Source organism: Triticum urartu, chromosome 2 (genome assembly GCF_003073215.2).
Source record: "Triticum urartu cultivar G1812 chromosome 2, Tu2.1, whole genome shotgun sequence".
Taxonomy (NCBI): Eukaryota; Viridiplantae; Streptophyta; class Magnoliopsida; order Poales; family Poaceae; genus Triticum; species Triticum urartu.
Window position 1 is genome coordinate 518,768,683 of NC_053023.1, and position 72,089 is coordinate 518,840,771.

General features: G+C 45.1%; 2 protein-coding genes across 2 annotated transcripts; both read right to left on the bottom strand.

Moving 5' to 3' along the window:
• Positions 1-19,251: 19,251 nt before the first annotated feature.
• LOC125538405 (putative F-box/LRR-repeat protein 23) lies at positions 19,252-20,537 on the bottom strand. Its single transcript, XM_048701659.1, has 2 exons — positions 20,002-20,537; positions 19,252-19,902 (listed from the first exon to the last, which is right to left on the bottom strand). The coding sequence occupies exons 1-2, from the start codon at positions 20,388-20,390 to the stop codon at positions 19,356-19,358; spliced, it is 936 nt and encodes a 311-aa protein (XP_048557616.1). The 5' UTR covers positions 20,391-20,537; the 3' UTR covers positions 19,252-19,355.
• Positions 20,538-20,954: 417 nt separating this feature from the next.
• On the bottom strand, positions 20,955-25,119 carry LOC125538404 (3-oxoacyl-[acyl-carrier-protein] synthase I, chloroplastic). The gene is made up of 7 exons (XM_048701658.1): positions 24,512-25,119; positions 22,948-23,379; positions 22,556-22,729; positions 22,113-22,226; positions 21,942-22,043; positions 21,577-21,643; positions 20,955-21,406 (listed from the first exon to the last, which is right to left on the bottom strand). The coding sequence occupies exons 1-7, from the start codon at positions 24,950-24,952 to the stop codon at positions 21,339-21,341; spliced, it is 1,398 nt and encodes a 465-aa protein (XP_048557615.1). The 5' UTR covers positions 24,953-25,119; the 3' UTR covers positions 20,955-21,338.
• Between the last annotated feature and the right edge of the window lie 46,970 nt (positions 25,120-72,089).

Below are 72,089 nucleotides of genomic sequence, written 5' to 3' on the forward strand. Positions count from 1 at the left end.
CTCTTCTTCAGGTAAAGTGGCGTTGTAGGTTCCGGTGAAGCTTGGTACTCCTATGTTCAGGTATCTAGTGACTTCCTTCAAGTGACGTCCAAAGGGTGTATCTTCATCCGGTTGCGTGAACTTGTTCCTTGCATCCGCCATCCTAAAAGAGTAGAAAAGATGAGGAGTCAGAAGAGAAGAGGGTGAATAGTGTTCTAGGTCTTTAGCTTAGTGGTCGTGTCCTACATTCAGCATGTCCTCTGATACCATCTCTGTAGCGACCAGACCTCAAACAGTCTGATCTCTGTGCTCCGGTGTCATCCCTGGATCAGTAATGCTGACACCACATAGTACTCAGAGGATTTATAACAGAGTAGCAATCACACACTTATTACATCGAGTGTCTCAAGAGAGAACTTATTACAATAAATATGGCTTAAGGCCATCTAATAATGATAACAGTGGAAGGCTTGGAAGATAAGTGAGTCCATCAACTCCAACGGCATCACTGAGTATAGAACCACGACCTAAAAACTCCTTAATCGTCGTCTGAAAAGTCTGCAACATTAACGTTGCAGCCCGAAACGGGTCAGCACATGGAATATGCTGGCAAGGTAACACATAGAGAATAATGGAATGAAACAGCTATACTATATGCATATTTGGCTGGTGGAAAGCTCTATGGTTACAGTTTTGCGTAAAGCCAATTTTTCCCTACTTCAAAGGAATAAATTTATTTACTATCATGGTGGTTGTTAAACATTGAGAATGGTTGACAGCATCCTCAATCCCAATTAAGCATCATCATTAAACAAAACCCAACAAAATTAATTTAGGGTAACATGTTGAGATTCATATGAAAATCCAGGTACTAGATACTCAAGATGTCCATAACCGGGGGCACGGCTAACCATGATTAGTTTTATTACACTCTGCAGAGGTTTGCGCACTTTTCCCCACAAGACTCGATCGCCTCCATTTGGTTTCTCGCACTACATGGTGTTTGAGAAGACGGATGACCGAGACATAGTCTTTCAGAAGTGCTAGCACCTTACGATCGGGTAGACCGTACCACCTACATCCCCTACATCTGCTAGTCTACCACTGTAAGAGTTCGCACGACTTAGTCAACTATGCTAGAGCCCATAATAGCTTGTGGCTGCACACGGAAGTTTCTAGTATGAATAGTCTCATGATCCCTTTGAGCCTTGGTGGCGGTCCAAAAGAAAACAGGCAAGTCTGCAATACCCAGGTGCCTCAATCCACCCAGATGTGTGTTTAAGTTGCCACCTTAGATAAACCATTAGTTAACAATCTCACATCTGTCATGGATATCACTCACCCAATCCACGTCTACTAGCATAGCATGGCCTAATAAGCAAACATAGAAGTAACTCCCAAAGGTTTGATAATAAACAGGTAATAGGTACTACCTCAACTACTTCCCATCCCACAATTTAATTAGATCCTAATCATGCAATGTTTGAGGATTGATCTAATGCAATAAAACTGGGTAGTAGGAGGTATGATCAAAGTGTTACTTGCCTTGCTGATGATCCGCGAAACCTAGCGATTCGAAGTAACAAGCGGCGCACTCCGGGTATTCTATCGCAGACAAACAAACAAGCATACAATAAGTACTCATCTAATGCACAGGTAAAAGTCAAAGTAGAGGTCTAACCAGAAGGTTCAACTTAAGAACTCCGGTTTGCAAAAAAAATCAAATCGAACGAAGCAACGAAAGTCAAACGGCGAAAGAAAACAACTTCGTTCTACTAATCTGGATCTAGGGCAAATTTTACAGTAGCAAAAACTTGTTTAAGTTGGTTAAACGGATAGAGGGTTTCGAGACGAAACTCCAGGCGCTTGAATCGCCTGATTCCGATAGACGAGCGAAAAGTTATACTAAAACGAAAATCGGATCAGGAATCGCGATCAGAAAAATCGCGAATTTAATCCAAGAAAAAGAAAAAAACGACGAACGCTCGCTGAATTAAATAAACCGGAAAAACCGATCTATTTTAAAAAACGAAACCAAAAAAAAGACGACGAAAATCCGTCGGAAAAATCGAACGGTTTTTTTTAAAAACGGCGGCACGGAAATCGATGCACGGCGAACCTCGGGCGGCGTGCGGCGGCGGCGGCGGCGGGAGCTAGCGGCGGCGGCGGTGGGACTGGGAGCTGGGGCGGCTCGGGCTAGGGTTAGCTCTGGCTGGGCCTCCCCCCCGGGCTTATATAGCCTAGCGGGCCAGGAGTTCAGGTCGGATACGGCCCGTTAGGTCGGTGCGTTTTTTTATATATAAAATTACGCGCAAAAGAAATACTAAACAGACTATAAAAATCCGAAATAAATTTTCACGGGCTTCTAAAATCAAGCCGCACAAGGTGAACATTTATTTGGGGACTAAATGCAATTTTGAAAAATGCACATTTTTCCTAAATTCAAATAAAATAACTAAAACTCCGAAATAAAAATCTTATTTGATTTTTTTATTAAATCCTCAATATTTCTTTATTTTGGGAAAGTCATTTTATTCCTCTCTCATATTTTTGTAATAGAAATAATTGATGATAAAATAAATAAAATCAAATGATCCTATTCTCAAAATTTGAGAAAACTCAAATATGAAAATAACGAAATCCCCAACTCTCTCCGTGGGTCCTTGAGTTGCGTAGAATTTCTAGGATCAAAACCAAAAGCAAATAAAATATGATATGCATTAATGATCTAATGTATAACATTCCAAATTGAAAATTTGGGATGTTACACCCATATGTTTGTTGAATGTCCCCTTTAAGATATTCACCAAGATATCGGTGAATAGATTGATTGCTATTATTAAAGGAGTAGTTAGAGCTTCCCAGATTTCCTTTCTTAAAGGTAGATATATATTTGAGGTTGTTATTGTTCTTCATGAATTCTTCAGCTCTTTACATAAAACAAAATCTTCAGGGGTTCTCTTCAAGATTGATTTTAGAAAGGCCTTTGATAAGTTCAAGTGGCCTTTTCTTCTTCAAACTTTGAAGATGAAAAAATCTCTGATAAATGAAATGATTGGATTATGAAAATTATTTCTGGTGGTAATGTTGTTGGTAAAGTTAATGATGAATTTTGTCCGTATTTTAAAACTCATCAGGGGCTTAGGCAGGGTGATCCCTGAGGGAGTCCTGGACTAAGGGGTCCTCGGGTGTTCGGACAATTTTATATGGGCCGGACAGATGGGCCATGAAGATACGAGGCAGAAGACCTTTCCCCGTGTCCGGATGGGACTCTCCTTTGCATGGATAGCAAGCCTAGCGTGCAGATGTATAATTTCCTTTCTTTGTAAACCGACTCTGTACAACCCTAGACCCCTTCGGTGTAACGCCCTCGATGCGGCTATATCTCCCACGTGTTGAAGCACGACTTAGAGGCATAACCACATTGAAAGCAATGTCGCAAATGAGGTAATCTTCACACAACCCATGTAATACATAAGGGAAAGAGATACATAGTTGGCTTACAATCGCCACTTCACACAATTACATGAATAAAGCATTACATCAACCAGATACAAACAAGGCCCGACTACAGAGCCAAAATAAAAGAAGACTACCCCAAAAGCTACACAGATCCCCGATCGACCCCAACTGGGCTCCACTACTGATCAACTGGAAACAAAACAACATAAAGGACAAGATCTTCATCGAGCTCCTCCTTGAGCTTGGTTGCGTCATCTGCACGGTTCAACGGCACCTGCAAACTGGTTTTGGAAGTATCTGTGAGTCACGGGGACTCAGCAATTTCACACCCTCGCGATCAAGACTATTTAAGCTTATGGGTAAGGTAAAGGTATGAGGTGGAGCTGCAGCAAGCGACTAGCATATTTAGTGGATAACAACGCAAATGAGAGCGAGAAGAGAAGGAAAAAGCACGGTCGAGAATCTATGATCAAGAAGTGATCCTAGAACAACCTACGTCAAGCATAACTCCAACACCGTGTTCACTTCCCGGACCCCGCCGAGAAGAGACCATCACGGTTACACACGCGGTTGATGTATTTTAATTAAGATCAACTTCAGGTTTTCTACAACCGGACATTAACAAATTCCCATCTGCCCATAACCACGGGCACGGCTTTCGAAAGTTCAAATCCCTGCAGGGGTGTCCCAACTTAGCCCATCACAAGCTCTCACGGTCAACGAAGGATATTCCTTCTAGCAGGAAGACCCGATCAGACTCGGAATCCCGGTTACAAGACATTTCGACAATGGTAAAACAAGACCAGCAAAGCCACCCGAATGTGCCGACAAATCCTGATAGGAGCTGCACATATCTCGTTCTCAGGGCACACCGGATTGTCCAAACTTCCGGTAGGCCAGCCCAGAGTTGCCCCTGGTGGCCACCGACGGCTGACAAGGTGGACCAACACTCAGAGGAGCACTGGCCCGGGGGGGTTAAAATAATGATGACCCTCGAGAGCGCGACTCCCAAGGGAAAAGAAAAAGCTAGGTGGCAAATGGTAAAACCAAGGTTGGGCCTTGCTGGAGGAGTTTTATTCAAAGCGAACTGTCAAGGGGTTCCCATTATAACCCAACCGCGTAAGGAACGCAAAATTCGGGAACATAACACCAATATGATGGAAACTAGGGCGGCAAGAGTGGAACAAAACACCAGTCATAAGGCCGAGCCTTCCACCCTTTACCAAGTATATAGATGCATTAATTAAATAAGAGATATTGTGATATCCCAACAAGTAAACATGTTCCATCAAGGAACAACATCTCCATGTTCCAACAAGGAACAAACTTCAATCTTCACCTGCAACTAACAACGCTATAAGAGGGGCTGAGCAAAGCGGTAACATAGCCAAACAACGGTTTGCTAGGACAAGGTGGGTTAGAGGCTTGGCTTGACAATATAGGAGGCATGATTAGCAAGTGGTAGGTATCGCAGCATAGGCATAGCAAAAGAGCGAGCAACTAGCAAGCAAAGATAGAACTGATTTCGAGGGTATGGTCATCTTGCCTGAAATTCCGCAAGGAAGAAGAACGAGTCCATGAAGAAGACAAGCGGACGTAGACGAACGGGTCATCACAAACGCGACATTACCGGAACCAACCCGAAGAAGCAACACCGGAAAGAAGCACACAACATAGTAAACAAACCACACATGAACATGGTATGATATGCGGTATGCGATGCATATGCATGATTTGCAAAGGAATGGTTGCACCTGTCCTCAACTTGGAAATCCAAGAGTGCCACTGGAAAGGTGAGATGATTTCGGTTGAAATCGATATAAAGATCACCGGAATCGGATGCACGGTTTGGAAAAGGCAAGCAAAACAAATATGGCACCGGTCTGCGATAAACAGCAAGTGACCAACTAAATGCATCAAGATAAATATGCTACAGCACTCAAACATGGCAACAAAATACATGGCAGGGATCCACTCATGATGCTTGACAAAATATGAACACTGAGCTATGGCTAATTCATCCATTAACAAGTTCCAACAAGCATGGCAAAAGGGTAAACGATAACAGGTTTCAGACTTAGTGAAATTAACACAAGTCTGGAATTTATCATCAGAAAGCACACTTTAGAGCATGAAAACTACATGCTACAGGAACTTAACATGGCAAAGCAAGGCATGTCATGAAGCTACGCAAAGCACTTAACAAAAGTCCCTTAGTGACCTTGAGCCAAAAGGGATCAGAAAATACAATTGCAAGCATGTGAACATAGCAAAAACATAAACAGATCTCAAACTTAGTGAAAAACTGGAGCATGCAAATCAGTTAACGATTAGGCATGTTTACGAGCTCGATGCACTCACTACAGAGCATGGCATGACAATCTAAGCATACACCCATCAAGAATACATAGCATAGAAGCTAGACATGGCAAGAACAACAACATAGCATGCACGGATCAATAGCAACATCCTCGGCAAAATCGCTAAACATGTCAACAATCTGCCAGGATTCACGATATAGCAAAAGTAGAGCTCGATTGACTCAAGCTAGGGTGCTCCATAAATGCAAACAAAGACATGGATGGATAGAGCACCACAATGTTAACAAATCCTCCTTACTTATCATCCCCAAAAGAGGCACGGATCACTAGGAAACAACATGAACATATGGCATGACAACAAAATCAGGACAAGGACTTAGTGAAATTCTAAGTCCCTGAAATCAGCATTACCGATTACGCTACTTTGCAAGCTTGTGATAGTCACCACAAATATCACAAAAATACATGGCAAGCACCTCTGCAAAGATGGCATGTCATATAACAAAACACATGTAGAGCTCAGGATCATATCATGCACACATTAAACATGGCAAAAATGACAAAATGCCATTTGCTGAAATAGATCTGACATATTCCTCACATAGCCCTCTTCCAACAGCATATCGAACATCAAGATGAGCTCAAATTAAAATGATGCAATGAGATGAAATGATGTACTCGTCGAGATGAACATTTTGATATGCTACACGCACAAATCAAAGCTACGGATGCAGAGTTATGACATGATAAACATGGGCATATGAATCTGCAAATTTCGGGGATTTAGTGAAATTTTACCTCCGCGAAAAGTCAACGGGATGGAGGGATCCGGGACGACGAGATCTGGATCGGGCGAGGGTGCGTTTGGTTCGGGGGAGTGGTAGATCTCATCCCACTCCCCGGATCCTACCGGACGAGCTCCGGCGAGGCAACCCCGCGAGCTCCGGCGATGGCGGCGGCCGAGAAGAGCGTGGGGCCGGCGGCGTGCCGTGGCGGCACGGGACGGCGGAAGGAGGCCGGCGGCGAGCGAAGGCGAGCTCGGTGGTGGCGCCAGAGCGAGGCGGACGGCGGCCGGGGCGCGAAGTGCGGCGAGCGGCGGCCGGTGGCGCGGAGTGCGGCGAGCGGCGGCCGGTGGCGCGGAGAGCCGGCGGGCGGCGGCGCGAGTCGAAGGAGTCTGGCGGCGGGGTGACTCAGGCACGTGGCGGCGGCGGTTCGGGCCCCGCGGGCCGGATCTGGGCCGTGCGGGCCCGCGCCGGCGGGGGAGAGAGGAGGGCGCGGTGCTGGCGAGGTGTCATGCTGTGATTCGTCGGAGGAGGCGGCGGACGCGTCCAGCGACGGGACGGACATGTCCGGCTGCAGGAGGAGGACGAAGTTAGGGTTTCATCCGCGATTTTTAGGAGGGGATCACATATATATAGGTAGAGGGAGCTAGGAGAGTCCAAATGAGGTGCGGTTTTTGGCCACGCGATCATGATCGAACGACCGAGATGATGGAGGGGGTTTAGGAGGGTTTTGGGCCAAATTAGAAGGGTGTTTGGCTGCAACACACACGAGGCCTTTACGGTCCCTCGGTTAACCGTTGGAGTATCAAACGAAGTCCAAATGGCACGAAACTTGGCAGGCGGTCTACCGGTAGTAAACCAAGGCCGCATGACAAGTCTCGGTCCAATCCGAAAACGTTTAACACCCGCACACGAAAAGAGGTAGAAAGGGACACCGGGTGACATAGGAGCGCCGGATTGCAAAACGGACAACGGGAAAAATGCTCGGATGCATGAGACGAACATGTATGCAAATGAAATGCACATGATGACATGATATGCAATGCATGACACACAAGCAATGACAAGGAAACAACAGCGAACAACTAGAAGACACCTGGCACATCGGTCTCGGGGCGTTACATTCGGTGTCTATATAAACCGGAGGGTTTAGTCCGTAGAGGCCAAGACAAATCACATAGGCTAGACATCTAGGGTTTAGCCATTACGATCTCGAGGTAGATCGACTCTTGTAACTCCCATACTCATTGAATACAATCAAGCAGGACGTAGGGTTTTACCTCCATCAAGAGGGCTCGAACCTGGGTAAACATCGTGTCTCCCCTGTCTCTTGTTACATTCGGTCTTCAGACGCACAATTCGGGACCCCCTACCCGAGATCGGCCGGTTTTGACACCAACAATCCCCTGCCCGCCTTGATTTTTGACCTTGTTGTAGATGTGTTAGCTGTCTTGGTTGGAAGACCTGTGGATCAAGGTTTAGTGTCTGGTTTAGCCAAAGATCAGACTGAAGGAGGTGTGGCTATTTTACATTTTGCTGACGATGTCATCTTACTCTTTTCAGGATGACCTAGAGCAAGCTAGGAACCTAAAAATGGTAATGTTTGAAATTATGTATGGTTTAAAAATTAATTTTCACAAAAGTGAGGTTGTTTGTTCGTGAATGGAGGAAGATAGAATTACGTTGTTTGCGGAAGTTTTTACATGTGGGAGAGGCTCTTTTCCCATTACATATTTAGGGATTCCTGTTGATGAGAACAGGTTGAGAAATAGTGATTGGAACCCATCCCTTGGAAAGATGGAAAATAGGACGGGGGATGGCTAGGTAGGCTCCTCAATATTGCTGGGACCGGTCAACTCCTCTCTATCTTGCTTGCCTTTATTCACGTTATCCTTTTACGGTCTCCCAAAAGGGGTCAAAAAGAAATATGATAGGCCTAGAGCTAGTTTTATGTGGAGTGGGGAAAAGGATAAACATAAATATCACCTGGTGGCTTGGCGTACAGTTTGCCAACCAAAAGAGCTAGGTGGTTTTGGGTTTTTGGACTTAGAATTAATTAATATTGCTTTGTTAGCAAAATGGCTTTGGAAACTACTTAATGAGGAAGGGTTATGGAAAAAGATGGCGTGGGATAAATATATAGGTAGCTCAACTTTAGGGAAAATCCAGTTGAAACAGGGGGGCTCTCATTTTTGGCAAGGATTGTTAAAAATTAAAGACCTCTTCTTGTCTCCTGCAAGTTTTGTGTGGGGTGGCAAGAAAACCAGATTCTGGGAAGATAGATGGCTAGGGAGAGAAAGCTTGCTCTAACTTTCCCCAGACTATATAATATTTCACAGAACCACTATATAACGGTGCATGATGCTTTGTTTGCAATCCCACTTCTTTAAGCTTTAGAAGAGCTTTGGTTGGGGGAAAAGCAGAACATTGGGCCAAACTTGTAGATTTATGCAGTCATGCTTCCTTTCATTCTGAGGACAAACTCACCTGGGTGCTATCTGGCTCTCGGGAGTATAGTGTAAGTCATTTTACACTACAATGCAAGTGGGCTCTAAAGCCTCTGTCAGGTTTCTTTGGAAGACCAAAATATCCGCTAGGATTAATAATTCCCTCTGGCTTGTTTTGAAACATAGCATTTTGACTAGAGATGTGTTGCTGCGCCTTGGGGCGGGGGCATGTGAGACTGAATGTCCCTTCTGTGGCAATAAAATCAATCGATCATCTCTTTTTCTAGTGCCCCTGGCAAGGTATATTTGGAATATAGTTAGTTGTAGCCTAGGGATTCAGTGTGATTTCTATGATACTAATGCTTGTTTCAATGTGTGGCTGAAAAACCCGGGTTATGTGAAAAAGAAATTTTTTGCTGTTGGTGTTGTTGCAGTTATTTGGAGTATTTGGAAAGCTCGTAACCTTGCTTATTTAAAAAAGTGGCCGTCGAACCAAGTGCGGTTCTACACAGAGTTTCATTTTGGACATTTTGGGTTAAAATTGGAGTGACTTGCAGGGGAGGGAGGACGCAAAATTGGGTTGTAGCGGTGCGCAAAACTTCTGGAGTGAGTTGCCACTGAGATCCACCGAGGTGAAGCTGGGTGAGGGAGTCCTGGATTAGGGGGTCTCCGGACAACCGGACTATATCCATTGGTCGGACTGTTGCACTATGAAGATACAAGATTGAAGACTCTGTCCTGTGTCCGGATGGGACTCTACTTGGCGTGGAAGGCAAGCTAGGCAATACGGATATGTATATCTCCTCCTTTGTAACCGACCTTGTGTAACCCTAGCCCCCTCCGGTGTCTATATAAACCGGAGGGTTTTAGTCCGTAGGACAAAATACAATCATACCATAGGCTAGCTTCTAGGGTTTAGCCTCTCCGATCTCGTGGTAGATCAACTCTTGTACTACTCATATTATCAAGAATAAATCAAGCAGGACGTAGGGTTTTACCTCCATCAAGAGGGCCCGAACCTGGGTAAAACATCGTGTCCCCTGCCTCCTATTACCATCCGCCTTAGACGCATAGTTCGGGACCCCCTACCCGAGATCCGCCGGTTTTGACAACGACATTGGTGCTTTCATTGAGAGTTCCTCTATGTCGTCACCGTTAGGCTTGATGGCTCCTTCGATCATCGATAGCGATGCGGTCCAGGGTGAGACTTTTCTCCCCGGATAGATCTTTGTATTCAGCGGCTTCGCACTGCGGGCCAACTCGCTTGGCCATCTGGAGCAGATCGAGAGTTACGCCCTTGGCCACCAGGTTAGGTCTGGAAGCTTAAACTACACGGCCGATATCCGCGGAGACTTGATCTTCAACGGATTCGAGCCCCTGCCTAGTGCGCCACATGGGCACGATGAGCATGATTTAGCTCTGCCATCGGACAGTGTTCAGGAGATCGCACCGGCAACCGCTCCGACCCGAAATTCGGAGCCAGTTGCGCTATCCATGGACGGGCGGATAGACCCCGCCACGGAGGCCGTATCCTCAGCGGCGATCGAGCCGAGTATTGACCTTACCCTTCACGAGAGCCGTGATGCCAAGCTGTCGGATCCTTCCCCGGCCACGGACTCCGAACCGCCTGCGCCCATGCCTATCGAATCCGACTAGGCACCCATCATGGAGTTTACCTCCGCGGATATCTTTCAGCACTCGCCCTTCGGCGACATACTGAACTCATTAAGGTCTCTCTCCTTGTCAGGATAGTCCTTGCCGAACTATGTCCGGCGGGATAGGGATGCAGAGGAAGAAGAAATTCGCCGCCCACCCACCACCCACTTAGTAGCCACTGTCGACGATTTGACCGACATGCTCGACTTCGACTCTGAAGACATCGACGGCATGGACGACGATGTAGGAGGCGAACAAGAACCACTGCCCACAGGGCACTGGACAGCCACCTCGTCATATGACATATATACGGTGGACACACCCAAAGAAGGCAATGGCGACGGGACAGCAGAGGATGACCCCTCCAAGAAGCAACCCAAGCGCCGACGTCAGCGGCGTCGCTCTATGTCTCGCCAAAGCAAAAGCGATGACACCGGCACAGGAGATAATAGCACTCCGGACAGTGCCGAAGACGACAACAATCCCCTCCAGCAAGATTTAGAGCAGGAGGATGGAGAAGCCAGCCCTCCCAAGAGAGCGGCAGATGGAGAGGCGGAGGATGATAATTACATGCCTCCCTCCAAAGACGAGGCAAGCCTCGACGATGACGAATTTTCCGTGCCTGAGGATCCCGTCGAGCAAGAGCGCTTCAAGCGCCGGCTTATAGCCATGACAAATAGCCTTAAGAAAAAGCAGCAACAGCTTCAAGCTGATCAAGATTTGCTAGCTGACAGATGGAATGATGTCCTTGCGGCCGGGAAATATGAACTCGAACGCCCCTCCAAGAGTTACCCAAAGCGCAGGTTGCTACCCCGACTAGAGGAGGAAGCATTAAAACCTACATCTCCAGCGTATGACGCGGCTAATCGACCACCTCGTGGCCGCAACAGAGAGGCATTTCAGCCAAAAGCTCAGCCCGCACCCCGACGCCACTCAAATAAAAATGTTAAGGCACGGGGAAACACGCTAGACCTGCGAGACGTATTGGAGGACAAAGCAAAACACGCAAGATCGATCTACGGATCACAAGGGCACGCCACCACGCGGGACGATAACCATCACGTCGGATACAGTAAAAGTAAATCCGGCCAGACCGAACACAGCGGACAAGACTCATTTGAGCTGCGTCGCGACATAGCCCAATACAGAGGCGCCGCACACCCCCTATGCTTCACAGACGAAGTAATGGATCACCAAATCCAAGAGGGTTTCAAACCTGTAAATATAGAATCATACGATGGCACAACAGATCCTGCGGTATGGATCGAGGACTTCCTCCTGCACATCCACATGGCCCGCGGTGACGATCTACACGCCATCAAATACCTCCCACTTAAACTCAAAGGACCATCTCGGCATTGGCTCAACAGCCTCCCAGCAGAATCCATTGGATGTTGGGAAGATCTGGAAGCCGCATTCCTCGACAACTTCCAGGGCACTTATGTGCGACCACCAGATGCCGATGACTTGAGCCACATAATTCAGTAGCCAGAGGAATCGGCCAGGCAATTCTGGACACGGTTCCTGACAAAGAAAAATCAAATCGTTGACTGTCCGGATGCAGAGGCCCTAGCAGCTTTTAAGCACAACATCCACGACGAGTGGCTCGCCCGGCACCTTGGCCAGGAAAAGCCGAAATCCATGGCAGCCCTCACGACACTCATGATCCGCTTTCGCGCGGGAGAAGACAGCTGGCTGGCTCGCAGCAATAACATAACAAAGAACCGCGGTACCTCAGATACCAAGGATAGCAACAGCAGGTCACATCGCAACAAACATAAGCGCCGCGTCAATAGCGACAATACCGAAGATACGGCAGTCAATGCCGGATTCAGAGGCTCTAAACCCGATCAGCGGAAAAAGCCATTCAAAAGAAGCACTCCGGGCCCGTCCAGTTTGGACTGTATACTCGATCGCTCGTGTCAAATACACGGCACCCCCGACAAGCCGGCCAACCACACCAACAGGTATTGTTGGGTGTTCAAGCAGGCCGGCAAGTTAAATGCCGAAAACAAAGATAAGGGGTCACATAGCGATGACGAGGAGGAGCCCCGGCAGCCGAACACCGGAGGACAGAAGAGGTTCCCCCCACAAGTGCGGACGGTGAACATGATATACGCAACCCACATCCCCAAGAGGGAGCGGAAGCGTGCGCTAAGGGACGTATACGCGTTGGAGCCAGTCGCCCCAAAGTTCAACCCATGGTCCTCTTGTCCAATCACCTTCGATCGCAGGGACCATCCCACTAGTATCCGTCATGGCGGATTCACCGCACTGGTCCTAGACCCAATCATCGACTGATTTCACCTCACTCGAGTCCTTATGGACGGCGGCAGCAGCCTGAACCTGATTTATCAGGACACAGTGCGCAAAATGGGTATAGACCCCTCAAGGATCAAACCCACAAAAACGACCTTCAAAGGCGTCATACCAGGTGTAGAGGCCCATTGCACAGGCTCAGTCACACTGGAAGTGGTCTTCGGATCCCCAAATAACTTCCGAAGCGAGGAGTTAATCTTTGATATAGTCCCGTTCCACAGTGGCCATCATGCACTGCTCGGGCGAACCGCATTTGCGAGATTCAATGCGGTACCGCATTATGCATACCTCAAGCTCAAGATGCCAGGACCTCAGGGGGTCATCACAGTCAATGGAAACATAGAGTGCTCTCTCCGCATGGAGGAGCACACTGCAGGCCTCGCAGCAGAAGCACAAAGCAGCCTCTTAAGGCAATCCACCAGTTCGGCGATTAAAGACCCGGACACCTTCAAGCGCGCCCGGAGTAATCGGCAACAAGACCACCTGGCACGTTCCGAGCTCGCATAGCAATGCGACCCCCGCCCCAGTCACAGCCAAACGGTGAAATCCGTGCCACGTGTACATAATTACGCATTGAAAATACCATGGGCACAGGTGGGGAGGGGGCACGACTACGACACGCCCCAAGACGCGGCTCAACCGCACTAGGGGCTTCCCGCTTTGTTATTTTTCTCTCTTTCAGGACTTTAATCTCTGGAAACCCTATCCGACAGTATGATTGCCAGACACACGATGCAACAATCAAGGAGGCAGAAAGCTTCATCGCACCACGGAACTCCCAGGTGGCTTCTGATAACAAGTGAAATACCTGCTTTAAATACCATTTCTCAGCTTGCCCTTGGAGGGGACATGTCAAATAGTCCTACTTTTTGCTTATCGCACTACTTGTATCATTATGCTTCGACGCACCTTTTTGAATAAACAATGCATAGCACTAGACTATTACCGCATTCTCTATTCTTTCTTTCTTTATATATATATATATGTTCATTCATGACATTCAGCACCTGTACACTCTAGTACGGCCAATACGCCAGGGGCTTAAGCATACCCCATAATACAGCGTGAGAAGTCCGAACACTTTCGATAGTGCGGCACCCCGAACTTATAGCATTATATGCATCAGCTCCGAATCATGTCTTGGGTCAATAGTTGGGTTTGCCCGGCTCCCATGTTTTTGTACCTTACGTTTCGCTATATCGGCTAAGGTAGCACTGGGAGAACTACTGCGATTGTGCCCCGGTTCAGTTGGGCTAAGCACCTCGGTAGAGAAAGCTAAAACTGACTGTCATGATAAGGCAAGAGTTGGTCGCTGTTCGAGAGGTCTCGAGTCCCTAAAGACTTATGCCGCTTAGAGCGAGGAGTCGGCTTTGTCCGGCTTAAGGCGTGCATAGCGCCCTGAATTCGGCCTTCCGAATACTAGGGGCTTCGCCAAAATTTAAAATTGTAGAATTCTATGGCTAAGTGAAAGTGATAAAGCATTATAGTCCGGTTGCCTTGTTCGTTGTGCTGAGAACCTCCCTCGAAGGACCCAACAATGGGAAGAAGAGTGCTCAGGTTTATCCCGAACACCCCAGCACTCGTGGCATGGGGGCAGAAGCCGACGACTGGCCATCTCTCAGATTTGATAAACAGCCGGACAGAAGGTAATATTTTAAATTCAAACAAGCGTTGCATAGCGCACATGAACAAGTTTTCATAATACAGGATCACACGAGCAAGTTCATTCAAAAATTACATCCTTCGCACACTCGTCCGCCACAAGACGGGCACCCTTCAGGACACCCTCATAATACATCTCGGGGTGGCGATGCTCCTTGCCCTGCGGCGGCCCCTCCTTCACCAGCTTCTCGGCGTCCATCTTGGCCCAGTGCACCTTCGCACGGGCAAAAGCCCGGCGTGCACCTTCGATGCAGACGGACCGCTTTATGACTTCCAGCAGTGGGCAGCCATCCACAAGCCGCCTCACCGGGCCGAAGTAGCTGTTGGGAAGGGAGTCATCAGGCCACATTCGGACCATAAGGCCCCTCATGGCCTGTTCGGCCGCCTTGTGCAGCTCGACCAGTTGCTTCAGCTGGTCGCTCATAGGCATCGGGTGTTCGGTCCCAGTATACTTAGACCAGAACAGCTTCTCTGTCGAGCTTTCCTCCTCGGCCTGGTAAAATTTCGCGGCATCCGACACGCTGTGGGGCAAATCTGCGAATGCTCCTGGAGAGCTCCGGACTCGGGTAAGTAACAAGTAATTTACTTTCACATGCTTGCTTTGCATATTGAATGCCTTACCCGCCGCTATCCTCCTCATCGCCTCAATCTCCTGGAGGGCCTTTTGGGCTTCGGCCTTGGCATGCTTTGTGCTCTCGAGGGTCGCGTTAAGCTCGGACTCTCGCGTCTTCGAGTCAAGCTCCAAAGCCTCATGCTTCTTCACGAGAGCCTGGAGCTCTTGCTGCACCTCGCCCACCCGTGCCTCTTGTTTCTCCCGCTCGGTGCGCTCCTTGACCGCTTTGTTTTCGGCCTCGGACAACGATTGCTTCAGGGTTTCCACTTCGGTCGTGGCCCCTGGCACATTCATGATGATCCTGTCAGTTCGCAACCATATTTTCTTTTTTCTATAGACAAGGTATTACTTACCTTTGTTCTCCTCGAGCTGCCTCTTGGCAAGGCCGAGCTCTTTCTCGGACCGCTCGAGGTCCTGCTTCAGTGCGCGACCTCCGCAGTCAGTGCGGCAGAGGTCAGCAGCGAAGCCTACATACGCATACAGACATACTTATATTAGTCTCCTGCAGATATTATTGATCCTCTATTCGGCTTTTCTTTGTGAACACCAAACAGAGCATTAGGGGCTACTGTCTCTGCGGTAATATTTTCCTATATTTTAAATACTTACCTCAAAGCCTGTTAGAAGGCTGGCACAGGCTTCAGTCAGTCCGCTCTTGGCGGACTGAACCTTCTTGATCACCGCACTCATAATAGTGCGGTGCTCTTCGTCGATGGAAGCGCCGCGAAGCGCTCCCAGCAGGTTGTCCGGTGCCTCTGGATGGACAGAGGTCACCGGCACGGGCGACTTGCCCCTCTTGGAAGAGGGCCGCCTGCTCGAGTCCGGAACCGCTGGAGGTTCCGGCACGGTGTCCGGCTGAGGGCCGAACTTGGAGCCACTGGGAGCCTTGCTCCCTTTGCTCCTGGAGTCCGGAAGGTCGCCTTGAGGCGCCTCCGGGACTGTCTCCCCCCCGGCTCGGTGCCCCTTGAGACAATACCTCGGCATTTCCGTAGGGCAAGGAGAGGAGGCGGTTGGAAGTGTATCACTATTCATGTCCGATGAGTCCAAGGAACCGTCCGACGATGATGCATCGATACGGGCTTGGGGCGGACTGCATAATCATATTCGACGTTAGGAGAAGCAGTGCGACAAAGGTATGCTATGAGTTACTCTGGTATCCGAATACTTACGACTTCGCCAGGGGCTTGGCCCTGAGCAGCCACTCGTCTTCGCCGTCGGCGGCGGTGGTGGAGCAGTCCGGAAGGCGAGTCCTTCCCTTCTTGGACCCTTCGGCGTCCCCGGTTGGGGCGGCCTTCCTTTTCTTGTCTCCCCCGGCTGGAGGGGGAGAATCTTCATCTTCCTTCTCCTCATTTTCACGGGAGGAGCGTGTCTCGGTGTTATCGGACAATGAGTCCGATACCACCTAGCGCCAGGAACTATTTCGGGTTCCCTTGGCCTTCTTCTTGATCTTCTCCGGCACCTCATAAGGAGCCAGAGTCTGCATCTCCGTCAGGAGAGCGTCCGCATGGTCTTCGGGCAGAGGGGCCGGACAGTTAATCTGCTCCGATGTCTCCACCCAGTCCTGTCAAAGGCATGGTAGCTCAGACCCCTCACCTGGTTAAGCTATGGGAAATAAATATCCTACCAGATGTATAGAACTTATCGGATTCGCAGGGCGCTTCACGCTTAGCCCGCGGTCCTCGGTAAGAGAAGGAGGGACCTCGGCGCCCTTGAACAACACCCTCCAGATGTCCTTATGCGTCGTGTCGAAGAGCTCGTGTAGAGTCTGGTGCTGGGCCGGGTTGAACTCCCATAAGTTGAAATCCCGTTGTTGACACGGGAGGATCCGGCGGAAGAGCATGACCTGGACTATGTTGACAAGCTTAAGTTTCTTGCTTGTCATGTTCCGGATACACTTCTGGAGTCCATCCAGCTCCACCGATGAACCCCAGGACAGGCCCTTCTTCTTCCAAGAAGTGAGCCGCGTGGGGATTCCGGATCGAAACTTGGGGGTGGCCACCCAGTTGGTGTCGCACGGCTCAGTGATGTAGAACCACCCCGATTGCCACCCCTTTATGGTCTCCACGAAGGAGCCCTCGAGCCATGTAACATTGGGCATTTTTCCCACCATGGCTCCGCCGCATTCCGCTTGTTGGCCGCCTACTACCTTCAGCTTGATATTGAAGGTCTTCGGCCATAAGCCGAAGTGGGGCCGGATGCGGAGGAAAACCTCGCACACGACGATGAACGCCGAGATGTTGAGGATGAAATTCGGGGCCAGATCATGAAAGTCCAGCCCGTAATAGAACATGAGGCCGCGGACGAATGGATGGAGGGGAAACCCCTGTCCGCGGACGAAGTGGGGGAGGAAAACCACCCTCTCGTGAGGTTTCGGGGTAGGGACGATCTGCCCCGCGGCTGGCAGCCGGTGCGCGATATCCGCGGCTAAGTATCCGGCTCCACGTAGCTTTTTGATGTGTCCCTCCGTGATGGAGGAGGCCATCCACTTGCCTCCCGCTCCGGACATGTTTGGAGAGACTTGAGGAGAAGGATGCGGACTTGGGCGTTGGAGTTCGAGTGCGCGAGAATGGATGAGCAAGGAGGAAGAAGGCGTGGATAGAAAAAGGTGAGATCTTATCTCTTTATAAGGGCGGACTAAACTATGCGCCCCCACTAGCCTGGTAAAACTCGCTTATCCCCCAAGCGTCGTAATTGATGGCGCGGTTGGGTTACCCACGTCTGTATTGATGAGAATCCCGTAATAAAGGGAACACGATCTCTGCTTTGACAAGACGTGTCAAGAAACCGCCTCGCGTTATGTGCGGGGCTGGTTAAAGAAAAACAGTTCAAATAATTACCGGGCCATGGCGTGATGTCATGCTGCCAAAACGTGTCAGCAGATTAGATTTGTGATAATATTATTCTCTCTACGGTGGTATGTGAAACTTATTTTGCAGGGTCGGACACTATCCTTATATTCAAATTCTTCCGTGGTGTATTCGGAGGAGGAACCCGCCTTGCAATGCCGAAGACAACACTGCGCGCCGGACTCTTCGTCATTGAAGTCTGGTTCAGGGGCTACTGAGGGAGTCCTGGATTAGGGGATCTCCGGACAGTCGGACTATATCCTTTGGCCGGACTGTTGGACTATGAAGATACAAGATTAAAGAATTCGTCCCGTGTCCGGATGGGACTCTACTTGGCGTGGAAGGCAAGTTAGTCAATACGGATATGTATATCTCCTCCTTTGTAACCGACCTTGTGTAACTCTAGCCCTCTCCGGTGTCTATATAAACCGGAGGGTTTTAGTCCATAGGATAACATACAATCATACCATAGGCTAGCTTCTAGGGTTTAACCTATCTGATCTCGTGGTAGATCAACTCTTGTACTACTCATATTATCAAGAATAAATCAAGCAAGACGTAGGGTTTTACCTCCATCAAGAGGGCCCGTACCTGGGTAAAACATCGTGTTCTCTGCCTCATGTTACCATCCGTCTTAAACGCACAATTCAGGATCCCCTACCTAAGATTCGCCGGTTTTGACATCGACACTGGGCGTCATGAATTCCACTGGAAGGAGGTTGATCATCCACAAGTATCATGGTCTTGTCGTCTTAAAAGAAGAGTGGCCTGGGTTAGCTGATGTTGGGGTTCAGGAGTCCGTAATTTTGACAAAAATCGCTGGATGTGTGTGTTGGGAAGCTCTTCATAGGTGTGATAGGAGATGCTCCTGGGTTTTTTCCTTTCTTCTCCACCTGGGCTATGTTTCTCCATGTTCTTTTGCTTTTCCCATTGGCGGGGTGGTGGGGAGCGCGTGGACCTGGTGGTGGTATGTTTTGTTCGTTAATGAAACTGGGGGAGTCGTCCCTTTTATTAAAAAAAAGTGAAGTACTAGAAAAATTGACAAGGTACATAAACTAAAGAATACGTATAAACCAGGATTTTCCTTATCGTGGAGAGGGGTGAAGATGGTGTATGAGTTCTAGTCAAAAAAAATGGTGTATGAGCATGTCGGCAAAATCAAACGAACCAAAAAAAAGTATCATTGCCATTATTAACCCGTCCATTTGGTTGTACTCCTACTTACAGCAGCGGTATCTTGTGGGGAAGCTGCACACCAGTACACTAGACTACCATGAACTGAAATAGACCAACTCGTGCCAATCACATTGATGCTCATCCTGGGTGTTCCACGGGGTCATATCCGGGGGAGAAAACTTCAGATCGTAATCGATCGTGGAGTCATCCGGCAGCCTCAGCGTCTTGATCCCAGGACACCGTGCTCGGATCGCAGCAGCGCCCATCCCAACGTTGAAGCAGTGGCGGATGTCGAGAGACTCGAGGCGCGGGCATCCGTCAAGGATGGCCGCCAGCCCGTCGTCGCTGAGAGGGTTGGCGAAGAGCTGAAGCGACCGCAGCCCGCCCATGGTGGCGATGGCCATGGCCTCCTGGTCGATGTTCTTGGTGTTCCACTTGCAGAACTGCTTCTTGCTCAGACGGAAGCGCTTGAGGAGAGGGCAGGCGGTGCCGACGGCCTCGCACGTCCCCGGGTAGACGTCGGTGCAAAGCGAGAGCTCCAGCTCCTCCAGCAGGGAGAAGTTCGTGATGGTGAGGCTGAGCCTCTCGTCGACGATCCTGTCGCCGGAGATGATCCGGAGGCTCTTCAGCGAAGGCGCCCTGTAACGAACAGATCACGGAAGGTTTGGTACGAAACTGAAGCAGACTGGCCAGCAAGGGACTGAAGCATATTGGGGTGAGCAAGAAAAGAAAACTCACGAGTCGGCAAGGAGGGAGAGGACGCTGTCGTCCACGGCGCCCTCGCCGCAGAAGGCCTCGCACTGCCCCGCGGCACGCCTGACGGCGGCGCGCGCCAGCCCACAGAGGACGGAGCAGGAGTGGCGTCTGGCGCGGGAGGGCGCCGCGACGTGAGATCGGTGGTCGGCGTGGGAGCGCACCTCGACGCGGCGCCACAGCTCCGGCTCGTTCCGCGCCGCGCAGCGCCAGGGGCTGCACACCTGGCCGGCCCCCATGAGGACGTCGACGTGGTCTAGCCTGTGGAGCACCGCCAGCAGCGCGTCCCCCGGCAGCCCCGCCCAGTCCCTCGCCGCCTCCTCCTCCGAGGGAGGTCCCTCGGGGCGGTGGCGGGATGGCGCGGCCGCGGCCATCGTGTCGTGTCGTGTCGAGGGCACGAGGCGGCAGGCGGGCGGGGACGGCAGCTAGCGAGCGAGACCTTTCGTGATAGTACTACGTCGCTGCGTGGAAATAAAAGGCCGAGTCTCGGCGTTAGCGTCACGTTTCCTCTGCAAATCATATCACAAAAGGTGGCCTTGATCTGTGTCAGTGGCCTCGTTTACTCCGCTCAGGAAATTGACACGTTGGTTTATTCATCCTTGACTTGGTGTACCTAGTGGAGTGGTGACATTAGTAGTTAGCTAAGCTACGTCGCTGTGGACGAGGTGTGCACGCAACGGCAAGCTCATCAAGGGCGGCTTAATAATCTACCCACGTAACGTAAGACGTTAGTGTCAAAAAAGTCTTACATTATAGGACGGTAAGAGTAATTATTTTTAACTAGCAAAAACAAAAGTGCTTGATTGCAGCAACGACAACAAAAATAGTTCCCGCGAAAAAACTGACAACAAAAATAATGCTTCAGTGACATGCGCTAGACGATTAGTCGGAAAACTGTCAACAACAACACTTGTAGAGCCAAGGGAAGGGGAAGAACATACAAAGGAACTATGTACCAAATTATGATACTGATGAAGGATCCTTCACATCATTCCAGATTTTCTACAACATGCTACACACGGGAAGCACCCGAAAGAATTACTGTATCATATAGACAACAGTGTCCTGATCAAGGCAGCACCACTCTACCATACCAATCATCAAAACTTGCTCCACGAGGATGAATAAAAGCCGGTAAAATCAAGCAGGCTACACCTAAAGAAATACTACACCAAATGACCTGGACACTGATGTTCGTCCTCCTGTAGCAAGTTTTACCAGCTTTTGATTCCATTTGGACACCGTTGTTCGTCCTCCTGTACCAAGTTTTGCCAGGACGAATAATGTCGTGGATCCTCCTACATCTCTGAGGTGAAGGCGAATCACTGCTTGAATGGCGCAAATACCACCACCGAATTGTGCCCTCCAAATCCAAATGAGTTAGAAATAGCTGCATTCACAAGACCAAACACGCATAAAGATAGAGATGCTGGCGACGATGATTGTAAGCACTCGCGAAGGGATGGTAGATTCTATGTGAGCTATTCTGCTGAGCATTTAGCTATCATTCATGATGAGCATCTTTCAACAGAAGGGGGATGGGACTGGGGAGGAACTCACCAACATTCACTTCATGCTGCTTCTTTTCATTAGCTACTGTATCAAAATCAACTTCAGGCTCTGGCTTCTGCAAAAGAGAAATGACTCAAACATGAGAAAATCGGACTGTGTAACAATGAGAAAACCAGGAATTTTGCAAAATAGAGCTCAGCTTCTCTTCCATCTTACTCTTAGCACGGAATGTACTCTGATAGATACTGGATTTTAACAGATTTTTTTTTAACTAGGTTTTTAACAGATATACACTTACAAGCCTTTACGAGGTAACTCAAAGCAGGTAAATAGAAGGTTAAACACTCGCCAGCATATATATATGAACCAAGATGAACCAGCAGGAGATTTGGACAGGATAATGACTAACTTACAAATTGGTTAATGGTAGGATGCACCCATCCAGTAGTTATGGACTTGATAGTGGCGATAGCTTCTAACCCACCTGCTGCACCCAGGCAATGCCCTATCATGGACTGGCAGGCAAGGAAGTGACATCAGATAAGAGAACAATTACGAAATGACATGGAAGCGAGCGAGCGAACCTTCGTAGAATTGATCTTGATCTCAGATGGATTCTTGAAGACTTGCTTAATGGCTCTCACTTCAGCCAAGTCACCAGCAAGTGTCGAAGTTGCGTGTGCATTGATGTAGTTCACCTAAAAATACATCAAATGGAATCAAAATCTGCTGACTGGGGAACACTAAGCTTATAAACAAATGAATTATATTCTAATGTGACAGTACTGTGGTTTTTTTTTGTGTGTGTGTGTGTGGGGGGGGGGGGGGGGGGGGGACTACCAGCCCAATTCAAACAATCATAATTCACTTAAGAAACAAGAATCTTGCCGATGGGACCCCCAGATGAAAATTTCAACGTGCGTATCTGTCACACTAATATTTTGACTTCTGATATTAGACTCGTGCTAGGAAGGAAAAAAAACTGCAGCTATACAAAAATTGGCTGGGCCGTTGATTCAAGATATACCTCCTCTGGTGCAACACCTGCATCTCTGAGACTCATTGTAATACAGGATGATACACCCAGTCCATCTGATCGAGGATCAGTCATATGGTAAGCATCACAGTTGACCGCACCTCCCAAGTATTCAGCAATTATTGGTGCATCACGCTTCATTGCGTGCTCCAGGCTCTCCATAACCTATTGTCGAACAAGAGTTTCACCGTTTAAGTGTTACATATCGCTAATAGCAGTAGGATCTAATTGATGACTGAAGTTCATGGTGGCGAACTGAGAATAAATGTAACAACCTGAAGCAAACAACAAACACAAAAAAAAGGAATGCAGACAGCTAAAATGATTCTAAAGTACATAAAAATATTTAAAAACATGAAATTCTTTTTGTTAATCGACCATACCAGTACACCGGCACCTTCACCCATAACAAAGCCATCTCGCTCTTTATCCCATGGCCTAGATGCAGTTATTGGGTCATCGTTCCTTTGTGATAGTGCTCTACATGCTACAAAACCTCCAAGGCCGATTGGAATGATGGCAGCTTCAGTTCCACCAGCGACGATGATATCAGCCTCACCACGACGAATATGGTTTGCGGCAGCATAAAAGCAGTAGTTGGAGGTTGCACACGCAGTTGAAATTGAGTAGTTGGGGCCCATGAAACCAACATCCATGGCAAGCAAGGCTGAACCCATGTTAGTTATAGCATATGGGATAAAGAAAGGTGAAATTTTTCTGTATCCCTTCTCGATAAGATTCTGAACACCATCGGAGAATACTGAAAGGCCACCCATGCCAGAACCCACAAGAATACCAGCCCGCCCCACATCAAGCTGTTAACAATGAAGTCATTAGCGAAAGAGACATTTCAAAAGACGGGATCAAAAATGAACCAACAGAAACCTAGAGAACATGTGGAATTTATGGCAGTATGGAAATGATGGTAGACTAGCCACCTATTGACAGCCTATCGGGCAGAAGAAGCAACCAACTTAACCAACTGCATAAGGGACCATCAAATAAATTCAGGGATTCACCTCTAACTTTTTTGTATGATCTGTTGTTGCAACCAACAGATGATTATGATTTCAGACAAGTGCTATGCTATCTACAAACATGCGTCACACGGAGATTATTGAAGTTGAACTCACACAAGTTCACAGGGATTTTAGGGCGCAAACCATCTGCAGTGATTTAGGAGCTTATGCGCAAAGCAGGTTCGGATCATATAAAATCTGTGAACAATAGTTTACACCAAGAAACACAAATTTATCTGTCTCGGTTTTCTTTCCTTCCCAAGCCATCAAGAAAATTTCCTTTTGAAAGAAACTATGAGATCATCTCACAAGCAACAAGATAAACCTGTATTTTCTTCAACAAATATCAAGCTACAAATATGTATAGCCATTTCTAACAAACCTATAGGGTGTAAAACTGCCCAAAAAGAAGCCATACTTTTTTTCTCAAACTAAATCCAATTAGACCTTTTTTCCTATTGACAACCAATGACGTTGCCCCTTTTGGGGCATTTTGATTTGAGCACTCAAGTTTAGTACCCAAGTATTTGAATAGTGATCACTGAATTTTCAGTCCAGTCATCGTCCTAACTGATTCAGATAAAAGATAAATCATACAGAAATAAACTTTTCATACTGATTTACAGTCATCGGCCAGTCACACACATGTAACACAATCACAACCTACATTGTTCATAAATCAAAGCTTGTCTTGAAGTGAAATCTACACTCGTATGTTGCACCAAGAAGGGCTTTCAGGGAGATAAAAATTGATGCCAAACATAACATAACCAAGCCAAACATTTTCTACAAAAATTTCCACTAAGCCAAAGAAAACAACTGGAAATGATTTCAACTCTAGAGTCTACTATTTCTGCAATGTCCACATAAAACAGAGAGCTCAGTTCATTCGGAGGCAAGGGCGCGCCCCGCTCTCCGTCTCACTCACCTTGCCGTGCGCGTCGGATCCTGCGCTGAGCCCGGCGCTCTCGAGCGCCTTCTTGCCGCTGAGGATGCAGTACCGGATGCAGTCGTCGAGCCTCCGGTCGTTCTTGCCGTCGATGTACCCCTCCGACGAGAACCCCCGTATCTGCCCGGCGAACCTCGTGGGGAAACTGCTGGCATCGAACCGGTCGATGGGCCCGACGCCGCTCTCCCCGGCCAGGAGCCGGTCGTAGAATGTGTCCACGTCGTTCCCGAACACCGACGCCAGCCCCATCCCCGTGATCACCACCCGCTTCCTGGGGTCCGTCTCTCTCTGCGGCGCCGCCGAGGTGGCCGCCGAGGCGCGGACGTCCGCGGCGGGACGCCGGCGCGGGCGAGCGCGGCGGCGGGGGAACGCGGGGGGAGGGACACGGAGGCCGAGGGCGTGGGGGGCGTGGGCGTGCATGGCGGAGCTTGCAGTTGGGCCGGCGGGGGAGCGAGTGAGGTGGTTAAATAGGCGCGGCGGTGGAGGAGGCGGCGGCGGGAGAGGCGCCGTGCGGCGAGGGTGGCGGTGCCGGACACAGCGGAAAGATGGATGGATGGATTTTTGGAGGGAGTGGTTTATTGTGGATTGGATTGGGAGGGTCGGAAATCAGAACCGTCGCTTTCAATTACTACTACGTATTTATGCACTGTACATGTTTTTGGAAGAGAAACATGGTGTATTTCAAATGAAGCAAAATAAGGGCTTGGCTAGGGAACAGTTGACTGAAGAAAATAGTAAAAATTGAGCCAGTTCATTTGTACTGAACCGTCCCATGCAAAATGAACGGTCGGATTACCTTCCTCAACCTCTGCCCACGTCTATTGGCTGGCCCGCTAGCCTCTGCCGCTAGCGGGGCTCCCAGGCCATCCTCGCCACTCCGCCCTCCCCTCATCGGCGGTCATCGCCTTGTTGGCGCCACCCCCGCCATCCTCTAAACCGATGATCCACTAGAATTTCCCGACGACACCCCCCCTCCCCCCCCCCTCCCCGCGCATGTTGAACTGTTAACCTTCGAAGCCGCCTTCGTCGTCTTGCTAGCGGCCACGGCTCGTTCCCAGACGAGGCCTTGTCGGCGTCCCCAGGCCTCCGTGGTCCGCCGCCTCCTTCCTTCCCAAATGAAATTGACTGGTCCAAATACAAAATTTGGCAACATACATCTAGTTAAACAGGCAAAATAAATCTCCCAATCTCGACGGGTTTATCTAGAATTCTATCATAATTTCGGGAGATAATTAAGTGGGATATCGAAGGTTTAGTGGATGATTTCCATAATGGTGTCCTAGACATTTCTAGGTTCAATTATGAGATAACAACTTTGACTCCGAAAAGCTAGAAAGATTCAAAAAGATATGCATGTGTAATGTTGGTTTCAAATTTTTCACTGAAGTTTTGACGAATAGATTTAATTCAGTAGCTGGTATTATGAGATCACATGTATACGCTATTTTTGTAAAAAGGACATATAATGGCTGGGAGTAAATTTTTGCATGAGGCACTTGATACCATACATGATGAGAAACATGATGTCAAGCTCTTGATAGGGGGGCCATGTAAGTGTTAAGGTCAATGGCAAAGTTGAGCCTTATTTTCCTACACTTAAAGGGATGAGGCACGGAGATTTCTTATCCCTCTGTTTTCGATCCAGGAGTTGATGCCCTAGTTATGTTGTTAGACAAACTAATATGGTGAAAGGGGTTTTGGAAAATATAGTTGAATGAGGTATGCAAGTGCCACTATTTTTTCTTCTACTATGTGATTTAATTCTAGCACACAATGTAAAGGTGATCATTTGTGCATGTGGGCAAAAGTTGGGTTAAAAAACTTTCATAATAAAACTGAGTTTTCTTATGTGGAATATAATAGGATTTTTTTCCCTGTAGGATAGGAGATCAACCAATGATATATTTAGGCATCCCTGTTGATGAGAAAATAATTAGAAATAAGTCCTACGGGAACATTTGAAAAAAGTTGAGCATATATGTGAATGTTGGCAAGGCAAAATGTTGACCTTGGGAGGGATTTGACTTTAATCCTATCTTGTTTATCTAATATGCCTCCGTATATGATTTGTTTTTACATAATTCTTGATGGAGTTAGAAAATACATGATTTTTCTGATCCGGATTCCTTTGGCATGAGGAGTATAACAAAAGAAAGTATCATTTGGTAAAGTGGAGAGATGTTTGTTAACCTAAAGACCAAGTGGGCTTGGCATACTCAATCTTGATTTAATGAGCCAAGTTCTTATGGCACAAAGGTAGTTTCTTTTTGGAAAGGGGAGTACTCAGGCCTTTGCAGCACAAGATGCACACAACCATTTCATGATGGTTGTGGAAATATGAAACCACACAAAGACTATCCTAAACAATAAATATATTAGAAATCAATATATGGTGGAGTCAGACATAAGATCGACGATCCCAATTTTGGACTAGATTTGTGGATGTGAAGAAAAAAATTACTCTTTGTTGCAAAAGGATTGTGGGAGAATACTATATCTTGGAGGACCGGTGGATTGATGGTAAGCCTCTCAAGCAAACTTGCCCCAAATTGTATAATATTTACTTCAATCATAACATTTATGTGCCTGGGGTGATAAACAATGGATCGGGTAATATTCAGTTTCAGAGGACCCTGGGGGTGACTCTGCAATCATGACAAAACATTATTGAAACATGTTCTGCAGTTGTGTTGACTGGTTATCCTGATACTGTTAGGTGGGCACGGACTATGAGTGGTGTGTGTAGAAGACTATAGGATGCAACTCAATTGTATTCATCGAAGTCTGTTACTATATATACAGGTGATGTCTTGCGTGATAAGCCAACTAACCCTACAATATCTCTAGTAGTTAATTGCTACGTCTTGAGCTTGCGTTGGTTTTTCCTTTAAAGAGGAAAGGGTCATGCAGCAAAGTAAAGATAAGTTTTTCCCTCAGTTTGAGAACCAATGTATCAATCCAGTAGGAGACAATGCACAAATCACCGAATACCTGCACAAACAATCAAACAACTTGCACCCAACGCGATAAAGGGGTTGTCAACCCCTTCACGGTTACTTGCAAAAGTGAGATCTGATAGAGATAGATAAACGATAAAGTAAATATTTTTGGTATTTTTGGTTTATAGATCGGAAAGTGAAAGATTGCAAAAATAGTATATCGGAAACTAATATAGTAGATCGGATACTTGTATGATGGAAAATAGAAACTTATATGATGGAAAGTAGACCCGGGGGCCATAGGTTTCACTAGAGGCTTCTCTCAAGATAGCAAATAATACAATGGGTGAACAAATTACCATCGAGCAATTGATAGAAAAGCGCAAAGTTATGACAATATCTAAGTCAATGATCATGAATATAGGCATCACGTATGTGTCAAGTAGACCGAAACAATTTTGCATCTACTACTATTACTCCACACATCGACCACTATCCAGCATGCATCTAGAGTATTAAGTTCATAAAGAACGGGGTAATGCATTAAGTATGATGACATGATGTAGAGGAATTAACTCAACCAATATGATGAAAATCCCAGCTTTTTTATCCTCGATGGCAACAATACAATATGTGCCTTGCTGCCCCTACTGTCACTGGGAAAGGACACTGCAAGATTGAACCCAAAGCTAAGCACTTCTCCCATTGCAAGAAAAACCAATCTAGTTGTCCATACCAAACCGATAGTTCGAAGAGAATTACAAAGATATCAAATCACGCATAAAAGAATTCAGAAAAGATTCAAATAATATTCATAGATAAGTTGATCATAAATCCACAATTCATCGGATCTCGGCAAACACACCGCAAAAAAGTATTACATCGAATAGATCTCCAAGAACATCGAGGAGAACATAGTATTGAGAATCAAAGAGAGAGAGCAAGCCATCTAGCTACTAGCTATGGACCCCTAGGTCTGTGGTAAACTACTCACACTTCATCGAAAGGGAAATAGAGTTGATGTAGAAGCCCTCCATGATCGAATCCCCCTCTGGCAGGGTGCCGAAAAAGGTCCCTAGATGGGATCTCACGGGTACAAAATGTTGCGGCGGTGGAAAAGTGTTTTCGTGGATGCCTCTGGTGGTTTGGGGATATATGGGAATATATAGGCGCGCCCTACCCCCTGGGCGCGCCCTTCGTCCTTGTGGCCTCCCCGTGGCTTCTCTGACTTGTACTCCAAGTCCTCTGGATGTCTTCCGGTCCAAGAAAAATCATTGCGAAAGTTTCATTCCATTTGGAGTCCATTTGGTATTCCTTTTCTGTGAAACTCTGAAACAAGGAAAAACAGAAACTGGCACTGGGCTCTAGGTTAATGGGTTGGTCCCAAAAATAATATAAAATAGCATATAATATCCAAAACAGATAATATAATAGCATAGAACAATCAAAAATTATAGATACGTTGTAGACGTATCATTGATCTATACAAGACTAGAGATCATAGGAGGATCAATCAGTAATAAATACAGACATGTCACATTCAACACCCCCCTTGCAATACAAGCGTCGGGGTCGGCGATGCAAAGACTGGAATGAAACTCCTGGAATGCAGCAGTTGGCAACCCCTTGGTCATGATGTCGGCAAACTGTTGGATAGTCGGTACATGAAGAACACGTAGCTGACCCAACTGAACCTTCTCACGCACAAAGGGAACATCCTGAAGGAAATATGCCCTAGAGGCAATAATAAAGTTGTTATTTTATATTTCCTTATTCATGATAAATGTTTATTATTCATGCTAGAATTGTATTGATCGGAAACCTTAATACATGTGTGAATATATGGACAAACACTATGTCCCTAGTGAGCCTCTACTTGACTAGCTCGTTGATCAAAGATGGTTAAGGTTTCCTAACCATAGACTTAAGTTGTAATTTGATAACGGGATCACATCATTAGGAGAATGATGTGATGGACAAGACCCATCTGGTAGCTTAGCATAATGATCGTTCAGTTTTATTGCTATTGCTTTCTTCATGTCAAATACATATTCCTTCGACTATGAGATTATGCAACTCCCTGATACCAGAGGAATGCCTTGTGTGCTATCAAACGTCACAATGTAACTGGGTGATCATAAAGATGCTCTGCAGGTATCTCCGAAGGTGTTTGTTGAGTTGGCATAGATCGAGATTAGGATTTGTCACTCCGAGTATCTGAGAGATATCTCTGGGCCCTCTCGGTAATACACATCATAAGCTTGCAAGCAAACGACTAAGGAGTTAGTCACAAGATGATGTATTACAGAATGAGTAAAGAGACTTGTCGGTAACGAGATTGAACTAGGTATGCAGATACCGACGATTGAACTAGGGAGCTGGGCGAATGAGACGATAGACAAAGGGAATAACATATGTTTTCATAACGGTTCTACCAATAAAGATCTTCGTAGAATATGTAGGAACCAATATGAGCATCCAGGTTCCGCTATTGGTTATTGACCGGAGAGGTGTCTCGGTCATGCCTACATAGTTCCGCACGCTTAACGTTCGATGACGATATTGTATTATATGAGTTATGTGATTTGGTGACCGAATGTTGTTCGGAGTCCCAGATGAGATCACGGACATGATGAGGAGTCTCTAAATGGTCGAGAGGTAAAGATTGATATATAGAACGATAGTATTCGGACACCGGATTTATGAAATGTATCGGGTATTTATCGGATTACGGGGGGGTTACCGGAACCCCCGGAGGGAATATATGGGCCATGAGAGGGAAGCACACCAGCCCACAAGGGCTGGCGCACCCTCCTATGGCACGTGGCCAAATAGGAGAAGGAAAAAGGGGGGTTCGCCCCCCTTCCTTTCTCTCTTTCCCCCTTCCTTTTCTTCTCCGGTGGAAAAAGGAAAGGGGGGCGCCACTTGGGGAAACCCCAAGTAGGATTCGGATCCTACTTGGGGCGTCCCCTGGCTGCCTCTCCTTCCCTCTCATCTATATATATGTGGGGAGGGGGCGCCTAGAACACACAACATCAATTGTTAGCTGTGTGCGGCTCCCCCTCCAGAGTTTACACCTCCGGTCATATTTTCGCGGTGCTTAGGCGAAGCCCTGCGCGGATTACTTCATCATATCGTCATGCTGACGGAACTCATCTACTACCTCGACACCTTGCTAGATCAAGAAGGTGAGGGACGTCACCGAGTTAAATGTGTACTTGATCAGTCGGAGCTAGAAGAAGTTCGACTACATCAACCGCGTTGTCAAACACTTCCGATTTCGGTCTACGAGGGTACGTAGACACACTCCCCCCTTGTCACTATGCATCTCCATGGATAGCTCATTCCGTGCGTAGATTTTTTTTGTTTTCCATGTAACATTTCCCAATGGTGGCATCCGAGCTAGTCTATGCGTAGATGATATGCACGAGTAGAACATAAAGAGTTGTGGCCGGTGATAGTCATACTTCTTACCACAAACGGGAAATAATCTTAAGGAGGGGCAGGGCTTCCGAAAGAGGGACAATCAAGAGGAAATAATTTTAAGGCTAGACACAACTAAAGGGGAGCCGGCTTATGCGGCGACTCCCTCATGAGCATAATAAGACCTAGCCACAAACAACATGTAGGGCTATTACCGGATGATGTTTCCCGAGGCCCGAAGCTATGTAAATCTTTGTCTTGCGTGTTGCGTCTCTCGATTTCGATCAACCCCTTCAAACTACCGCGTAGACGCGTTGGCCTTACGACCAAGTCCTCACACTAGGACATCTGCCGTGATTAACCCATGACAGTTGACGCCCACCATGGGACCTCCGCACGGTGGTGTTGAGTTTTTAGAGAGATCTTTCCCAGGGCTTCGAGAAGCTTGCAAACCTCTAGATGAAGAAAAGCCGGCTTTGGAAGAATCTATATCAACGTCGAGTTCACTAGGTCAAGATCATAATTCTTTTGTTCATGACGTTCATCAATTCAGTTAGCAAAATCAACAGAGAAGATCCCAACGACTTGGCATAATGGGAGTCTCCGTTTGTTCGGCATGGATTCGCCGGGTCCAACGGGTACAGATCGCCGACCCGCACAAAACCTAGCTCGAAAGCGATTTGTGAACTTGCCTGCACGATTGGTGGGAAAATCAACAACAACAAAAAGGGGGCAGTCAGCGACCCGGACCCGGGTGATCCACGGGCTCGGACTCCTCCTACGACCCGCCTCGTTGACCCACTGCACCCCCGCCGTCGCCGGTTCACGCATCCAACCCGCCGGGCCGTTGCTGCGCCGCCGGCTTTGCCTCTGCTACAAGCCGCCGGCGCGCCGCCTCATTCGCCCAGCTCCCCTGCGTCGCCACCATCCCTCGCGCCGACGCCGCCTCCGGCTGCTCCCGCATCGTGGCTGCGCTGAGTCGCTCTTGGCGAACAACCTCACCTCCACCGCATCGAGCTGCCTTAGCCAAATCATTCGCCGGAGTCCCTCAAAAGAGGGCTCGCCGGGGCGCCGCTAAGCCGCCGACCACATCGTCGGCGAGTCGCCTCTGCCTTGAGTCGGATCCCAAGTCGCCGGTTTTCCGCCCGCACTACCGAGGCCTCACCTTCTCCGAGTCGCCGTTGCAACTGCCCAGTTCTGCTACAACTTTGTTCCATCTTCGCCTGCCTGTTCGCCTGCTCTGAGGGCCTCCGCTAGCTCGCTCTCCTGCTTCGAGCCGCCTTCGCCGGAGTGGCCTTGAGCCGCCTTGCCTCCGAGACGTCGCTATCCTCTTCTCCGACCCTGCCGAGTCGCCTATTGTTTCCAAGTCGTCGTTCGAGCGCTGCCTCCGCCTGCGAGCCGACCTCATGTGACTGCGCCTCCGAGAGGCTCCTACGGTCTCACCTCCGTTTCTGCCGGTCTCAAGGTACCGTAGCTGGCCTCCGCTGCCGCGGTCCCTCGACGAGTCGGCCACAACCCCTTTACGCATCAGCGCAGCCATGCCCAAGAACGAGAAAAGGAGCGTTGACCGTGACTCACTGTAACCGGCCGCCTCAAGCAGCAACAGCATGAAGAAGTAGCAGACGTGTTTGTTTATAGAGAAGATGTCGTCAGCTCAAAGTCAAACAAAGATGCCCGTGTTTTGGCGATGAAAGTAGCTGGCAATTATGATTCTGAAGATAGTATCACTCTGATGCTGAGGAGAATAAGCGTAAAATGAAACTGAAAATGTTTGGTTTTGACGGTGATAATGCCAATAAAGCAAGTCATGGAGATGATGCTGACAGTCAGAGCTCTCTGCCTGATAACAAGAACTTTCCTTCATGGGGATATGGTTGCTTCTTCATCAGATCTAGCTGGTCAGATGGGGGTTTTGTTGCAGATGTCAGTCTTGTGGTTGATTTGCAAGTTGCTCATGGAGAGATGATTACGAGTGTATTTGCAAGGGATTTGAGACACGTCAAGGGAATTTCAATATTAAAAAAGGCAGATTCTATGCGCCTAAAGTCGGCCGCCAATGCACACAGATACAGTATGCCCCTTTATCGAGGACATCGTGTGAAGGCAGTGTTTTCATCTGTGTATAAAACATCCAGATGGATTCATGGGAAGCAAGTCGTCTTGAGGCTACTGTCACAAAGTAATAATACACGCATCCACGCCGCTACTGGGTTTCCGTATATCCCGGTCGTTCTAATACATCAGGTGATATCTACCCGGTCTATTTTATAGTACATGTTAATTTTTTTAAAGAACAGTTACTTTGATTTGTAATATTTTTTATACAGGACAGATATTCACTGTAAGAGCAATGGTCATGTCATGAATATCATGAGTCAGCATCTGACCTACCATAATGCTCAACGAATATATATACAAGTTGCCGCCTCAGCAACCCAGTTTATATCTACCTGACGAGGCCGAATCGCCCGTCCATGCGGTTTTACCGCGCCTGCGATCGACTCTCCCGTCTGCACCGGCTTACAATGTCGCGGCCGACTTATCTGTCCGAGTTGCCTCTGATGCTGCTGTCGTCTTTGTCGTCCGTCTCTCGCAGCCTGATCTACATCAACATACCGGGCCACACCTGTCTGCATGAGCTATTTATTGAGTATGAGCAAGTCACAGCTTGGGTAGTCCGGTTTTCTTGCAACAAAATGGAGGCAAATTATCATATACTATCAACCGCCATCTGCACTGGGTGGCTCAATGGGCAGGCGCACAAGCCGCCGCTACTACAGTTTGGTTAACTTCAAATCGCCAGTTGGAAGAAACCATTGGCCGAGTTGCTGACGCAGCTCATACGGGATCATTTATAACCTGCCGCAGTCACCTCAACCTTCTGTGGATTCACATCGTGCTATCAACACCAATAATATACAACTTATGCCGGTTTATATCACGGTCAAATATGGAGAATCTCAAGCTAACTCCTCGAGTCACCTTGAGACTCGGAGGCTACAATGATATGACTCAGCAAATGTTGCCGGTTTTCAGTGAAGTCAAGAACCCCAGGACGTTGGAGGAAAAGATAACCCGGTCCCGCAGGCTACTACCATATTGATGAAAATTTAAAGGCCGTCGGAAAATTTCCGGTTTAAAAAGAATTAATCTCTCGCAAGTTCAAGTTTAAAGGCCATTAGAAAATTTCTAGCTAAAAATGATATTCCAGTTTAAAATCCGGTTCAGGGGAAAGATGTCTCCCACAAAGCTTTGTAGCTCTCAAAATCCGGTTTAACATCTGGTTCAAGAAGAAATATCTCTCGCAAAGTTCGAGTTCTCAGAAAAGTCAAAAGGGGCCAAAGAGAGTGTTGCAAAAGCACAACTCAAACATAGGCACCCATTGAGCACAACTCAAAATATTGCTCGGGGGCTCATTGCTTCTACAAGAACAAAGAGTCTATAACCTTGTAATAGGCTTCAAAAGCCAGGCTTGGAAGCCAGGTGTATTCACCTAAAACCCCGGGTTATCCTGCCTTTTTAAGTAAGCCACTCCGTCCAGGTAATCCTGGTAAGACCCGTCGAACGTTTGACAAGTCAATCTTATAAAGACCCTGAACTTGTCATAGTTAAAATGATGATTGGTTAATGTGAGGTCCATCTTATAAGGCTTTGTAAAATGGTTTAACTCAGTGGCCTGGCAGCCCATGAAAAGCCTCGCTCCTTGCATGTTTTCTTTTGAAGTCTTTCTTTTGAGGGTTTATTTTGATGAGGTTTATATTAATCCGGTGTTTACTGACCCGGCTTGGCTTTTGACTATAAGTCGTCAGTATGAGATAAAATAATATCCAGTGTTTATTAACCCGGCCTGGCTTTCGACTATAAGTCGCCAGCATGAGATAAGATAATGACCGGTGTTTATTAACCCGGCCTGGTTTTTGTTCATAAACCAGCAATCTATGATAATTGCCAGTGCTCAAAGTTTGGGTTATCACCCTTACTACATTGGCTTGGTAAACCAATAGTGTGATCAAATATCACAGGAACCGGTTTTCAAACCAGGTTATATTATTCAAATCTTTAATAGCCAACATGGCTGGATTTTTATTATGGTTATCAATAACAATTATTATGATTGAGGTTTTCAAAGTCGCTTTAGCGCAATGGCTATTATTTTATCAATGGATATGATTTATTCTACAATGGAAGGAATAGTCTCGGGTCGCTGCAGGCTTACGGCCCGGTACTTGGGGGCTACATTATTCAAGTTGAGATCATACCAAATATGGAAGTCTCACGTCACTGCAAGCATGCACCATGACACTTGGGGGCTAATGCAAAGTCATTTTTTGCTCACCTTATTGAAGACCCGACTCATCACATTGTAATGAGCCGGCCCTTTGGGGCTACCAATTGCTTCTGTCAAAAAACTTAAGGTACACAAGCTTTAATCCATTGTATTAAGGTTTATTGCTCAGTTGGTAAAGCACAAAGCTCTTAACCTTGTGGACGTGGGTTCAAGCCCCATGATGGGGGTTATATGATGTTATTTTCAATGAAGTATATATAAAGTCCCAGCTCAATATTATCTTACTGAGCCGGCCCTTGGGGGCTACACGTTGCTATTCAAATCTACATGATCATATTTATAAAGTCCCTGCTTATTATTGCATAATGACCCGGCCCTTGGGGGCTACACTGGTTGAAGTTTTTTGAGCATCAGGCAATTTCAAGTCCCAGGTTGCTGCAAGCATGACAACCCGACACTTGGGGGCTACATATATGGAATACTCAGTTCTGACTAGTGATTGAGATGAACAACATGGATTTCTTCAAAAGTGGTAATATTTATATTGAAGCAAGTCTTAAGTCATCACTTTTCTCTACTCAAGAATTGGGGGCTACAGGTATTATGCATATAAAGGAGGAACGTCCTCTAATTATCAGTTTTGAGTAAATCAGGAAGATCAATTACATGACCCGGTGTCAACAACAATTATGACCCGGCATCGTCTGTTTTATAACCCGGCAATTTTGGTAATGATAAACCGGCAAGTTTTACATCTTCAAGCCGGCTGAAAGTCAGATAAGTATTTCAAGACCAATATTTTTTAAGCCAGTGCTTTGGAAATCGATTCAAGTGGATTATTTCTTACAATATTTCTCTACAAGAGACCAATGTCAGCAAATTGACTCTGAAGCTGGCTTATTGACCCGGATTTCTCAAAAGAAGTATCTGGATTTTTTGCATTCACAAAGTTTGAACGTATCTACTAAAGGAGATTTTCTATGAGTTCATGGGCATGCATCAAAAAGGAAATGACAAGGACTTAAAGATGAGCAGGTGCCGGTTTACAAGAATTTTTAACCCGGAGTACAACTTGTCAAAGTTGTTCTTGTGTTTGTTTTGCATGATCAGTTTAACATGGATAAATCCAAATTAAAATGGGGGCTAATGTCGGGGATATACCCCGCGGTATGACCCGGCCGGACTTGGCGGTTTACTTGAGACCCGGTTGACACTTGGCGATTCACTGGCGACCCACCCTGACCAGACGGTTTACAAGCAACCTGCCTAATCATTATGACTCACTGGTAACCCGGCGGGCGAGACAGATGGATGACAAGGACCAAGGCCCAGAAGGTCGGTTTATGTTAATGGTGGGCCGGTTTAAGACGAAAGGTGTGAATAATATTTACCTTACAAGGAGTTAAGACCCGGACTTGTATCCGGTTTGTATTAGAAGGTAGATTAGTCCTAATCCTAATAGGACTCCACATGTAACCCGTCCCTTCAATTTATATAAGGAGGGGCAGGGCTTCCGAAAGAGGGACAAGAAAGAGGAAATAATCTTAAGGCTAGACACAACTAAAGGGGATCCGGCTTATGCGGCGACTCCCTCATGAGCATAATGAGACCTAGCCACAAACATAATGTAGGGCTATTACCGGATGATGTTTCCCGGAGCCCGAAGCTGTCTAAATCTTTGTCTTGCATGTTGCGTCTCTCGATTCCGATCAACCCCTTCAAGCTACCGTGTAGATGCATTGGCCTCACGACTAAGTCCTCACACTAGGACATCTGCCGTGACTAACCCACGACAGACGTCTTATTTTGGTTCAGCGGTATTGTGGGATGAAGCGGCCCGGACCAACCTTACATGTCGACGCACATGAGACCGGTTCCACCAACAGACGTGCAACTAGTTTTGCATAAAGGTGGCCGGCGGGTGTCTGTTTCTCCTACTTTAGTTGAATCGAATTTGACTGCGGCCGGTCCTTGAAGAAGGTTAAAACAGCAAACTTGACGAAACACTGTTGTGGTTTCGATGCGTAGGTAAGAACGGTTCTTGCTAGAAGCCCATAGCAACTAATACGTCCATTTTGCATCATGTTTACCTACTGTTATTTATAATGTTTTTATACATAATAATGCTTTTTGGAGTAATTCTAATGCCTTTTCTCTCATAATATGCAAGGGTCACACAAATAGGGAGAATTCCGGCAGCTGGAAATCTGGACCTGAAAAAGCTACGTCAGGCTACCTATTCTGCACAACTCCAAATGGGCTGAAACTTCACGAGGACTTCTTATGGAATAAATAAGAAATACTGGAGCAAATAACTACCGGAGGGGCCACCTGGTGAGCACAAGACACCAGGGCGCGTCAGGTGGCAAGCGCGCCCTGGTGGGTTGTGCTCAACCCAGCCCACCTCCGGTGCCCATATTTTGGTATACAAGTCATTTTGACCTAGAAAAAATAATGGGAGGACTTTCGGGACGAAGCGCCACCGTCTCGAGGCGGAACTTGGGCAGGAGCAATTTTTCCCTCCGGTGGAGCGATTCCGCCGGGGGAACTTCCCTCCCGGAGGGGGAAATCATCATCACCAACAACTCTCCCATCTTGGGGAGGGCAATCTCCATCAACATCTTTAATGACCCACAAGTATAGGGGGTCTATCGTAGTCCTTTCGATAAGTAAGAGTGTCGAACCCAACGAGGAGCAGAAGGAAATGATAAGCGGTTTTCAGCAAGGTATTCTCTGCAAGTACTGAAATAAGTGGTAACAAATAGTTTCGTGACAAGGTAATTTGTAACGAGCAACAAGTACCAAAAGTAAATAAAGTGCAGCAAGGTGGCCCAATCCTTTTTGTAGCAAAGGACAAGTCTGGACAAACTCTTATATAAGGAAAAGTGCTCCCGAGGACACATGGGAATATCGTCAAGCTAGTTTTCATCACGTTCATATGATTCACGTTCGGTACTTTGATAATTTGACATGTGGGTGGACCGGTGCTTGGGTGTTATTCTTACTTGAACAAGCATCCCACTTATGATTAACCTCTATTGCAAGCATCCGCAACTACAACAAAAGTATTAAGGTAACCCTAACCATAGCATGAAACATATGGATCCAAATCATCCCCTTACGAAGCAACGCATAAACTAGGGTTTAAGATTCTGTCACTCTAGCAACCCATCATCTACTTATTACTTCCCAATGCCTTCCTCTAGGCCCAAATAATGGTGAAGTGTTATGTAGTCGACGTTCACATAACACCACTAGAGTCTAGACAACATACATCTCATCAAAATATTGAATGAATACCAAATTCACATGACTACTAATAGCAAGACTTCTCCCTTGTCCTCAGGAACAAACGTAACTACTCACAAAGCATATTCATGTTCATAATCAGAGGGGTAATAATATGCATAAAGGATCTGAACATATGATCTTCCACCAATTAAACCAACTAGCATCAACTACAAGGAGTAATTAACACTACTAGCAACCTACTAGCACCAATCCCGAACTTGGAGACAAGAATTGGATACAAGAGATGAACTAGGGTTTTGAGATGAGATGGTGCTGATGAAGATGTTGATGGAGATTGCCCTCTCCCGATGAGAGGAGCGTTGGTGATGACGATGGCGATGATTTCCCCCTTCGGGAGGGAAATTTCCCCGGCAGAACAGCTCTGCCGGAGCCCTAGATTGGTTCCGCCAAGGTTCCGCCTCATGGCTGTGGAGTTTCGTCCCGAAAGGTTGCTTCTGGTTTCTCTCTCGACGAAAGACTTCATATAGCAGAAGATGGTCATCGGAGAGCCACCAGGGGGCCCACGAGGTAGGGGGGGTGCCCTAGGGGGCCCCCACCCTCGTGGACAGGGTGTGGGCCCCCTGGTCTTCATCTTTGGCGAGGATTTTTCATTATTTATTATAAGCTATTCCGTGGAGTTTCGGGACTTTTGGAGTTGTGCAGAATAGGTCTCTAATATTTGCTCCTTTTCCAGCACAGAATTCCAGTTGCCGGCATTCTCCCTACTTATGTAAACCTTGTAAAATAAGAGAGAATAGCCATAAGTATTGTGACATAATGTGAAATAACAGCCCATGATGCAATAAATATCGATATAAAAGCATGACGCAAAATGGACGTATCAACTCCCCCAAGCTTAGACCTCGCTTGTCCTCAAGCGAAAGCCGATAACAATAAATATGTCCCCATGTTTAGAGGTAGAGGCGTCGATGAAAATAAAATACGGACATGAGGGCATCATGATTATTCTCATAACAGCAACATATATAGATATTGTCATATGATTACTTATGTTCAAGTGATGATCTATTCACAATGCAAAAGAATGAATCAGAAACCTTATTGAGAACCAACAAACTATAACCTCGGTCATTGAAGCAATTGCAATTTATCATAACATCAGAAAGATTCTATGTTAGAGCTAAAAAGCAAGTCCACATACTCAACTATCATCTAGTCCTTCATAATTGCTAACACTCACGCAATACTTGTGGTTACGGAGTTTTAATCAGACACAGAGAAAGATAGGGGCTTATAGTTTCGCCCCACAACCTTTTACCTCGAGGGTAATGTCAACAATAATAACTCATACCCCCCTACATCCAATTAGATATATCTATCAGGATCTTTCCAACACACTGTGCTTGCCAAAGGATAAAATGTAAAAAGGAAAGGTGAAGATCACCATGACGCTTGCATGAGGTAGAAGATAATAATAAAAGATAGGCCCTTCGCAGAGGGAAGCAGAGGTTGCCATGCGCTTTTATGGTTGGATGCACAAAATCTTAATGCGAAAGAACATCACTTTATATTGCCCCTTATGATATGAACCTTTATTATGCAGTCCGTCGCTTTTATTACTTCCACATCACAAGATCGTATAAAGCTTATTTCTCCCACACTAATCATACATATTTAGAGCAATTTTTATTGCTTTGCACCGATGACAACTTACTTGAAGGATCTTACTCAATCCATAGGTAGATATGGTGGACTCTCATGGCAAAACTGGTTTAAGGGTATTTGGAAGCACAAGTAGTATCTCTACTTGGTGCTGAGAATTTGGCTAGCATGAGGGGGAAAGGCAAGCTCAACATGTTGGATGATCCATGACAACATACTTTATCTCAGATATAAGAAAACATAACCCATTACGTTGTCTTCCTTGTCCAACATCAACTCTTTAGCATGTCATATTTTGATGAATGCTCCAATCATAAAAGATGTCAATAATAGTATATTTATATGTGAAACCTCTCTTTCCTTATTACTTCCTATTAATTGCAACGATGACCAAAGCTATGTCTACCAACTCCCAACAACTTTTAATCGTCACACTCTTTCTATGTGAAGTCATTACTATCAATAAGATCAATATGATCTCTTTGTTTCTTCTTATTCTTTTTCTCTTTTCTTTTATTCACCCAAGATCATAGCAAGAAAATCAAGCCCTTGAATCAACACTAATCTTTATTATATAGCTCACGGACTCGATTACATAGAGAGATCATAAGGCAAAACTCAAAACTAGATCATGCCATAAACTTTATTCTACTAGATCAAAATACTACTAACAGGATTGAACTAAAGAAAACGGTAAAGATAGGAGTTTTGATTGTGATATGATACCGGGGCACCTCCCCCAAGCTTGGCGGTTGCCAAGGGAGTGCCCATACCCATGTTATTATGTCTCCTTCTTTGTTGTTGGTGAAATATTCTTGGCGATGATTCCTCTCAGGATACGATTCTCCTCCTCGAGCTTGTTGACTTGCTGCTTGAGGTCCATTGTTTCCTTGTGAAGCTTTCCTATGACGGCTAAAGCTCCTTGCACCCAAGGGTGTTTCATAGCTGCGGGAGAACAAGTGACACTCCTCTTCATATTTTCATAAGAAAGAAATATAACATTGGAAGGGATATCCGAGTTTGGAATAGCTGAGCTCTATAGTTCCCCCATCGTGAACCCAACTCGGAAGCGAGAGGTGACTTCTTGATCCTCCATGGCATCTACACTCATTAAGTAAGCCTCCATCTCTTCCTCTGTTGCTGGCCCAAAGTGGCCAGGGTCGCTCTTTGCCCTTGGTTTCGGTGCCGGATTAGATACCCGGCTCTCCCCGACTGACTCTTGAGAAGACATCTTGCTCTAATCTGCAGCAGCAACAGCTCGAAACAAAAACAGAGGATATTTGCGTGATACAGGAGTCAAAACCTTCGGGAGAATATATAGTGAATTTTTACCGACCAAAATACGTACCGTGCAAGAAAACGGAGTCCGGAAGGCACACGAGGTGCTCACGAGGTAGGGGGGCGCGCCCAGGGGGGTAGGGTGCGCCCTCCACCCTCGTGGGGCCTCATGTCCTTCCTGGACTGCTACTTAATTTTCTATTTTACTAAATATTCCAAAACGGAGAAATATTGCCTTAAAAACTGTTTTGGAATCGGTTTACTTACCGTACCACATACCTATTCCTTTTCGGAGTCTGAAACGTTATGGAAAGTGTCCCTTATGTATTCCTCCGGGGTTACGGTTTCAATAATATTGGTTTCAACATTTATGGGATTACCTGAGATATAATGTTTGATTCTTTGACTGTTTACCACCTTTGGATTTGTGCCTTCGAAGTTGTTGATTTTTATGGCACCAGAACGATAGACCTCCTCAATAACATAGGGACCTTCCCATTTAGAGAGAAGTTTTCCTGCAAAAAATCTTAAACGAGAGTTGTATAACAGTACATAATCACCTACATTAAACTCACGCTTTTGTATTCTTTTGTCATGCCATCTTTTAACCTTTTCTTTAAACAACTTGGCATTTTCATAAGCTTGGGTTCCCCATTCATCAAGTGAGCTAATATCAAATAACCTCTTTTCACCGGCAAGTTTGAAATCATAGTTGATCTCTTTAATAGCCCAATATGCCTTATGTTCTAGTTCGAGAGGTAAGTGACATGCTTTTCCATATACCCTTTTATACGGAGACATACCCATAGGATTTTTATATGTAGTTCTATAGGCCCATAATGCATCATCAAGTTTCTTGGACCAATTCTTTCTAGACCTATTGACAGTCTTTTGCAAAATTAATTTGAGTTCTCTATTACTCAATTCTACTTGACCACTAGATTGTGGGTGATACGGAGATGCAATTCTATGACTGACGTCATATTTAGCAAGCATTTTACGGAAAGCACCATGAATAAAATGTGAACCACCATCAGTCATTAAATATCTAGGGACTCCAAACCTTGGAAAAATAACTTCTTTAAGCATTTTAATAGAAGTGTTATGATCAGCACTACTAGTTGGAATAGCTTCTACCCACTTAGTAACGTAATCAACAGCAACTAAAATATGTGTATATCCATTAGAGGCAGGAAAAGGTCCCATATAATCAAAGCCCCAAACATCAAACGGTTCAATAAAAAGTAAATAATTCATAGGCATTTCTTGACGTCTACTAATATTACCAATTCTTTGACATTCATCACAAGATAGGACAAACTTACGGGCATCCTTGAAGAGAGTAGGCCAATAAAAACCGAATTGCAATACCTTATGTGCAGTTCTATCTCCCGCGTGGTGTCCTCCATAAGTTTCGGAGTGGCACTTGCGTAGGATCTGTTCCTGTTCATGCTTAGGTACACAACGTCTAATAACACCATCTACTCCTTCTTTATAAAGATGTGGGTCATCCCAAAAGTAATGTCTCAAATTATAGAAGAACTTTTTCTTTTGTTGGTATGTGAAGCTAGGTGGTATAAATTTAGCAACTATGTAATTAGCATAATCAGCATACCAAGGGGTACTACGAGAAGTACTTATGGCATTTAATTGTTCATCAGGAAAGCTATCATCAATAGGTAGTGGGTCATCAAGAACATTCTCTAACCTAGATAAGTTGTCTGCAACGGGGTTCTCAGCTCCTCTTCTATCAACAATATGCAAATCAATTTAATAGCAGCATGATCAGTGTGGATAGTTACTTTAGAATCAACAATATAAGGTCTGAACTTATCACAAGCAAATACAACCGCTAAAAGTTCTTTTTCAGTAGTAGCATAATTTCTTTGAGCATTGTCTAGAGTCTTACTAGCATAATGGATAACATTTAATTTCTTATCAACTCTTTGCCCTAGAACAGCACCTACAACATAATCGCTAGCATCACACATAATTTCAAAGGGTAAATTCCAATCAGGTGGCTGAATAATAGGTGCAGAGACTAATGCTTTATTAAGTATTTCAAATGCTTCTACACAATCATCATCAAAGACAAATGGTATATCTTTTTGTAATAAATTAGTCAGAGGCCGAGAAATTTTTGAGAAGTCCTTAATGAACCTCCTATAAAATCCGGCGTGACCAAGGAAACTTCTTATACCTTTGATGTCCTTGGGACATGTCATCTTTCAATAGCATCAACCTTGGCTTTATCAACTTCGATACCTCTTTCAGAAACTTTATGCCCCAAGACAATACCCTCATTAACCATAAAGTGGCACTTTTCCCAATTCAAGACAAGATTAGTTTCTTCACATCTCTGCAAAACTCGATCAAGATTGCTCAAGCAATCATCAAAAGAAGATCCATAGACGGAAAAGTCGTCCATGAAAACCTCACAAATCTTTTCACAAAAGTCAGAGAATATAGCCATCATGCATCTTTGAAAGGTAGCAGGTGCATTACATAAACCAAAAGGCATACGTCTATAAGCAAAAGTACCAAAAGGGCATGTAAAAGTAGTCTTTGATTGATCTTTAGCCAACACAGGTATTTGAGAGAAACCAGAATAACCATCTAGAAAGCAGTAATGTGTATGTTTGCATAATCTTTCTAGCATTTGATTGATAAAAGGTAAGGGGTAATGATCTTTCTTAGTAGCCTTATTTAATTTGCGGAAATCAATTACCATCCTATAACCTGTAATAATTATTTGTGGAATCAATTCATCTTTATCATTAGGAACAACAGTAATACCTCCCTTCTTAGGGACACAATGAATAGGACTTACCCACTGACTATCAGCAACGGGATAAATTATACCTGCCTCCAGAAGCTTTAGTATTTCTTTTCTCACCACTTCTTTCATTTTAGGATTCAGACGTCGTTGAGGATCATGAACTGGTTTGGCATCTGCTTCCAAATTTATTTTATGTTGACATAGAGTGGGACTAATGCCCTTAAGATCATCAAGAGTATATCCAATAGCAGCACGGTGCTTCTTCAGAGTTTTCAATAATCTTTCTTCTTCATGCTCTAAAAGGTTAGCACTAATAATAACATGATATATCTTCTTTTCATCAAGATAAGCATATTTAAGATTATCAGGCAATGGTTTAAGCTCAAACACGGGATCACCCTTAGGTGGAGGGGGATCCCCTAGGATTTCAACAGGCAAATTGTGTTTCAGAATAGGTTCTTGTTTAAATAATACTTCATCTATTTCTCTTCTTTCATTCATAAACATATCATTCTCATGGTCTAGCAAATATTGTTCTAAAGGATCACTAGGATGTACGGCAATAGAAGCAAGACCAATAATTTCATCCTTACTAGGCAATTCTTCTTCACGGTGTTGTTTACTAAATTTAGAGAAATTAAACTCATGAGTCATATCATCTAAGCCGACAGTAACAACATGCCTTGTGCAATCTATGGTAGCATTAACAGTATTCTAGAAGGGTCTACCAAATATAATGGTACAAAAGCTATCTTGTGGGGAACCAAGAACAAGAAAATCAGCAGGATATTTAGTTTTCCCACACAAGACTTCAACATCTCTAACAATTCCCATTGGTGAAATAGTATCTCTATTAGTAAGTTTAATAGTAACATCAATTTCTTCTAACTCAATAGGTGCAATGTCATGCATAATTTCTTTGTATAAGTCAATAGGTATTGCACTAGCACTAGCACCCATATCACATAACCATGATAACAATGATCTCCTATTTTAACAGAAATAACAGGCACGCCTACCACAGGTCTATTTTTATCTTTAGCACAAGGTTTAGCAATTCTGGCAGTTTCACCATAGAACTGAATAACATGCCCATCAATATTATCAGACAAGAGATCTTTAACAATAGCAATATTAGGTTATACTTTAACTTGCTCAGGAGGTGTATATGTTTTAATATTGCTTTTACGAACCACAGTTGAAGCTTTAGCATGATCCTTTATCCTAACAGGGAAAGGTGGTTTCTCAACATAACAAGTAGGAACAATATGATCATTATAAGTGACAGTCTTTTCTTCAACTTTAATAGGTGCAGATACTTTTACTTCTATGGGAGGATGATATTTAAACCACTTCTCCTTAGGGAGATCAACATAAGTAGCAAAAGATTCACAGAAAGAAGCTACTATCTCAGAATCAAGTCCATATTTAGTGCTAAACTTACGGAAAATATCGGTATCCATAAAAGATTTAACACAATCAAACTTAGGTGTCATACCTGACTCCTTACCTTCGTCGAGATCCCAATCTTCAGAGTTGCGTTTAATTCTATCCAATAAATCCCATCTAAATCCAATAGTCTTCATCATAAAAGAGCCAGCACAAGAAGTATCGAGCATGGAGCGATTATTTTCAGAAAGCTGAGCATAAATTTTTTGAAGAATTGTTTCTCTTGGGAGCTCATGATTGGGGCATGAATATAACATTGATTTAAGCCTCCCCCAAGCTTGAGCGATGCTTTCTCCTTCGTGAGGCCAAAAATTATATATATAATTGCGGTCACGATGAACAAGATGCATAGGGTAATACTTTTGATGAAATTCCAATTTCAATCTTCTATAGTTCCATGATCTCGTATCATCACATAGCCTATACCATGTCAATGCGTGTCCCTTCAAAGATAAAGGGAATACATTCTTCTTAGCAACATCATCGGGTATACCTTCAAGCTTAAATAATCCACAAACTTCATCCACATATATTAGGTGTTCATCACGATGCTTTGTTCCATCTCCTGTAAAAGGATTAGCTAGCAGTTTTTCTATCATACCCAAAGGATACTCATAAGGAATTTCATTTTCAATAAGTTCAGTAGGTTGAGGAGCAACTCTTTGCTCTACTGGTCGGGGTGAAGATACCTCGAACAAGCCCCTCAGAGGATTACTTTCCATAGTAACAAGTGACAGTAAATTTCAGCACACTATATAAATTTTTCCTTACCAAATTCCACCTACCAAAGGCGCTTCACTCCCCGGCAACGACGCCAGAAAAGAGTCTTGATGACCCACAAGTATAGGGGATCTATCGTAGTCCTTTCGATAAGTAAGAGTGTCGAACCCAACGAGGAGCAGAAGGAAATGATAAGCGGTTTTCAGCAAGGTATTCTCTGCAAGTACTGAAATAAGTGGTAACAGATAGTTTTGTGACAAGGTAGTTTGTAAGGAGCAACAAGTAACAAAATTAAATAAAGTGCAGCAAGGTGTCCCAATCCTTTTTGTAGCAAAGGACAAGCCTGGACAAACTCTTATATAAGGAAAAGCGCCCCCGAGGACACATGGGAATATCGTCAAGCTAGTTTTCATCACGTTCATATGATTCACGTTCGGTACTTTGATAATTTGACATGTGGGTGGACCGGTGCTTGGGTGTTCTTCTTACTTGAACAAGCATCCCACTTATGATTAACCTCTATTGCAAGCATCCGCAACTACAACAAAAGTATTAAGGTAACCCTAACCATAGCATGAAACATATGGATCCAAATCATCCCCTTACGAAGCAACGCATAAACTAGGGTTTAAGATTCTGTCACTCTAGCAACCCATCATCTACTTATTACTTCCCAATGCCTTCCTCTAGGCCCAAATAATGGTGAAGTGTTATGTAGTCGACGTTCACATAACACCACTAGAGTCTAGACAACATACATCTCATCAAAATATTGAATGAATACCAAATTCACATGACTACTAATAGCAAGACTTCTCCCTTGTCCTCAGGAACAAACGTAACTACTCACAAAGCATATTCATGTTCATAATCAGAGGGGTAATAATATGCATAAAGGATCTGAACATATGATCTTCCACCAATTAAACCAACTAGCATCAACTACAAGGAGTAATTAACACTACTAGCAACCTACTAGCACCAATCCCGGACTTGGAGACAAGAATTGGATACAAGAGATGAACTAGGGTTTTGAGATGAGATGGTGCTGATGAAGATGTTATGGAGATTGCCCTCTCCCGATGAGAGGAGCGTTGGTGATGATGATGGCGATGATTTCCCCCTACGGGAGGGAAGTTTCCCCGGCAGAACAGCTCTGCCGGAGCCCTAGATTGGTTCCGTCAAGGTTCCGCCTCGTGGCGGCGGAGTTTCGTCCCGAAAGGTTGCTTCTGGTTTTTCTCTCGATGAAAGACTTCATATAGCAGAAGATGGTCATCGGAGAGCCACCAGGGGGCCCACGAGGTAGGTGGCGCGCCCTAGGGGGGGGGCGCCCCCACCCTCGTGGACAGGGTGTGGGCCCCCTGGTCTTCATCTTTGGCGAGGATTTTTCATTATTTATTATAAGGTATTCTGTGGAGTTTCAGGACTTTTGGAGTTGTGCAGAATAGGTCTCTAATATTTGCTCCTTTTCCAGCCAAGAATTCCAGCTGCCGGCATTCTCCCTCCTTATGTAAACCTTGTAAAATAAGAGAGAATAGCCATAAGTGTTGTGACATGACATGCAATAACAGCCCATGATGCAATAAATATCGATATAAAAGCATGATGCAAAATGGACGTATCAATCTTCACCAACACCATCTCCTCTCAAACCCTAGTTCATCTCTTGTGTTCAATCTTTGTACCAGAACTATAGATTGGTACTTGTGGGTAACTAGTAGTGTTGATTACATCTTGTAGTTGATTACTATATGGTTTATTTGGTGGAAGATTATATGTTCAGATCCAATATTCTATTTAATACCCCTCTTATCATGAGCATGATTATCATTTGCGAGTAGTTACTTTTGTTCTTGAGGTCACAGGAGAAATCTTGTTGCAAGTAATTATGTGAATTATATATGTGTTCGATATTGTGATGGTATGTATGTTGTGATTCCCTTAGTGGTGTCATGTGAACGTCGACTACATGACACTTCACCATATTTTGGCCTAAGGGAATGCATTATGTAGTAGTTATTAGATGATGGGTTGCAAGAGTGACAGAAGCTTAAGCCCTAGTTTATGCACTATTCCATAAGGGACCGATTAGATCCAAAAGTTTAATACTATGGTTAGAATTTATTCTTAATATTTTTCTCATAGTTGCGGATGCTTGCGAGGGGGTTAATCATAATTAGGAGGTTTGTTCAAGTAAGAACAGCACCTAAGCACCGGTCCACCCACATATCAAATTATTAAAGTAGCGAAACAAATCAAATCAACATGCTGAAAGTGACTAGATGAAATTCCCGTGTACCCTCAAGAATGCTTTGCTTATCATAAGGGACCGTTTTGTCCTGTCCTTTTCCTCAAAAGGATTGGGCTACCTTGCTGCACTTTTGTTACTATTATCATTACTTGCTCATTGCAAATTATCTTGCCGTCAAACTATTCACTACTTACAATTTCAGTGCTTGCAGACATTACCTTGCTGAAAACCACTTGTCATTTCCTTCCGCTCCTCGTTGGGTTCGACACTCTTACTTATCGAAAGGACTACGATTGATCCCCTATACTTGTGGGTCATCAAGTCTCTTTTCTGGCAGCATTTCCGGGGAGTGAAGCGCTCTTGGTACGTGGAAATTGGTAAGGAAAAATTATTACTACGTGCTGAAATTTATTGTCACTTGTTACTATGGAAAACAATCCTTTGAGGGGTTTGTTCGGGGTATCTTCACCTCGACTGGAACCACAATTAGTCACCCCTCAACCCAGTGCACCTACTGAAAATATTGAATATGAAACTCCTTCGGGTATGATAGAACAACCGCTAGCTAATCCTTACGCAGGAGATGGAACCAAACATCCTGATATGCACTTGATATATGTGGAAGAAATTTGTGGATTGTTTAAGCTTGCTAGTCTACCTGGAGATGAAGTTAATAAGAAGGTTTTCCCTTTATCTTTGAAGGGAAAAGCATTGGAATGGTATAGGCTATGCGATGATATTGGATCTTGGAATTGGAATCAATTGAAATTGGAGTTTCACCAAAAAAAATATCCTATGCATCTAGTTCATCATGATCAGAATTATATATATAATTTTTGGCCTCGTGAAGGAGAAAGTATCGCTCTAGCTTGGGGGAGGCTTAAGTCAATGTTATATTCATGCCCCAATCATGATCTCTGTAAGGAAATTATCATTCAAAAATTTTATGCTCGGCTTTCTCATGATGATCGAGCCATGCTTGATACTTCTTGTACTGGTTCCTTTATGAACAAGACTATTGAATTCCGGTGGGATCTTTTGGAAAGAATTAAACACAACTCTGAAGATTGGGAACTCAGCGAAGGTAAAGATTCAGGTATTAAGCTTAAGTTTGATTGTGTTAAATATTTTATGAATACAGATGCTTCTCAAATGTTTAGCACCAAGTATGGACTTGACTCTGAGATAGTAGCCTCCTTTTGTGAATATTTTGCTACTCATGTTGATATCCCAAAAGAGAAGTGGTTTAAATATCACCCACCTATTAAAGAAGAAATTAAAGAACTAGTAATAGCTAAAGAGGAAACAATTATTTATAATGTTGATCCAGTTGTTCCTACTGCTTATATTAAAAAACCACCTTTCCCTGTTAGGATAAAGGAACATGCTAAAGTTTCAACTATGGTCAATACAAGTTATATTAGAGCACCTAAACTAGTTGAACAAATCAAGGTAGAACCTAGTGTTGCTATGGTTAAGGATCTCCTAGTTGAAAATATAGATGGGCATGTTATTTACTTCTGTGATGAAGCTGCTAGAATTGCCAAACCCGATGAAAAAAATAAACATAGACTTGTTGTTGTCATGGCCGTTGTCTCAGTTAAAATAGGATATCACTGTTATCATGGTTGATGTGACATAGGTGCTAGTGTGAGTGCTATTCCTTTTACCTTATATCAAGAAATTATGAATGACATAGCACCCGCTGAAATATAAGACATGGATGTTACTATTAGACTTGCTAATAGAGACACCATCACACCACTTGGGATTGTTAGAGATGTTGAAGTCTTGTGTGGGAAAATAAAATACCATACTAATTTTCTTCTTCTTGGTTCCCCACAAGATGACTTTTGTCCCATTATCTTTGGTAGACCTTTCTTGAACACCGTTAATGCTAAAATAGATTGCGAGAAACAAACTGTCGGTGTTAGTTTTGGTGATGAGTCTCATGAGTTTAATTTTCCAAGTTTAATAGAAAACCTCATAAAAAAGAATTGCCTAGTAAGGATGAAATTATTGGTCTTTCTTCTATTGTTGTGCCTCATACTGATCCTTTAGAACAATATTTGCTAGACCATGAAAATGCTATGCATATGCATGAAAGAAATGAAATAGACAAGATTTTCTTTGAACAATGTCCTCTGCTTAAACACAATTTGCCTATTGAGGCTCTAGGAGGTCCTCCTCCACCTAAAGGTGGTCGTGTGTTTGAATTAAAACACTTGCCAGACACTTTGAAATATGCTTATCTTGATGAGAAAAAGATTTATCATGTTATTATTAGTGCTAACTATCGGGGGAAACCACAGACACCTATGGGACTAGGAGGTCCCTTGCTGGTTCGGCAGGGGGTGACGTGTTGCACAAAGAGTGGAGGAGCGTGGGACAATGCGGCAGGGATCACACAAGAGATTAACCCAGGTTCAGGCCGCCGCGAGGCGTAAAACCCTACTCCTGCTTTGGTGGATTGATGGTGGAAAAGGTGGTGGTGGAGCGTAGTACACTAGCCCGGCAGGGATTGCCTTGGGGCAGCAGCAACTATGCACATATGGGGGGAGGTGAGTTATCCAACCTTCTAACCCTTTCTAGGGTTGCCATGGGCCTCCTTTTATAGATCAAGGGGTAACCAAAGTGGCAAAACAGTCATTATGCACTGATAAGATAGCAAATAGTGCTATCATACCTAACTCTGCAGGCTGACAGGGCGCATTAAATGCACCGCTTAGTGTCACATCACTGGTTTCCCGGCAAGGCTTGCCGGGGCTATCTTTCCAGCTCCGCGCCTATTCTCATGACACGTCGCCAACGGGTGTCATCTGTGGGTTACTCCTATAGGAAATGGCTGCCATGTGGCGAACGGCTGCCACTTAATCACCTTGCGACTTAACACCATACTTATTAACGACGTGGGTCATGCTTGAGTGGTTGGTGAGGTGGTTTTTGCCTCTGTGAGCCCTGGCAGGCCCTGCCGGGGTGTCTTGGTTGTATTTTTCTGGTGCTGGCCTCGCCCCTTGCCGGGCTCGCCTACCCGGCAAGGGAGGTCCTTCCCTTGTCGATGGTCTACTTCTCTGGGTCGATCTTGGTCCCTCTGATTTGTATGCTGGTCCTTCGAATCTCTTAGTACTTGTAATCTGACTTGGGCTGGTGCTTCAATCTTATTCCCATGCGTGTGCATACTCAGGGCAACAAACCCAGGGTCTGTTGCACCGACAGAAGCCCTCGGGCCTACCACGAACGCGCTACCGAGCGTCGTCGGGGTAGTGCCTAATAAGTGCACATGCGAGGGTTGCTGAAGAGGCTGGTCTCTTTGGGTCTCTTTTGCTTCTTCATTAGCCTTGATTCCGGGCCAGTTTCCAATTTCTTCGCTCATTGCGTAAAGCCAATAGTGGTGGGGCCGCTCCATTAACGGCCCGTGAATGACTTTAATGCATGGGGTAGAAATGACCAATTCACTCTTCCCACCACTCCCTTATCCTTGGCCACGTATGCTGCATGCATTGCGTGGGGTAGGTAACGGAGGCGCGTGGCACAGAAGAGCATCATGGTGAAGGCCCGACCATCTTGAATTGGTGGAGGAGGACGGTAGCCGCCCGTTGATGGAGCAGCTGCCCTCCTTGCCCCGCCTACAAAAGGGAGGGACGAAGGAGGGCAGTGTCATTCAAACTCGTAATTCTCTTCTTCTCCCTTGGCTCTTGGTCGGGGCCATCACTGCTACGCGCTGATGCCGTTGCTCGGGGAGTGAGCCTAGTCCTTAGCGTGATGAACTTCTTGGTTCCTTCAAGGCTCGGCCGGGAGGCGGGGCTGGAGATCATTAGTAATCCCAGCACTGTCCCTTTCGAAAGCCTTGGGGCTGATGTCGATGAGAGGCGCGCCTTCTTGCCCGCCAAGGTGGGGAGCGGTGCGCCTCCAGTCCCCTATCCACCTCGGCCGTTCGCCGTCTTCCTGTAACGCCCTCGATGCGGCTATATCTCCCACGTGTCGAAGCATGACTTAGAGGCATAACCGCATTGAAAGAAATGTCGCAAGTGAGGTAATCTTCGCACAACCCATGTAATACATAAGGGACAGAGATACATAGTTGGCTTACAATCGCCACTTCACACAATACAAGAATAAAACACTACATCCACTAGATACAATCAAGGTCCGACTACAGAACCAAAATAAAAGAAGACTACCCCAAAAGCTACACAGATCCCCGATCGTCCCGACTGGGCTCCACTACTGATCAACTAGAAACGAAACAACATAAAGGACAAGATCTTCATGGAGCTCCTCTTTGAGCTTGGTGGTGTCATCTGCACGGTATCATCGGCACCTGCAAACTAGTTTTGGAAGTATCTGTGAGTCACGGGGACTCAGCAATCTCACACCCTCGCGATCAAGACTATTTAAGCTTATGGGTAAGGTAAAAGGTATGAGGTGGAGTTGCAGCAAGCGACTAGCATATATGGTGGCTAAACATGCGCAAATGAGAGCGAGAAGAGAAGGCAAAAGCATGGTCGAACAACTATGATCAAGAAGTGATCCTAGAACAACCTACGTCAAACATTACTCCAACACCGTGTTCACTTCCCGGACTCCGCCGGAAAGAGACCATCACGGTTACACACGCGGTTGATGTATTTTAATTAAGGTCAACTTCAGGTTTTCTACAACCGGACATTAACAAATTCCCATCTGCCCATAACCGCGGGCACGACTTTCGAAAGTTCAAATCCCTGCAGGGGTGTCCCAACTTAGCCCATCACAAGCTCTCACGGTCAATGAAGGATATTCCTTCTAGCGGGAAGACCCGATCAGACTCGGAATCCCGGTTACAAGACATCCTCGACAATGGTAAAACAAGTCCAGCAACACCGCCCGAATGTGCCGACAAATCCCGATAGGAGCTGCACATATCTCGTTCTCAGGGCACACTCAGATGAGCGCTCCATACAACTAAAACCAAACCTCGAGTTTCCCCTAGGGGGCGCTGCACAGGGCTCTAGTTTGGACCAACACTCAGAGGAGCACTGGCCCAGGGGGGTTAAAATAAAGATGACCCTTGGGCAGGCCTACCCAAGGGAAAGAAAAGGCTAGGTGGCGAATGGTAAAACCAATGTTGGGCATTGCCGGAGGAGTTTTATTCAAGGCGAACTGTCAAGGGGTTCCCATTATAACCCAACCGCGTAAGGAACGCAAAATCCGGGAACATAACACCGATATGACGGGAACTAGGGCGGTAAGAGTGGAACAAAACACCAGGCATAAGGCCGAGCCTTCCACCCTTTAGCAAGTATATAGATGCACTAGAACATAAAGGCGCACGTTGCCGTGTCCGACCATCCTGAGAAATAAGTAATAAAGATGTTTGAGAAAGTTCAAACTACTCTGAGTAAATACTGACCCATCCATTTATATGACATTGATGAGAAGGGAGTATGCAACATAATGTAGTATCTTGTTGTGCAAAACACATTCAATCTGATATTTCAATTGCATTAATATCACTGCGCATCGCCACGCTCGTTCTCAAGAAGCGACAACAATAATACAAAAAATTGAACACAAATGCATGTGTGAGATTCAAATTATATTACCTCAATACAGAACCACGGTCCACGGACAAAATGTGATAGAAGCCTTGTGTAGATTTTATCTTGTCCATGGAGCATACATAAAATATGACACTCCAGACCACTACACTACCCCGCAAATACGACAAGAACAAAAACATGCAAGCCGTATGGTTTGACAATGAAGCAGATGCACCTATGCATTTCCTTAATGTAAGCTAGAAAATATGGCATGCTGTGTTAATATGATAAAGGAGAAAAACATCACATGTGTACATTGCACTGCCTTGCGCCTTCGGCAATTGTAGGGCAGAAGGGAGGTGGCGATGGAAACCGAGGCAACAGGAAGCACATCATGTATGGGGAGGGGATAACCAAATCAACAGAGAAGCTAATGAACAAACTACTCTTATTCTTTTGGCCGGCACATGTTCAGCTATGTTAGTCTGATTGACGACATCTATGGATATAATAAAAATATTTACATATGCAAAATGATGTGAAATGCATTTTCAAAGACAAAATACAATGTAACTCACCGGATCAGAGGCAAGGGAATTGTTCTAGTTTCAGGAGAGTCGGCACGTAGACCATCAACTACTTTGGCATCAAGGTAACAAGAAAAATCTATGCACCACGGGACAAAATTAGGAGTTTAACAACATATAAATAATACATACACTAAGATACAAGGACTACTGTTCAGTCAGGCAATCAAGATTTGGTCCATCCTCAATTCAACATTACGTCATTTATTTTGGATCGGAGGGAGTAACATATATAAATGATGTATTCTATAAAAAGATATATGAATACTGTAACGTGCCATCAATGATGTGAACATGAAAGATACATTCGAGTATAGACATTACTGGTCGAGCTATAAGATCTCACGTGAAGAACAGGATTAGCAATTGGGAGCCTGCACTCTTAAACTTGGGTGGTGTATTGAGAACAAAACTACTTGATTTCCACTGATCACCAACTGAAAAAATGCAGCAATAAAATTACTACAACTCAAGAAACTACTGATCAGATAGCTAGGTAGTATTTTGCATCAGATTGGTATGCAAATTAATGGGCATTTCCGTATGGGGTCTTGCAACGCAAGCTCTCTGAATTGAGATGGATTAGACAACAACTTGAACAAGCACGGGTAGGAGGGGAGATAGCGACTGCGGCATCACTGCAGCTAGCCACCAGCTTCGCTGCATCTCCTTTGCCGCAAGCGCTTCATTGCACCCACCAGAGCGCATCCGCAGCGCACCCACGTCGTCGGGAAGGGAGGAGTAGCAAGATCAGCAACAAAAACGTGCTTACATGGGGCCAGTAGCATCACCGGGATGGTGGGATTGACGATCCATCCTGTAGGCGCGCGAAGGAGCAGCTGTCGTCCCCATCGCATCGGCAGACTGCGAAGGAGAGACAAGGCTCGACACTGGGTTGTAGCGCCGAAAAAGTCTGGCGAACAAGGAGAGACTACCGAGGTCTACACGCACGTTGAGGAGAATGGCCGAGCCATGCCAAACGCCGCCGTCGCCGCCGCCGCCACCATAGGGAGGTAAAAGGTGAGGAGACGCTCTATTTCTTGCCACGGGCTAGGGAGGAAGAGAAGGGAAACGAGCTGCAAACGACTCTGGGTATCCCATACGCAGTTTCCCAGCCCATTTGGCCCGGTAAACAACATGACGCCCAGGTAAGTCTCCGGAGCAGCTGCCCATGAGACAAATGACTACGGCCAGACGATATGTGATAGATTAAATCGGATGGTCAGGGACGTCAAAGCGCTGTGGAGGCTCCTAGGTCGCCTTGTTTTACTATTTATCAATTAATTAAATAAGAGATATTGTGATATCCCAACAAGTAAACATGTTCCAACAAGGAACAACATCTCTATGTTCCAACAAGGAACAAACTTCATCTTCACCTGAACTAACAACGCTATAAGAGGGGCTGAGCAAAGCGGTAACATGGCCAAACAACGGTTTGCTAGGACAAGGTGGGTTAGAGGCTTGGTTCAACAATATGGGAGGCATGATAAGCAAGTGGTAGGTATCGCAGCATAGGCATAGCAAAAGAGCGAGCGTCTAGCAAGCAAAGATAGAAGTGATTTTGAGGGTATGGTCATCTTGCCTGAAATCCCACAAGGAAGAAGAACGAGTCCATGAAGAAGACAAACGGACGTAGCCGAACGGGTCCTCACAATCACGATGTTACCGGAACCAACCCGAAGAAGCAACCGGAAAGAAGCACACAACATAGTAAACAACCAACATATGAACATGGTATGATATGCGGGATGCGGTATGGGGTGCATATGCTTGATTTGACAAGAAATGATTGAACCTGGCCTCAACATGGAAATCCAAGAGTGCCACTGGAAAGGTGAGGTGATTTCGGTTGAAATCGATATAAAGATCACCGGAATCGGATGCACGGTTTGGAAATGGCAAGCAAAACAAATATGGCACCGGTCTACGATAAACAGCAAGTAGCCATCTAAATGCATCAAGATAAATATGCTACAACACTCAAACATGACAACAAAATACATGGCAGGGATCCACTCATGATGCTTAACAAAAGATGAACATTGAGCTATGGCTAATTCATCCATTAATAGGTTCAAACAAGCATGGCAAAAGTGCAAATGATAACAGGTTTCAGACTTAGTGAAATTAACACAAGTCTGGAATTTATCATCAAGAAGCACACTTTAGAGCATGAAAACTACAAGCTACAGGAACTTAACATGGCAAATCAAGGAATGGCATGAAACTACTCAAAGCACTTAACAAAAGTCCCTTAGTGACCTTGAGCCAAAAGGGATCAGAAAATACAATTGCAAGCATGTGAACATGGCAAAAACATAAACAGATCCAGACTTAGTGAAAACTGGAGCATGGCAAAACAGTTAACGATTAGGCATGTTTACGAGCTCGATGCACTCACTACAGAGCATGGCATGACAAACTAAGCATACACCCATCAAGAAGACATGACATAGAAGCTAGAAATGGAAAGAACAACAACATAGCATGCACGGATCAATAGCAACATCCTCGGCAAAATCGCTAAACATGTCAACAATCTGCCAGGATTAACTTTATAGCAAAAGTAGAGCTCGATTGACTCAAGCTAGGTGCTTCATAATTGCAAACAAAGACATGGATGGATAGAGCACCACAATTTTAACAAAACATCCTTAATGGTCATCCTCAAAAGAGGCACGGATCACTAGGAAACAACATGAACATATGGCATAACGACAAAAACAGGACAAGGGCTTAGAGAAATTCTAAGTCCCTGAAATCAGCATTACCGATTACACTACTTTGCAAGCTTGTGCTAGTCACCACAAGTATCACAAAAATACATGGCAAGAACCTCTGCAAAGATGGCATGGCATATAACAAAACACATGTAGAGCTCAGGATCATAGCATGCACACATTAATCATGGCAAAAATGACAAAAAGCCATTTGCTGAAAACAGATCGGACAAATTCCTCACATAGCCCTCTTCCAACAGCATTTCGGGCATCAAGATGAGCTCAAATGAAAATGATGCAATGAGATGAAATGATGTACTCGTCGAGACGAATATTTTGATATGCTACACACACGAATCGGAGCTACGATGACAGAGTTATGACATGCCAAAGTTTGCAAATATTTAGGGTTAGGAGGGAAAAAGTCAACCGAGGGGAGTTTTTCAGATCTGAGATCCGGTCTGGTACTGTAGCATGCGCGGGCTTCGAGGTCGCCGGAGGTGTGCACGAGGTCGCCGGAGTTGGCGGCGGTCGCCGGAAGCGGCCGGACCAAGGTCGGCGAGGAGAGGCGCCGGCGGGGAAGAGGCGCATGCCGGCGCGGGGCGGACGGCGGCGGTGGCGGCGCCGGCGAGGAAGAAGTGCGGCGGCGACGGCGATGGTCGGTGCGGCGAGCCGGCACGGGGGCGCGGCGAGCCGTTGCGGCGGCACGGCACGGAGGGCTACCGGCGGGCAGCGGGAGGCGCGCCTCAGGCGGGGAGAGCCGGGCGTGGGGCGGCGGTGCTGAGATGGGCCTGCGCGGGCCGCACGCGGGCTCGGGCGGGCCAACACGGTAGAGGAGAGAGAAAAGGCGGCGGGGGTGAGGTGGCGAGCTCGGATTGGTCCGGCGCGGCGGCGCGGACATGTCCGGCGGCGCGGGACGAAATGTCCGGCGGCGGCGGGGAAGACCAGGGTAGGGTTTGAACTGCGAATTTTTCGGGGGAGGCCACATATTTATAGGTAGAGGGAGCTAGAAGAGTCCAAATGAGGTGCGGTTTTCGGCCACGCGATTGTGATCGAATGACCGAGATGATGGCGAGGTCTTAGGTGGGTTTTGGGCCACTTTGGAGAGGTGTTGGGCTGCAACATGCCCGAGGCCTTTTCGGTCCCTCGGTTAACCGTTGGAGTATCAAACAAAGTCCAAATGGCACAAATCTTGACAGGCGGTCTACCGGTAGTAAACCAAGGCCGCGTGACAAGTCTCGGTCCAATCCGAAAACGTTGAACACCCGCACACGAACAGAGGTAGAAAGGGGCACCGGGTGACATAGGAGCGCCGGATTGCAAAATGGACAACGGGGAAAAAGCTCAGATGCATGAGACGAACATGTATGCAAATGAAATGCACATGATGACATGATATGCAATGCATGACATGCAAGCAATGACAAGGCAAACAACAACGAATAACTGGAGGACACCTGGCACATCGGTCTCGGGGAGTTACACTTCCCGAGGGGGGTGCCGGACTGGAGTCTCGGCCTTCCTATGGAATAGTGTTGATGAAGACGAAGCCAGGGGAGAAGGATAAGACAGGAGGCAGGCCGTCCAGTAGGAGCATGACTGCATCGACGCGTTCATCTCGTACTGGTGACCTGCTGCCTGTCTCTCTGCCTCTTCCCCTCTTTCCCCGGCGTCATCATCACCGTTTCTTCCGGTCGTCGGGGAAAGGCTTGCCCCCCTGGTGCTACCGCCTCCATTTGGGGACTTCCGGGTGGGCCCTGATACGTCTCCAACGTATCTATAATTTTTGATTGTTCCATGCTATTATATTATCTGTTTTGGATGTTTATGGGCTTTATTAAACACTTTTATATTATTTTTGGGACTAACCTATTGACCCAGAGCCCAGTGCCAGTTCCTGTTTTTCCCTTGTTTCAGTGTTTCAAAGAAAAGGAATATGAAACAGAGTCGAAATGGAATGAAACCTTCTGGAGAAGTTATTTTTCGAAGGAAAGCTACCCGATAGACTTGGAGTGCACGTTTGGAAAGAAACGAGGGAGCCACGAGGCAGGGCCCCCCCTAGGGCGCTCCCTCCACCCTCGTGGGCCCCTCGTGGCCCTCCTAACGTATTTCTTCTGCCTATATATATCCATATACCCTAAAACGATTGGGGAGCACAATAGATCGGGAGTGCCGCCGCCAGAAGCCTCCGTAGCCACTGAAAACCAATCTAGACCCGTTCCGGCACCCTGCTGAAGGGGGAAATCCCTCACTGGTGTCCATCTTCATCATCCCGGTGCTCTCCATGGCGAGGAGGGAGTAGTTCTCCCTCGGGGCTGAGGGTATGCACCAGTAGCTATGTGTTTGATCTCTCTCTCTCTCTCTCTCGTGTTCTTGAGGTGGTACGATCTTGATGTATCGCGAGCTTTGCTATTTATATTCGGATCTTATGATGTTTCTCCCCCTCCACTCTCTTGTAATGGATTGAGTTTTCCCTTTGAAGTTATCTTATCGGATTGAGTCTTTAAGGATTTGAGAACACTTGATGTATGTCTTGCGTGGGATACCCGTGGTGACAATGGGGTATTCTATTGATCCACTTGATGTATGTTTTGGTGATCAACTTGCGGGTTCCGCCCATGAACCTATGCATAGGGGTTGGCACACGTTTTCGTCTTGACTCTCCTGTAGAAACTTTGGGGCACTCTTTGAGGTCCTATGTGTTGGTTGAATAGATGAATCTGAGATTGTGTGATGCATGTCGTATAACCATACCCACGGATACTTGAGGTGACATTGGAGTATCTAGGTGACATTAGGGTTTTGGTTGATTTGTGTCTTAAGGTGTTATTCTAGTATGAACTCTAGGGCTGTTTGTGACACTTATAGGAATAGCCCAACGGATTGATTGGAAAGAATAACTTTGAGGTGGTTTCGTACCCTACCATAATCTCTTCGTTCGTTCTTCGCTATTAGTGACTTTGGAGTGACTCTTTGTTGCATGTTGAGGGATAGTTATGTGATCCAATTATGTTATTATTGTTGAGAGAACTTGCACTAGTGAAAGTATGAACCCTAGGCCTTGTTTCCTAGCATTGCAATACCGTTTATGCTCACTTTTATCATTAGTTACCTTTCTATTTTTATATTTTCAGATTAGAAAAACCTTTATCTACCATCCATATTGCACTTTTATCACCAACTCTTCGCCGAACTAGTGCACCTATACAATTTACCATTGTATTGGGTGTGTTGGGGACACAAGAGACTCTTTGTTATTTGGTTGCAGGGTTGCTTGAGAGAGACCATCTTCATCCTACGCCTCCCACGGATTGATAAACCTTAGGTCATCCACTTGAGGGAAATTTGCTACTGTCCTACAAACCTATGCACTTGGAGGCCCAACAACGTCTACAAGAAGAAGGTTGTGTAGTAGACATCAAACTCTTTTCTGGCGCTGTTGCCGGGGAGGTTAGTGCTTGAAGGTATATCTTTAGATCTTGCAATCGAATCTTTTTGTTTCTTGCTTTAGCACTAGTTTAGTTTAAAAAGAATACTACAAAAAATATGGAATTGAGTCTACCTCATACGCTTCATCTTTTTAATATCTTTCGTGAGTATGATGGAAAGGAAAATTGTGCCAAAGTGTTAGAAGAAGAATGCATTAAAAATGTTTGGCACTAAATCTTTGAATGATGAGCATGATTGCAATGTTGTTAGTATGAACTCCTTGAATATCCATGGTACTAATGATGATTGCACTAGTTATGATGAAAATGTCTCCTATAAACAAGTCATTTTTTGTGGAGTGCATTGGGTTTGTAAGTAGACACCAAATAGGGAAGATAGATATTGCAAGAGGCATAAGTACTTTGAAACTAAATTGTTGCAAGAAAGGCTAGATGATTGTGCTGAAAATTTAAATTTTCTTGGCCGTACTTGTGGACTTTGCAATGAACAGGGTCATTTAGCTATCCGACGCAAATTGTTTCATGATCTAATCGTGTCCAAAAATTGTGATGACTTGATTTCCCTTGCACATTATAATGAAGTCAGTTTGCTTATGGGTTACGAAGAAATGAAATGTATAACTAAGCATCTTCCAGAATTTTCCCATTATAAACTTCTTGGTTTTGATCTAGAGGAAATTTATATGTATTGTGTGGTGAATTGCATTGAAAATCCTTATACTGCCAATTACATAAAGAAAATAAAACAAATAGAGGATGAAAAGAATACTAAAGAAAGGGAAGAGACTTCCCAATACCCTTCTATTATTTCTTATGATGAATCAGGTAACGAGGAGGAGCCTCCTATTCAACCAATCTCATTAATAAGGAGCTCCAAAAAGAGGATTGAACCCACACATGATGTGGTGAAGAAGAAGAAAAGAAAAAAGGAAGAGAGGTAAAAAGATATCTCTCCCAAATAATGCTGCTCATATTACTATTGTGCCTCATGAAAATATAATTGTGGAAGATAATGATACTTCTTATGATCTTGAAAATCTTTTTGGCACTTGCTTGGAAGAATATGATAATTGCTATACTATTGGTGCTATCCATACTATTAATGATGAGAGTGATTATGCTTATGATATGAAAAGGACCAAGCTTGGGGATGCTATGTTTGATGAAGATGATGTTTTTGAGAATATATTTTCTGCAATTAATGTTTGTCCCAAGCTTGGGGATGCTACGTTTAATGAATATGATATTTTTATTCTCCCAAGTTTTGATATGCAAATTTATAATGATGATAGCATGCCTCCTACCTATGATGATTATTGTGATGATACTTATGCTATAAAAAGTAGTGATTATATTTATAAAACTTGTCATGATTATGATTACCCCTTTTATGAACATTACTCTTTTAATGTGGAAACAATTTATAGTATTCGAGTCTCTTATGATACTCCCACTATTCCGAATGAGAAGAATTTTGCTTATGTGGAGAGTAATAAAAATTCTATGCTTGTAGATCATGAAAAGAATGCTTTAGGTTCTGTTTATATTTTTTAATTCATTCATGATGCTACTGAAAATTATTATGAGGGAGGAATATATGCTTGTAGGAATTGCAATAATATCAAGTTTCCTCTATATGTGCTTAAAGTTTTAAAGTTATGCTTGTTTTGCCTTCCTATGCTAGTTGATTATTGTTCCCATAAGTTGTTTTCTCACAAAATCCCTATGCATAGGAAGTGGGTTAGACTTAAATGTGTTAGTCATATTCTTCATGATTCTCTCTTTATGTTTCAATCCTTATCTTTTATGTGAGCATCATTGAAATCATCATGCCTAGCTAGGGGCGTCAAACGATAGCGCTTGTTTGGAGGCAACCCAATTTTATTTTTGTTCCTTGCTTTTTGTTCCTGTTTAGTAATAAATAATTCATCTAGACTCTGTTTATATGTGGTTTATGCTTTTAATTAGTGTTTGTGCCAAGTAGAACCGTTAGGAAGACTTGGGGAAAGTCTTTTTGATCTTGCTGTAAAAAACAGAAACTTTAGCGCTCACGAGAATTGCTGCCAGTTTTTATTGGAGAGTGCTATTGAGTTAATTATTTTTGCAGATGATTAATAGACAAATTACTCAGGTCCAATAATTTATTTGAGAATTTTATGAGTTCCATAAGTATACGTTTGATCCAGATTACTATAGACTGTTCTGTTTTTGACAGATTCTGTTTTTCATGTGTTGTTTGCTTATTTTGATGAATCTATGAGTAGTATCGGAGGGTATGAACCATAGATAAGTTGGAATACAGTAGATATTACACCAATATGAATTTAGAATGAGTTCACAACAGTACCTAAGTGGTGATTTTTTTTCTTATACTAACGGAGCTTACGAGTTTTCTATTAAGTTTTGTGTTGTGAAGTTTTCAAGTTTTGGGTAAAGATTCAATGGACTATGGAATAAGGAGTGGCAAGAGCCTAAGCTTGGGGATGCCCAAGGCACCCCAAGGTAATATTCAAGGACAACCAAGAGCCTAAGCTTGGGGATGCCCCGGAAGTCATCCCCTCTTTCGTCTTCGTTCACCGGTAACTTTACTTGGAGCTATATTTTTATTCGCCACATGATATGTGTTTTGCTTGGAGCGTCATTTTATTTAATTTTGTTTTGCTTGCTGTTTGAATAAAATACCAAGATCTGAAATTCTTAAATGTTAAAGTGTCTTCACATAGTTGCATAATTATTCAACTACTCATTGATCTTCACGTATATCTTTCGGAGTAGTTTGTTGTTTGCTCTAGTACTTCACTTATACCTTTTAGAGAATGGTGGTAGTTTTAGTTTTAAGAAATAAATGAACTCTCGTGCTTCACTTATATTATTTTTAGAGTCTTTAGAACAGCATGGTAGTTTTCTTTGGTTATGAATCTAGTCCTAATATGATAGGCATCCAACATGGGTATAATAAAAACTTTCATATAGAGTGCATTGAATACTAAGAGAAGTTTGATACTTGATAATTGTTTTGAGATATGGAGATAGTGATATTAAAGTTGTGCTAGTTGATTAGTTGTGAATTTGAGAAATACTTGTGTTGAAGTTTGCAAGTCCAGTAGCATGCACATATGGTAAACGTTGTGTAACAAATTTGAAACATGAGGTGTTATTTGATTGTCCTCCTTAGGAGTGGCGGTCGGGGACGAGCGATGGTCTTTTCCTACCAATCTATCCCCCTAGTAGCACGCGCGTAATACTTGGTTTCTGATGACTTGTAGATTTTTACAATAAGTATGTGAGTTCTTTATGACTAATGTTGAGTCCATGGATTATACGAACTCTTACCCTTCCATCATTGCTAGCCTCTTCGGTACTGTGCATTGCCCTTTCTCACATTGAGAGTTGGTGCAAACTTCACCGGTACATCCAAACCCCGTGATATGATACGTTCTTTCACACATAAACCTCCTTATATCTTCCTCAAAACAGCCACCATACCTACCTATTATGGCATTTCCATAGCCATTCCGAGATATATTGCCATGCAACTTTCCACCGTTCCGTTTATTATGACACGCTTCATCATTGTCATATTTCTTTGCATGATCATGTAGTTGACATCGTATTTGTGGCAAAGCCACCATTCATAATTCTTCCATACATGTCATTCTTGAGTCATTGCACATCCCACTACACCGCCGGAGGCATTCATATAGAGTCATACTTTGTTGTAGTATCGAGTTGTAATTCTTGAGTTGTAAATAAATAGAAGTGTGACGATCATCATTAATAGAGCATTGTCCAAAAAAGGGGCCAAAAAAGAAAAAAAAGAAAGGCCAAATAAAAAAAGGCAAAAAAGGAAGGCCAAATAAAAAATAAAAGGGACAATGCTACTATCCTTTTTTTCCACACTTGTGCTTCAAAGTAGCACCATGATCTTCATGATAGAGAGTCTCTTGTTTTGTCACTTTCATATACTAGTGGGAAAGTTTCATTATAGAACTTGGCTTGTATATTCCAACAATGGTCCTCCTCAAGTTCCCTAGGTCTTCGTGAGCAAGCAAGTTGGATGGACACCCACTTAGTTTCTTTTGTTGAGCTTTCATGCATTTATAGCTCTAGTGCATCTGTTGCATGGCAATCCCTACTCCTTGCATTGGCATCAATTGATGGGCATCTCCCTAGCCCATTGATTAGCCGCGTCGATGTGAAACTTTCTCCTTTTTGTCTTCTCCACATAACCCCCTCATTATATTCTATTCCACCCATAGTGCTATATCCATGGCTCACGCTCATGTATTGCGTGAAAGTTGAAAAGGGTTTGAGATTACTAAAGTATGAAACAATTGCTTGGCTTGTCATCGGGGTTGTGCATGATGAGAGCATTCTTGTGTGACAAAAATGGAGCATGACCAAACTATACGAATTTTTTAGGGATGAACTTTCTTTGGCCAGGTTATTTTGAGAAGACATGATTGCTTAGTTAGTATGCTTGAAGTGTTATTATTTTCATGTCAATATTAAACTTTTGTCTTGAATATTCTGGATCTGAATATTCTTACTACAATAAAGAGAAATACATGATGAATATGTTAGGTTGCATTCCACATCAACAATTCTGTTTTTATCATTTACCTACTCGAGGACGAGCAGGAATTAAGCTTGGGGATGCTGATATGTCTCCAACGTATCTATAATTTTTGATTGTTCCATGCTATTATATTATCTGTTTTGGATGTTTATGGGCTTTATTAAACACTTTTATATTATTTTTGGGACTAACCTATTGACCCAGAGCCCAGTGCCAGTTCCTGTTTTTTCCCTTGTTTCAGTGTTTCGAAGAAAAGGAATATCAAACGGAGTCAAAACGGAATGAAACCTTCTGGAGAAGTTATTTTTGGAAGGAAAGCTACCCGATAGACTTGGAGTGCACATCAGGAAAGAAACGAGGGAGACACGAGGCAGGGGGTGCGCCCACCCCCCTAGGGTGCGCCCTCCACCCTCATGGGCCCCTCGTGGCCCTCCTGACATATTTCTTCTGCCTATATATATATATATCCATATACCCTAAAACGATCGGGGAGCACAATAGATCGGGAGTTCCGTCACCAGAAGCCTCCGTAGCCACCGAAAACCAATCTAGACCCGTTCCGGCACCCTGCCGGAGGGGGCAATCCCTCTCCGGTGGCCATCTTCATCATCCCGGTGCTCTCCATGATGAGGAGGGAGTAGTTCTCCCTCGGGGCTGAGGGTATGTACCAGTAGCTATGTGTTTGATCTCTCTCTCTCGTGTTCTTGAGGTGGCACGATCTTGATGTATCGCGAGCTTTGCTATTATAGTTGGATCTTATGATGTTTCTCCCCCTCTAGTCTCTTGTAATGGATTGAGTTTTCCCTTTGAAGTTATCTTATTGGATTGAGTCTTTAAGGATTTGAGAACACTTGATGTATGTCTTGCGTGGGATACCCATGGTGACAATGGGGTATTCTATTGATCCACTTGATGTATGTTTTGGTGATCAACTTGCGGGTTCCGCCCATGAACCTATGCATAGGGGTTGGCACACGTTTTCGTCTTGACGCTCCGATAGAAACTTTGGGGCACTCTTTGAGGTCCTATGTGTTGGTTGAATAGATGAATCTGAGATTGTGTGATGCATATCATATAATCATACCCACGGATACTGAGGTGACATTTGAGTATCTAGGTGACATTAGGGTTTTGGTTGATTTGTGTCTTAAGGTGTTATTCTAGTATGAACTCTAGGGCTGTTTGTGACACTTATAGGAATAGCCCAAAGGATTGATTGTAAAGAATAACTTTGAGGTGGTTTCGTACCCTACCATAATCTCTTCATTCGTTCTCCGCTATTAGTGACTTTGGAGTGACTCTTGTTGCATGTTGAGGGATAGTTATGTGATCCAATTATGTTATTATTGTTGAGAGAACTTGCACTAGTGAAAGTATGAACCCTAGGCCTTGTTTCCTAGCATTGCAATACCGTTTATGCTCACTTTTATCATTAGTTACCTTGCTGTTTTTATATTTTCAGATTACAAAAACCTTTATCTACCATCCATATTGCACTTTTATCACCATCTCTTCGCTGAACTAGTGCACCTATACAATTTACCATTGTATTGGGTGTGTTGGGGACACAAGAGACTCTTTGTTATTTGGTTGCAGGGTTGCTTGAGAGAGACCATCTTCATCCTACGCCTCCCATAGATTGATAAAACTTAGGTCATCCACTTGAGGGAAATTTGCTACTGTCCTACAAACCTCTGCACTTGGAGGCCCAACAATGTCTATAAGAAGAAGGTTGTGTAGTAGACATCAGGCTCCGGCGTCTTCCTCTACCGGTGCCTGTGCTGGAGCCCTCCACCTAGTCTTGGAGGTGGTGAACAGGGGGCCACCGAGGTGCTCCGCACGTCTTCCTCCTTCGCAGCCTCGCCACTCTCGATCTTGTCGGGCTGGGCTTGCCAGTTCCTAACAAGGATCAGGGTGGCATTGTGCTGGCACGTCGCCTGTCATCTTCTCTTCCCACCGCACTACCTAGGATAAGAGGGACAGGGAGAGGAGTTTATAGGGCACTTATCTTTTTTCAATCTTAAATCTATAGGCAATTGCCAAACTTTAATTCAAATAATGTAATCTTCTCATGTCCGTGTTTGTGTTCTGGAATGCTTGTACTTGTGTATGCATATTAATGAAAAAGATGAACCTTGCCGGGATCTCGTGCATGTGTATGTCCATGCAGAGGTGAAACACCTCTTTAATGTAAATAAACGAGTTTTTCCCCGGTAGGCTATATTGTCGGTACTCTTTTTTGTCTGCCGGAGAACAACGTTGCCGGGGAACAGACAAAAGGGACCAGCCCCCGCCAACTCCTTTTTTCCAAAGGTCACTACGACCATCCTGACCGAAGCAGCGTTCGAGTCATGGACGGGAGAACCTAAGTTTCAAAAGAGGGGCAAGGCTTTCTAATGCACAAGTTATGGCCTACAAAACACTAACGGACAGGAGGAAAAACTTATCTGTTTCGCTTGCCGGGTATCGTGGTGCCGGGCACTCTTCTCAACTCCTTTAAGATGCCAAGTTCATGGCAGGAACCTGAAACTTCATGCAGATGAGAATGAATGCAGGATGCGATTCTATCTATATGCATATGCAAATGCTCATGAAATGATTATGCAGTGATCTTGGTGTGCTCATGCATGCATGCAATCTTAGTTGGGCCCCCCTACAGCGCTTCTTTATTTTCTCTTGCACGGGGTCATCGCCCTGGCTTTGTACTGAAGGAAATATGCCCTAGAGGCAATAATAAGTTGTTATTTATATTTCCTTATATCATGATAAATGTTTATTATTCATGCTAGAATTGTATTGAACAGAAGCTTAGTACATGTGTGAATACATAGACAAAACTGAGGTGTCCCTAGTAAGCCTCTACTAGACCAGCTCGTTAATCAAAGATGGTTAAGTTTCCTAACCATAGACATGTGTTGTCATTTGATAAACGGGATCACATCATTAGAGAATGATGTGATGGACAAGACCCATCCGTTAGCTTAGCATAATGATCGTTTAGTTTTATTGCTATTGCTTTCTTCATGACTTATACACGTTCCTCTGACCATGAGATTATGCAACTCCCGAATACCGGAGGAACACCTTGTGTGCTATCAAACGTTGCAACATAACTGGGTGATTATAAAGATGCTCTACAGGTGTCTCCAAAGGTGTTTGTTGACTTGGCATAGATCGAGATTAGGATTTGTCACTCCGTGTATCGGAGAGGTATCTCTGGGCCCTCTCGGTAATGCACATCACTATAAGCCTTGCAAGCAATGTGACTAATGAGTTAGTTACATGATGATGCATTACTGAACGAGTAAAGAGACTTGCCAGTAATGAGATTGAACTAGTTATGTGGATACCGATGATCGAATCTCGAGCAAGTAACATACCGATGGCAAAGGGAATAACGTATGTTGTTATGCGGTTTGACTGATAAAGATCTTCGAAGAATATGTAGGAACCAATATGAGCATCCAGGTTCCGCTATTGGTTATTGACCGGAGATGTATCTCGGTCATGTATACATAGTTCTCGAACCCGTAGGGTCCGTGTCGGTGTCAAAACTGACGGATCTCGGGTAGGGGGTCCCGAACTGTGCGTCTAGGATCGATGGTAACAGGAGACGGGGGACACAATGTTTACCCAGGTTCGGGCCCTCTCTATGGAGGTAATACCCTACTTCCTGCTTGATTGATCCTGATGAATATGAGTATTACAAGAGTTGATCTACCACGAGATCGTAATGGCTAAACCCTAAAAGTCTAGCCCGGCTATGATCATGAGGATCTATCTACGGACCTAGCCCTGCGGTTTATATAGACACAGGAGGGATCTAGGGTTACACATGGTCGGTTACAAAGAAAGGAATCTTCATAGTTGATCGCCAAGCTTGCCTTCCACGCCAAGGAGAGTCCTATCCGGACACGAGCAGAGTCTTTGGTCTTTGTATCTTTACGGCACATCAGTCCGGCCCATATCCAATAGATCGGACACCCGAGGACCCCTTAGTCCAGGACTCCCTCAGTAGCGCCTGAACTAGGCTTCAATGACGATGTGCCCAGCGCGCAGATTGTCTTCGGCATTGCAAGGCGAGTTCCACTTTCCGAATAACCCAAGATAGTCTTCGGATAAAACGAAGGTGTCCAGATCTGCAACACAAGTACCACACACGACTGCAGGGAATATAATATTTCACGAGTCCCATCTGCTGACAACTTTTTATAAGATGACATCACATCTGTCCAGCCATTATATCGAACCGTTTTTGTCTGTCGTTCCGTGCTTCGAGATGCGGTTTCCATTGGCACATCTTGTCAAAGCAGAGATCATGTCCCCTTATTGCGGGATTCTCATCAATATGGGCATGGGTAACCCCACCGTTCCACTGGAAAGATTCCTTGGGAATAGGCAGGCTTTTAGGCTTAGGAGGAGGCGTTCAATACCCGCGGCCTTTGTAAAGGAACCAAGGGTCGTCCTTTTACGCCAAGCCTCTCCTCAACCTTTCCAACCTTGAGTTCTAGCACCCAAGGTTCGACTTTGTTGCTTCAAGCTTCCCCATCATGTCTGGACCCAGCCCTCAAGGTCGATGGGTGGCTTCCTCCGTGACACAGGAGGATATTTCAAAGCTTCGGGCGACAAGATACCTGACCATGGAGATCCAACACAGGCTCCTTGCTCAAGGACAGATTATTCCGACCCCCAGATCTGGCGAGAGGGTTGTATTCATTCCTCACGTCCTCCGAGGGCTAGGGCTCGCTCGCCACCCCTTTGTCTGGGGGCTAATGTTTTATTACGGACTAGATTTTCACGATCTAGCTCCTGATTCTTTCCTTCACGTCTCGGTGTTTATTGTCACGTGCGAGGCCTTCCTCCGAATCCCCCCACACTTCGGCTTATGGCTCAAGACCTTTGGTGTGAAGCCAAAGGTAGTCGACGGGGAACAAGTGGAGTGCGGCAGTGCTGTAGTAAGCCAGCTTACCAACACTCTGTGGCCAAAAGGCTCTTTCACCGAAACTTCCAATCAATGGCAGCGAGAGTGGTTTTATGTTATGGAACCCCGTAGTACCAAGTGGGCAGCTACACCTGCATTCCGTTACGGCCCTCCGTTACAGCTTGCATCATGGGTCAATAAGGGGCTAGACTGGGGATCAGTTGATGAAGTGCGGACTCTACAGAGCCGCATCCGAACCCTCCTCGAGAGGGACATCGATCTTGTCAACGTGATTCAAGTAATGCTGATCCGCCGAATCCTGCCATGCCAGCGTAGGCCTCTCCGCATGTGGGAGTTTAATCCGGAAGGGCCATGAACCCTCCAACACTTCTTCAGTGCTACACACAAAGGGATGTGGAAGATGTTTTTTGGGAAACGAAAACATTGTCCGGACACCTCCGAAGACACCAGCCTTGACTGCAACCGTCCAGATACCATGGTAAGCACTTGTCTTTCGAACACTTTGTAGTTAAGTATATCGTGATATGTTACCGAGCAAACTATCTTCTTTCAGGGCTAGATAAAGAAAGCAGAACTAATTAGGTGTTCGCCCCCCTTCCTGAAGCCTCAGCGGATCCCGTATTAACAAGGATGTTGGCCCCGGCACCATACCAGATGTCTGTGTAGGAGGACAAGACGGAGAGCGGGAGGACCAAAGAGGGCCTCCATCCCGAAGATATTTTAGAAGCCGTGTCTGGGGAGATGAAAATCCCATCGCCCGAAGGCAAAAATAAAGGAGAAGCCAACATTCATTCCCCCTATGGTAAGAAAAGGGCCGTCTCCGAAGATTGGGAAGACAAGGCTCCCAAGCGAGGCAAGATGCCCCTGTCGGGCAGCTCGGGCTTGAAGGACGACATTATCGCGCAGTCCTTCAGCGAGGCCAAGCCTAAATCATAAGCAAACAAGGGCGTTTTACACATACCCCATTCCTCTCCTATGACCAGGGTAACATCTAAAATGTATGGTTTTTGTAGCTCGGCGTACAATCTTTCTCAACAATCATCTTCCTCGGGAGATCTTCTCCCAGAGATGATGGAAAGCGGGACGCCTCCACCAGTCTACTCACCCAATAAGGCGGATGACCTCAAGGTGTCGTCCCGGAGGGTCTCTCCTGATCCGCAAGTGATGCGAGGGGTGACGAAAACACGAACCAAAGATGATACTTCGGTAGCCCAGGGTCCGAAGACCAACAATAAAGGCCCCGGACTGTCCGGCTTTCAGCTGGAGAGAACTCTAGGGGTGGATGAACGGATCCTTTTGAAGGGAGACCGTGCTTCTATGGCTGCTTATGGAGACCCAGAAACGCCGGATATATTGACGAACATGCTACGACAGGCATCCGTCTTTGAAGACCATCGTACCTTGATGGGTACGGTGGTTAAAAAGGTCCTGTCCGCGAAAAGCGGATTGAATGAAGCCTTCACAAGCCTGCTAAGAGGTTTCGAGGTTTGTGTTGTAATGCTTTCAATTGTGTTTTATTCACAAAATACTCCTATGTATAGATAGTAGCCCCTGAGACTCTGATAGGCTTCCCAAGGGAGGCAATCAGAGGATCAAAAATATTTATCCAGGAAATAATCTGACTTCTTGGAACACGGTCTATTACTTCCCGTGCAACTGCCCGATCCGCGGAGGTTGCGGATCTGCAGCGGAAGACTGATGAGGCAGATGATGA

Bases quoted from the DNA above. Each gene is read 5' to 3' on its own strand.
- LOC125538404 (XM_048701658.1), bottom strand. From the start codon at position 24,952: ATGCACGCCCACGCCCCCCACGCCCTCGGCCTCCGTGTCCCTCCCCCC. The intron at 23,380-24,511 runs GTGAGTGAGACG...CATTGTTAACAG, and splicing joins GATCCGACGCGCACGGCAAG to CTTGATGTGGGGCGGGCTGG. The intron at 22,044-22,112 runs GTTCGCTCGCTC...CTTGCCTGCCAG, and splicing joins TCAAGATCAATTCTACGAAG to TCCATGATAGGGCATTGCCT.
- LOC125538405 (XM_048701659.1), bottom strand. From the start codon at position 20,390: ATGGCCGCGGCCGCGCCATCCCGCCACCGCCCCGAGGGACCTCCCTCG. The intron at 19,903-20,001 runs GTGAGTTTTCTT...TGTTCGTTACAG, and splicing joins CTCTCCCTCCTTGCCGACTC to GGCGCCTTCGCTGAAGAGCC.